We start from the raw sequence: 60836 nt of genomic DNA, 5'->3' as shown, positions 1-60836 counted from the left end.
CAGGGAAAGGGGCCGAGATGTGGGCCATGAGATGGCATCCAGCTGATATGGACAGATGGGACCATCCTCCAGCATCAGGCTCTGAATGCACTGGGAGATGTGGGCAGTGTGGCAGCATGGCTGCTGCTCCCCCAGGGATCATCCTCCTTTCCCCTTCAGAGACACCCAGCACACGCCGCTACCTCGGGAATTCCATTTACCAGCAGGGTCATTGTTCTTGCCAGGGCACCAGAGCTGTGTTCCCCCATCCCTGGCAGTGTTCAAGGCCAGGTTGGACACAGGGGCTTGGAGCAAGCTGCTCTAGTGGAAGGGGTCCCTGCCCGTGGCAGGGGTTGGAGCTGGAGGAGCTTTAAGGTCCCTTCAACCCAAACCAGGCTGGGATTCCATGACTTAGGACCCACCAGCAAAGACCCTGGAGCTGAAATGCAGCAATGGATGTGTGACCCTTTCAGCCCAGGCCCACCCATTCCATGCTAGAACTGCTCCCTGGGTCACGGTCCCACCAGTGTGAAGCTGCAGCCTGGCTGGATGCTTTCTTCTCCCCAGAAACCCCTTCCCACAGGAGGCCCTGAGCCACACTGGACACTACCGAGCTCGCTGTTGCCTTGCCTGTGCTGTCACCCTCACCAGCACACCAGGACAGGAGTTTAACAGGGCACAAAGGACAGCACAGCCAGAGAATGGTCACCCAGGGAATGGCCCAGCCTCTTTAGGAGCAGAGTGACCTGGAGCACATGGAAGTGTGGAAGGTGGGCACAAGGGAAGAGCTTTTGCCACCCTGTTGGATCCAACCTGTTGCTGGAGACAGGGTGGATCTACTCTCCCATCCAGCCAGCAGAGCATGGATCAGGTTGGAAGCTCAAGCCTGTGTCTGGTCCCTTCCCTGCCTCGGGTGGGTGAAGGTCAGGAGCCTGGAGCAGATGGGGCTGTTCTCCCAATGCTTGGACCACTGGTGGTGAACAGCATGGTCCTGAAGGGCACACACAGCCCCTCACAGAGGGGGAAGAGGCTGTGCTGTCCTGGGATGCAGCCGTGAAAGCGCTTGCAGAGCCCTCTTGACACCTCAGCCTATGGGTCTGGCACAGGAGGACTACTGCCGCTCAGGCTTGACGTGGTCCCCGATCATCCTCCTGTGGTAGGTGGCCAGGAAGATGTCGTTGTCCTTGGGGCAGTCGTGGTGGCAGGAGCACACCTTGATGAACATCATCTTGCGCTGGAAGAAGTCCCCCTCGGGGCAGCGGAACTCCACCTCCACCGTGCTGGTGACGTACGGGGTGCAGCAGCGCCCGTCCGTGCAGCTCCCACAGAACCTGGGCCGGTAGGAACGGGAGCTGGTGCAGCCCGAGAACTCAAAGCGAAGGCTCTGGCGGGGCTTTGGGGTCCGCACGCACTTCCTGCCCTTCTGTGGAGAGAGCAGACGGGTTAACAGGGATGGGATGGTCCCATGAACCATGGAATGCTTTGGGTTGGAAGGGACCTTAAAGCTCCTCCAGCTCCAACCCCTGCCACGGGCAGGGACACCTTCCACTAGAGCAGCTTGCTCCAAGCCCCATCCAACCAGGTTTGAACACTGCCAGGGATGGGACATTCCCAACTTCCTTGGGCAACCTACATGAAGGGTCCACCTAGGCCTGTGCTCCATCACAAAGCCTCACACCCCACAAGCACCCACCTGGGTACCCCCTGGCATTCCTGTCCCCAAGCCCGGTACCTTGGTTTTGTCCACAGGGAGGTCGCAGGGCCGGACCATGCAGAGCCGGGTCTCCTTCTCCAGGCGGCACTGGGGGTTGTTGTTGGTCACCCGTGCAGAGATGCCCATGCCGCAGCTCTTGGAGCAGGCGCTCCACTCCGTGGTCTGCACCAAGCAGTTCTCCTGCAGGTTATTCACCTCTGGCTTGGGTGCTGGATGCTCCCTGAAAACTGAGCCGCGAGGCAGGGATCAGCGCTCGGGATGCGCCCAGCTTGATGTAGCTCTTGAGGAGCAGCAGCAAAGGGCTGGTCCACCCCATGAGCTGCTCTGATGAAGGATGCAGCCAAGTGTGGGGACGTTTCCTACCACATCCCGGCTGCACTATCAGAGGGTGCATGAACCTCCCTGCAGCATCCCCGAGGTCTCACCTTGAGAGCTGAGCACTTGCTGCTCACACAGAGAGCAGCCAGCACCAATCCCAAACCAGCCCCAAGTCAGAGCCGCGACCCAAAGGCGCTTTGGGTCTGTCCATCCCCCAGACATCCCCTGTCCCCATCCCCTGCGCCCACCACTCACCCGCCATGGCTGTGTCCAAGCGGTTCTCCTCGCCGCCCTCCGCACAGACCCACTCCTCGCAGCACTTGTTGCTGAGCTTGACCCGCTGTGGGTTGGGGCACTCGGGGGATGGCAGGCGCAGGTCGTCGGAGCAGAGCGGGATGCAGCCGATGGCCCCGTCCATGCAGATGCACTGCAGCTTGCAGCTGGGCTGGAAGCTCTCCCCGTTGTGGTAGATCTTGCCCAGCAGGTCACACGTTGCACCCTCGTGCGCTGTGGGAAGGAGGAAAGGAGCTGAGGAGATGCTGGGGGGGTTAGATGGAGCTGAGGAACAATTCCTGCCCCAGAGGGTGCTCAGGCATTGGAACAGGCTGCCCAGGGCAGGGCTGCAGGCGCCATCCCTGCAAGTGTTCACACAGCGTGGAGATGAGGCCTCAGTGCCATGGGGTAGTGGTGGCAGTGGCAGTGCTGGGAATGGTTGGACTGGAAGAGCTTAAAGCTCTTTTCCAACCTGGTTGATTCTATGATTCTGTGTCTAAAGGTACCTACAGAAGGGAAGTAACACTCTGGTTTATGACCTTTTGGGCTCCTCTGCGTTGTGCGAGTCTCTTCTTCCTTCCAGCCACAGCTCCTTTGACTTCCCTCTGTTCTGATCTCCAGCTCTCCCATCCCCAGCCCTCCTGCAAGCCATTCACTCCTTCCCAGTACAACTTCAATGAGCAAAACAAGGAACCACCACAACCTCTGACACCATCTGCAGCCCATGGGCACCAGCAGAGCTCACAAGTTCTGGCATCCAGAGCAGCCCAAACTCTTCCAGTGGCAGTTTTCCAGCCAAAACCTCGTAGCTGATTGAGAGTTTTGCAGGCCCGGACCAAAGTCAGGGATGTTTCCCAAGAGAAACAAGGGAAGTGTTTCAATTGGCTATCAAAGATTTCCTTTAGGCTCTTACAAGAGCTCAACCAAAATCCCTGTTGGACTGTATCCACAGGGGAACCGTTTGCTTAGGCAATTATTATAGATACGATAAAGATTGAGATGAACCTTCTGATATCACGGAAGGGGAACGTTTTGAGGCATTTCAATAACTCCTGACAAGTTTTGTGAGGACATCCTTTGTATTTCTGCTGGTTTTTGGTCTTTTCAGCCTGAAATGTTGCAATCTCAGTGGTTGACGGGGCAGAAATCCTGCTTTTGGCCACTTCTCCTCAGCTGCTGATGCCTGCAATCCTGACCCTTACAAAACAAACCTCTATTGGGAAGTTCCCAACACGAAGGATTCTTGGCTGCTTGCAGGGGCTTACCAGGAAACCTGATCTATTTTCCCCTTAGTCCTGCTCACCCGTGGAATACTGTCTCAGGCAGAAAGCGTTTGGAGCAAACAAGGAGCAAGAGCCTCTTCCCATCCCACCTACTCCTTGAGGGGACACAAATCCACCCAGGCTGCTGCTGTGGTTCTAATCAGAGCTGGACCTCAACTTGCAACTCTTTTCAATGCCTTTGGGATAAAAATACTCCCGAGCTCCTACTTCGAAGTCCCAAAGCCTCACTTTTTCCATGGAAATGGAAGCCATCTGCTTTCCCTCTCCGCAACCATTCATGCTTATTTTTAAACCCTCTCTCAGTGTTTTCTAGCCCTGTTCCTCCCCAGTGAAGCGGTCGTGCTGTTCTCCCAGCCTGCTCAGGGCTCTGGTCTGTTTGCAAACCTCAACCCTTCCGTCATGCCCTTCCTTACCCTCCAATGACCTCACTTTCCCCTCGACCTGATCCAATTAAAGCCCCAGGATGGATTGCGCCAGTGGAATGGGACAGCTCCTTATTTACCAGCCCCGCTGGGCACCTCCCCTCCCGCCAAGGAGACTTTTGCCCTTTTCCACAGGGATTATGGCAGAGTTCCCATGGCTGAGCTCTGCCAGCTCCCTGCACCCACTCGGGCCGCCCGAGCACCCTCAGGCTCTCCTGCTCCAGACTTCCGACAGGATCGTGTTTACCTTCCTGATACCCCAAGGTCTCTGCAGGGAGGGAAGAACTCATTTGTGGCACGTGAAATGCTGTGCTCTGAGATGACATTAAACAAAAACACAGCGGCTTTCACCGCGATGGCTCCCATCCTGTCTCTTCTGGTGTGAGCTTTGTGGTCACCCCCAACCTAGAAGCTCGTCCCGTGGCACCTGAACACTGCTCTGCTCCTTTCTGCTCCCATCACATCTGATTTCTCTGCTTGTGAGTACTCTCTTCTCTGTTCAGAGGCATTGAGCCCTCCCTGTATTTGATTCAGCATTCATAGAATCCCAGTCTGGTTTGGGTTGAAAGGACCTTAAAGCTCCTCCAGTTCCAACCCCTGCCACAGGCAGGGACACCTTCCACTACAGCAGCTTGCTCCAAGCCCCTGTGTCCAGCCTGGCCTTGAACACTGCCAGGGATGGGGCAGCCACAATTCCACCCTCAGCTTCCCTCATTGCCTCCAAAATCCCCCATCTTCCAAGGGATCAGTGTGGACACCACAAAAATACCACCCAAGCACATTATGGCCCAAACCCTCCACCCAGTTTAGGGGACATCCCGGTCTGGGTCCACCTGGGGTTCCTGCCATGAAAACTTCCATTTCTCATTTAAAGGCAGGAGGGGCAGTGGTGGTCATCAAGTCTGACTTTCAAAGAGGAGGGATACGGGGGGATCACCCCCAAATCTTTGTGTCAAACCCTGTGTCATGGAGAACACAAATCACTTCTATTAGAAAGGGGCCCAGTCTTAATGTGGAGTCTGACATGGAGCTTGCTCCATAGAACCACAGAATAGTTCGGGTTGGAAAGGACCTTAAGATCACCCAGTTCCAACCCCCTGCCATGGGCAGGGACACCTCACACTAAACCATGGCACCCAAGGCTCTGTCCAGCCTGGCCTTGAACACTGCCAGGGATGGAGCATTCACAACCTCCCTGGGCAACCCATTCCAGTGCCTCAGCACCCTAACAGGAAAGAACTTCCTCCTTAGATCCAATCTAAACTTCCCCTGTTTAAGTTTTAACCCGTTACCCCTTGTCCTATCACTACAGTCCCTAATGAAGAGCCCCTCCCCAGCATCCCTATAGCCCCTCTTCAGACACTGGAAGCTGCTCTGAGGTCTCCACACAGCTTCTCTTGTCCAGGCTGAACAGCCCCAGCTTTTTCAGCCTTTCCATGCTCCTGAGTAAGTTGTTCCAGTGATTTAACCACCTTTACTCCACAAACAGACACCTCATTTCCAGTCTGCACCAGGCAGTCAACAGTTTACACCCACTGGATGCTATCCCACCTACATCCATCTCCCTCAGCTCCCATCGGCAGCTCCTAGGTTTACCCATGCTTACACAAGGGAGCTCATGGGGCTTCTAAAGATCACGATAACTGGGGGAGGAAAACAAAACAACCTCCCAGAACCTCTCCTAGGAACGGAGAAAACGCCTTCTCCAAGCTAAATTCATTGCTTAGAGTCAAAACCCAAATGTATGCGACTCCAGAGGTGCCCCATGCAGGGGCCGATCACTTCCTGGCTTTCCAGGCAGAGGAGGCTTGGGTTTGAACAGGGAGTGGGAGACTCAGGAGAGCATCGGGGGTTTTCCTCTACACCGGAATCATTTCTGCATGCTTTAAAACCAGCAACTGAACAAACCAGGCACAAAGCAGCCGGATTTTCCTCTGCTGGCTGAGAAGAGGCAGCAGCAGAGAAAACAGCTCTATGGAGATGAGCTCTTAGGCAGAAGCTCTTCCCTGTGAGGGTGCTGAGGCGCTGGCACAGGGTGCCCAGAGAAGCTGTGGCTGCCCCATCCCTGGCAGTGTTCAAGGCCAGGTTGGACACAGGGGCTTGGAGCAAGCTACTCTAGTGGAAGGTGTCCCTGCCTGTGGCAGGGGTTGGAGCTGGAGGAGCTTTAAAGTCCCTTCAACCCAAACCATTCCCTGATTCCATGCTGTGTATTTACCTGGCTCAGTGTCATTTCTACATCCACACTCCTTTTGCCCAGCTGTTCCCACCCACACGGCCCTTGCATTGAAGCACTGAGTGCAAAACACCAACCCCCAGTGCAAGGTGGGGAGATTTGACAAGAAACACTTCCCAGCCCAAGTCCAGACTGGTGCCGTCCACCCACAGGCACTACGGGATGAGCCGATGCCTCCTACCAACTTCAGAGGGACAAAGGAGCATCCCAAACCCCACTTGTGCCTGTGGCGAGGAGGAAGCAGGCTGTGCGTGCGTGTTGGCATCAGGGAACCTGCGGGCTGCCGGGGCTCCCATCGGGTGCTGCGGGATGCAGCTCCAAGCGCTGCAGGGAATTCCGACGCTGCCGAGGGTTTCCCGAGAGCCCGCTCTCACCTAAGCAGATCCCGCTGCCTCTGTGGATCTTGGCGAAGTCGCAGTAGAGTCCCTTGTGATGGTCGCAGGGCTGCTGCAGGGAGCAGAGCTCGCCCAGCTGCCTGGCGCACACCTTGCAGCAGCCGCAGGCATCCAACACGCGGCTGGTGCCGGCGGGGCAGCGCGCAGGCTGGGAGGGACACAGGCATGGGTACGGGCAGGGCTGCGGCTCGACCTGGAGGGCAAACAAGGCATGGAGAGAATGAGTCTTCCGCAAGGCAGCCGGGCAGGGGAGTGAGGAACAGGATCCTGCTGCGAGCGACCCGGTGAGAGGAGCGGAGGGGAGGACCTCACCCCACTCTCCTGCCGCAGAGGAGGTGCTGTAGCTCCCAGGGCTGAGCTCACCTCCTCATCCCCAACTCCTTGAGGCTCAAGGGAAAATAAAGCCCAAAGCTGGCTCTGGGAAGCCATGGGCAAAGCAAACAGAACAAGCAGGGGCTTGGATCCCCTGCGTGACTCAGCCCCCTGCTCCCCTGGAAGCAAGGAAATAGGAGCTATTGTCAGGATGCAATTCCCAGCTCTTACATAGAAGAAGACATCAAAGACTGGAGCAGCATCATTAGGCCCATCTGAAGGTGGAGAATTGAGGTGTGTGGTGAAAGGACTTGCCCAAAGTCCTTTTAGCAGCACCAAAACCCCATCCTAAAGCTCCAAGTCCTGTTTTGTCCCTGGATGCCATCCTTCCTTGGTTATTCCCAGAGGTGCGTCCCCTCCTCTCCCCATTGCAGAGGATACAGCTGCCCTTGGGACCTTGTGGATCTGCTTCTGCCCACCTGTGAGGTTTCGGAAGTGCTAGGTACCTCCTGATACCCACCCTGGGCTTTACAGCACTTGAGATGCTAAACAGAGCTCAGGCTCTGGCTGAGGAGGGTGAGCTCCCCCGGGGTGCTTCAAGCACTCCAGTAACTCCCTCTGCAGCATCTTCATCCCGAGCCAGCCTGGATCAAACGCAGCCTCAGCGCTGGATGTGCCAAGATGTAAAAGCATGGCTATGAAGGATGCAGAACACACGGTTTCTAAACAAAGACCTCCCCAGAGCATCCGGGCACCAGCCCTGGCCTGGTTTTCTGTGCAGTTTCTGCCCATTGATGCTCTCCAGGTAGCTCGGGGGACACAAGAGCACTGCTCCAGCTAGCAGTGCTCTGATGCTGCACCCAACCTAGGGGCAGATGCACCCCTTGCATGTAGATGATGCCAGCAAACACCTTTGGGATCCTGCCTTACTGTGAGCTGGGTGAAGAGGGGAGCACCCAACAGGGCAGAACCTCACAGCTCCATCAGCAAGAGCCAGGCAGGGAAAGGGGCTTTTCCAGGCAGCTGGAATGAGCCCAAGAGCAGCTGGGGGGGAAATCAGGAATCAAGGTCAAATGACTGCATTGCTACAGCTCTGTTTGCACTCATTGTGTCCCATCCAGCCCCTGCTTGTGAAACAGCTTCCTCGGATATTGTGTTTGTCACTAATAACAGCAGGAAAGCTTTTCCAGCTGTTGTGGCTGTTGCTTCAAGCAGCTGCTCTGCCTTGAGCTCACGTGGGGTCAGGAGATGCCAACTGCTTTGTTCTGCAGCAACATCCAGTGCGGTACAGTGCAGGATGGGGTCCAGCCAGAACCTTAACTCACAAATCGGGGTCATTGAATCCCAGCCTGGTTTGGGTTGGGAGGAACCTTAAAGCTCCTCCAGCTCCAACCCTGCCATGGACAGGGACCCCTTCCACTAGAGCAGCTTGCTCCAATCCCTGTGTCCAACCTGGCCTTGAACACTGCCAGGGATGAATCCTCCCAGAGTCTCACCCTGCTCAGCAGGAACTAGCAGCAACTCCAAGCACAAAGGGCTGTTGGAAGCCGGCCCCTCCTGCCTGTATCCCAGCTGCTCCCAGAGCCGCTTGGTGGGAGCCGGCACATCGCTGGGATCAGCTCCCGACCACAGAGGGCAATAAAAGCCACTGAAAACACAGCAGTGTTTTCACTGCGCTTCATGCAGGCAATCACTGCAGCGTCCAAAAGGATGTGTTATTCGACCATGGATGAGAGGGAGGGGGGACGTCCCTCACACAGTACCTATATTAAGATGCAACCCATGCACTTGAAAAAACTAAGGAGGAGCAGCATTTTCCAATGCAGCGTCAGCCACAGGCCATAGAAAGAGTCCCTCTCAAAATAGCCCTGCTACTGAAAACCAAACCAAAACGGCCTCTCTCAGGATAACAGGGAATGCAATGGAGTCAAATCCAGCTGGGTTTTCCTTCTTGGCTTCATTCGTCGTTGTCGGTGCTGTTTATTTCCTTTAATAACTCACCACAGGAACTTGACCACTGGCTTTTGCCTCCTGTTCCCTTCCTCCTTATATCACAGGTGCTTGAAAAGCATCTGGACCCAGATCTCCACCATACTGGAGACCTGCTGGGTGATTACACCCAACCTGCCAGCAGATGCGTGGCTTAAAAGGCCCAAGTCCCCCGTATCCTCACGGCATTCCCAGACTTCCCAGTGCAGACGTGCCTCTTCCTCACCCGGTCCAGTGGCCCCAGGGTGTGCTGCAGCTCCTGGGTTTATTGCTGAGCAAAGTCAGCTCCTCCTATTTATAACCCCTGCTCCAGGCCCAAGAGAGGAGAGAACGAGCAGAGCTGTGCCCTGGCTCCCAGGGAGCATGGGAATGCTGCCTGCAGAGGGGAGCTCCTGCACCTGGGGACAGTCAGCACTGAGCCAGGTTCCAGGAGTTCCCTGTTACTGAAGTGGTTCCCACAGCAGTTTCAAAGAGGATAAATCAGGACATGGAGCTGCTGGAGCGAGGCCAGAGGGATGCTGTGAGGGCTGGAGCAGTTCACTATCGCCTCGACCCTGTTGCTGTTGGGGTTTGCAGAGCAGAACCAGTGTTAGAGATCAAGGTGATGGGATAAGAAGTGCTGACGCCTGGAATATCAGCTCCGCCTGCTCTGCTGGCGGCTCTCCTATCGATTCCCCGCGTGTGGATCTGCCACTCCCAGGAGCCGTGGCCAAGCCCCAGTGGGAGTGAAACCATCTGCCTGGAGGATTCCCTTGCCTGTGCTCCGTGCACGTTCTCCTCCATCAGCTCCCAGGTCCCATCTGCTCGGCAGACAAGACACAACAAGCTTCCTCCCAGCTGCCAGCACCAACCCCAGTTACCTGGGGGGGTGGAAGAAGTGAGAGCGTTCTTCCTGCTTCACACTCCCATGAACCAATTCCCTCTGCTCCTCAGGAAGGCAGCAGGGGGGGGCAGGAGCTCACACCATTCGGTGTCACCTCTGTGCCACCGTCAGGGCTTCTCTTTCCTGACAACATCCACAGGAGCCCAGGGAACCAACTGAGGCCAAACCAAAGAGGATCTGGGCTCGTGGCTGCATTCAAAGGGCTGGGAAAGGAGAGACCTGGAGCAGAGCTGGCTGTGCACGAAGTGCTGCAGGAGCCACAGTGTAAGTAACACCGTGAACACATCCCTGGTTCCCTCTCACGCTGCAGGGCTGGCAGCAGATGAAGCAGCCAAGACCCAGCTCTCCCTCCATCCCAGGCTCTCAAGTCACCTTCCTGAGGCTGCTGCACAGCACCCTGTTAGGAGAGAAAGAACCACTGCCCCCATGGCACAGACGTGCCCAGCCTGAGCTGAAGACACCTCCAGCAGCCCTGGTCCTGCTCTCAGCTCTGAGCAGCACAGGGCCAGGAGGAGCAGCTCAATGCCCTTGCTTGAGCCTCTGAACACCCCTCGCAGAGCCCAAAGACAGGCAAAAGCTCCATTTGCACTGACTCAGTGTAAGGAACACAAGGACCACCCCAACTGCAGGGGTTGCCTTGGCTGGTGGCAGCACTGGGTCCCAGGACACCTTTCCTGGCAGGAAAGGAGCTGGCACATGCCAAGCGCTGCCAGGAGCAAAGCACCAACCAGGCGGTTAGTGCATGTGTCAGCAAACAACCCCTGCGAGGCACTGTGCCCCTGTGAACCCACTCCCTCACCCATCCCGAAGGCACTCACTGCAACTGAGAGCCATTCCTGGCTGCAGCCGTGTCCCTGCCCTCTCTGGCACTGTAACAGCACACAAAAGTCCTAAGCAGAATCAGCTGGAGAGGCTGCATCCCCTCGAGATGCCCTGTTTGGGGAGCACACGGATGGGTTCAGTGGCAGCAGGGGAAGGATGGTGCTGGTAAGGAGCTGGGACAGGAGGCTTTTATTCCTTGCAGTGGCACAAACTCAGCGACTTCACTCTCTCTGTTCTCCCCCGTGTAAACCAGGGCTGGCTTCCAGCAGCCGCGAGCGGAGCGACACCAACTCCATCCCCATCTGCCAAGAGCTCTGAGATCCAGGGGCCGACTCAGGGCTGCTCTCAGGACCCTGCAGAGGGGCAGGCGGCAGCAGAAAGCATCCCCATGCACCAAAGCGAGGAGGAGCTGCCTCCGCGCAGTACGTACCCAGCCAGGAGCGAGGAGGAGGATGCACAGGGCGCAGGTCAGGGTGCCCCGGCTGCCGGCCATGCCGAGCCGAGCGGCGGATCCAGGCTGCCGGCGGGCTCGCTCCTTCCCCTCCGATGTCCTCCTCTCCCTTCGGAGCGAGGCGCTCGCCAGCTCCTCTTTAAATAGGCTGCTGGAAGGGGCGGGCTCCGCCTTGAGTGACAGCCTGGGGTGCAGGAGGCTTGGGTGCGAGGGACCGGCCCGAATTCCCGGGGGTAGGAGCGGATCCGTGCGGCGCGGGCGCTCTCCACGTGGGTAAAGCCGAGCCCAGTGCAAGCGGGGTTACCCTTTCCTTTTTCCTCCTAATTCCAACAGTAGGAAGCTCTCCTGACACATCCACCCCCCCCTCCTCACCTACACCCGTTCCTTTCCGGCTGCAGGAACTAAGGGCATCGATAAGTGGAGCTTCGTGGTCCTCTGCGGTGCTGCAATAAGCAGGGGCTTTGTGAGGTGCGGTCGGGTCCCATCGCTGCCCGTGCATCACGCACACGGTGCTGCCAGCTCCAAGAAATGGAAGTTCCATGACTTAAAAGCTCCAAGGCAATGAAAAGCTGTGGGGTGAAGGTAATGGATAAAGGACAGCGATTCCCTCCAAGTGCTTTATTTTCACCTCGGGATTGATGCTGGATATCGTGCATTTTTATCCTGGATATCATCCATTTTTATCCTGGGGCATGATCCTTTCTGTTTGGTGCTGCAATACAGAGCCAGGCTCCTGCAGAGCCTGCACAAAAAGACCTTTAGTTTATGACAGGGCTGGTTTGTGTAGTAAAGAGCTGGTTTGTTTATTCAGGAATGCTGCATGGAAGGATGCCGATCAGGAGAGCAGCAGAGGGCACTCTCAGTCCTCGCTGGCTGCGGTGGTACAGGTTGGGGACGGGACAGGAATCATTGCTGCACATGATGGAGCCTTGGAGCCAGGGCTTGGAGCAAGCTGCTCCAGTGGAAGGTGTCCGTGCCCGTGGCAGGGGTTGGGACTGGATGAGCTTTAAGGTCCCTTCCAACCCAGGCTGGGATTCTAGGATATCTGCACTTCCTTTGATCCAGCGTAAAGCGAGAGGCAGGAGCACAAGCAGGAAGCACCACATTGTGCAGCCCCAGCCCCATCTCAGCAGAGTGCTGGGAAATAGGGCAGAAGATGGAATAAAACACATGGAGTGAGTAATGGGTCATTTGAATTCAGCCCCCTTCCTGCCTGCCTCCAAGGGCAGCTGCTCATCTGGGCTTTGAGCCCTGCATTTAACTCAGGTCCTTTCAGATCCCTGTGCGACACCAGAGCAGCCTCCGCTGCTGAGAACAGGCAGCTCTTAACAGTTAGCACTTGGAAAGCCCTTGGGATTAGGGGCTGGAGAGCATTAGCAGAGTGCAAACCACCTCAGATGTGCTTCCTGCTCCTCTTCCATAAGACCAGGGATTTCACAATCACTTCCTACCTCTGCGGTTGTCACAACAAAGGATTATGTCTGCACACTAAAGACTGAATGTCCTGGAAGCGGTGCAAACACCCAGTGCCCCAGAGCAGCACGAAGCTAAGGCAGTGTAGCTGGATATGCATCCCTTCCCCTTTCGGAAGGCTTGGCACCTTCAGCTACGTTGACACTTAAAATTAGCAGCTCCCATTTTGGAGGGTGCTCTCCCACTGCTTGTAAATGAGACAGGGATAAAGTGCAGCCACACACCTCTGGTCTCAGACAACAAGAACCTAAACCACAGCTGGATTCAAGCCATATCATGGAACCACGGAGTGGTTGGGTTGAAGGGACCTCAAAGCTCCTCCAGTTCCAATCCCTGCCATGGGCAGGGACACCTTCCACTAGAGCAGCTTGCTCCAAGCCCCTGTGTCCAACCTGGCCTTGAACACTGCCAGGGATGGGGCAGCCACAGCTTCTCTGGGCACCCTGTGCCAGCACCTCAAGGACAAGCATCAAGTGGAGATCCTTGCAGCCGTGGGCACTGGGAGAGCCAGAACCACCCTCAGTGCTGTCAGCTGAACTGTTCACCCCACTGGCCATGCCCCTTGCTACCAATCAAGAGGAGAACATGAAGGCTGAGTGACTCAGAATGATCAAAGGGAGGAAACACCCAGGTTAACACCGGTTTGTGGCTGTTCCTTTTGCCTGAGTTGCCTCAAGTGAAGGGATAAAGATGTCAACCCTGCTTAAAATCTCCCCCAAGCAAAGAACAGTGGGTGTTTGAGTCACCTGGTTCTGTTCAAGTGGGCGCGCTCCCCGTGCCAACCAGCAGCATTCCTGAATTTACAGGGATGACAAAAAGAAGACATTGGGATCATTGCCAAAAGTCCTGCAAGGCAAAGAACGAAACGAACACAAACACACGCAGGGCTTGGCTCAGGGGCAGCTTTTGACTGCCTGCAGAGCCCAAAGGAAAAGCCAGGGCTCGCAGGGTGGGAAGAGGAGCGATGCTCACCCAGCCCTCCATGACCTCAGAGCTGTCCCTGTCTCCAAGGCGTTTGGGTGGCCACAGGACACGCTGGTGGCTCTCAGGACTGCTGCTCCCGTTGCAGGGGATCAGAGGCAATCGCTCTCTTTGGCACCCTTCTGATGATGAGCCTTGCTCAATGCTGTCAGACAGCAGCAGTGAGGTGCACCCAGCCTGACGGGCTGAAACACAGGCCTTGTCCTTCCTTGCTCATACCCAGCTCTGAGGCCTGCTTGATGCATCCTGCTCACAGGCTCAGGTTAAACTGGTTGGCACCTTTGGGGCCACACAGGAGCCCTGTCCCCTGCTTTTTGCCACCCTCCATAGCTTAAGGATGAGCTGCAGTTCTGCACAATGGCCGGGCACTGTCACCCTCCTGCTCCCTTGGTGACACAAGAAGTGATGCTTTGACTTCTCCATTGTATATTACTATAATATAGACATGCTATATTACTATACCATGGTATATTACTATAATATATACATGTTATATTACTATACCATGGTATATTACTATGATATATACATGGCATATTACTATACCATGGTACATTACTATAATATATACATGGTATATTACTAATAAAAGAACAAAACCCATCAACACCTCTCAAGGCTGTTGGGCTTTGATAGATCAGTGTCTATCAAGGCAAGGTTGGGAAGGATTCTGCAGGTCCATGTGCCTTGAGGCAGGACAGGAGAGCATCCTCAAAATGCCTGTGGACCAAATGAAGAGCCGAGGTCTCCTCCAGCCCTGTGCTCCAGTTCAAGTTCAGTGCTAACCCAGCATCTGGCTTGGGGGCCATCTGGGGTCAGATTCATCCCATCTAAGCCTTTAGTGCTTAATTCAAGCATCTACATTAGAAGCCTAAATAGTCTCTCTTTACAATCAGTGGAGAAGGACCGCAGCTCCTGAACTGCGCCCAATGATCCCTGTCTCTGTTCCTCCATCAGCATCAGCATCACAAAGTCGTTGCTTGCAAACTGTCAAGAAGAAAGTGTCCTATGAAGGCAGCACCAGGGCTCAGCAATGGCTAAACACTGCCCCGTATCCGACTGCCATCTGGGTGGGACCGGCAGGAAAACCCACCCCTTCCCAGCCCAGCCCAGCCCGGCCTTGGGATGAGATCCTGCCTGCCCGGGAACACGCAGTGGCTTCAGCAGAGCCAGGATTCCCCTCTCTCCCTGGCCTGGCAGCTCCTGCAGCCCCGAGGGCTCGCTGCTGTGTCCGCGGAGTGAGGGGCGTCGAGCAGGGAGCAGATTCCATCCCTGCCTGCAGAGCTCGCTGATGCGCTCTGCAGCTCTTTCAGCGCTGGGAGGAACACTCCATTGTACTTGAGGGTTGATCGTGCACTGGAAGGCTGTCAAGGGATACAGGGCGTGGGATGGGTGGGGAGCTGCCCACGTCCTGGTACAGGATGTAAATGAATAACCCCAGCCTTGGCATCACGAGCAGGGAAGGAGCCACCGCTCAGACACAGAACAGGGCAGCAGCACCACACCGTGCACCCCTGCCTGACCCTGGGCAGCTCCCAAAGAGCAATGGGAAAGGGGCTGTGGGCACAGCTTGTCCCCTGGCAGGACCATGCCTGGAGGCAGCAGGGGCTGTGCAGGCCTGTCCATGGGCACCACGTGTGCTCATGCAGGTGCTGCGGGATCCCTGGGCTCCAGGTCCATGGGGACCCTGAGGGCAGTGCAGGCGATGCTTCAGGGCATCACTCTGTGCCTCGGGGGTTGCCAAGGAGCAATAAGCAGGTACCTGTGCCCTGCAGACCAGCACAGGCTCCACATGGTCGTGCGACAGCAGGAGCTCTCCTGAGACCCGAAACAACTGCAAAACCGGGATGCAGACGGGAGTCACCATCACAGCCAGGAGCACTCGTGCCAAGGCATTGGCTTGCACTCAGCTGCAAGGAGGAAGAGGCCCTGGGAGGAAGCAGGCAGCTGCATCCACCTCTGAAGTGGATGCTTCCTTGGCTTTTTCCACCTCTTCACTTACTGCTGCTTAATGATCCTGAAGGGAAACTGCAGGGAGGGACGGCATGATTGAGGTGACTCAGGCAGGCTTATTTAAGGAGGCCTCCTTTGGTGCACAGCTCTGATCGGGCTGAAGAGCACTCTGTCTTGCACGGGCTTCGCTCCTCACGACGCCTGCACAGATGAGGTACCAGAGGATGTGCTCAAGGTTGCGAAAGAGAAGGGGTTAATGGGAGGTGTTCCTAGTTATGGGCTACTGCTTCACTCACTGGGGTCTGCACCGCCTGAATAAGCACCCACTCTGCCTAAGACCCCATCTCAATCTCCCCTCTGGCAGGTTAAAGCCATTCCCACCTCAGCTCCCTGTCCCGCAGTCCCGTGCTCAGCCCCTCAGCTCTGCTGGGACCAGCAGGGTCCTCCCTGGTTCATACACACCCCAACAGGCAGCAGCAGGTCCCCGGGCACTGCCAGGCCGGGAGGACCTGGAGGGGTGGGTGGCCTACCCGGACTTGTGTGCATCTCTCATCAGGGATTCCAGCAGGAGCCTGCCCACACCTTTCCCATCCGGGCTTTGGTGAAATTCCAGCTCATTCCGTGGAACCAGTGACTCATTCCGGTGGGGAGAACCCTGAGGGCATCGGGGCCTCTGCACCTGAGCCCAGTGCAGAGGATGGGGGAAGAGGGGTGGGCTTCAGAGACCGAGACACGTGCAGGTCAGCAGGGTCTGCGTTCAGCCTGCTGCCGGCTGGCACACGGCAACCTCGGCACAGGAACCCTGGATCAGCTTCCTAGCCCCTAGGGCTGCAGCTGTGAGCCAGCCCTGACAAAGGGCTCCTGCCTCCAGAGAGGCAGGGACTTGCCCCAGCTGAAGGGATGCTCCCCCGGCAGCGGGATGCAGACACCTCCACAATGAGCTGTAAAGCTGACTGCTGGTGCAGGACCAGGATCTGCCTCCAAAGGCCTGCACAGGCAGATGAGAAACTACCTGGGAGATGCTGAGCGTGAGACTGCCATTTACACGCTCCGGATCCTTCGTGTCTGGCCCTGGCACACACCTGTGGGTGATCTCTCACATTGGTTTCCTTACTAATAGAAGTTTCACATCAGGAATGTTGAAGAGAAGCCAAGCCCAAGCTCCAGCAGCAGCCCTGTGCCAGAATGCTTTGGTTTTACGAAGGAAAGGGTCTGTATTTGAGCCGTCATTGCCTGCAGACAGGCTGAACCCACCCGAGCTGAGCAAGATGAACCAACCCATGTGGGGTCTCAAGAAAGGCTTCCCCATGAGTGGGGTCAGTGCCTTGCTCCTGGGCTCCCCTGCCTGCATGCTGGGTGCTGGGAGCTGCTTCTCCCCTCCCTTAGTCCCTCATCCTGACCAATTGCCAGAGCTGTCTTCCCCAGGAGCTCAAGTGATGCCAAACCCCCTTGTGATAGTTTCCAGGTGACAGCTTTGTTAAGTAACAACGGAACACTGTTTGTTCTGCTGCAATCACTGCATCTGCCCCACCATTTCCTGCACAGGGACAGCAGGATTTCTGCTACAAACCTGCTGAAACCACTGCAAGCTCAGAGCGTTTCTTTTCGGGATGGCTTTTGCCATGGATCTTTGGTGTACCCACTGCTGCTAAAGCAACCAGCAGCACAGGCTGGGAACCCTTTCCAGTTTGGGCTCTCTCATCGCAGAGACGAAGAGGTTGTTGCTGCTGCTTGAAGGGGGTGACTTGAACCCATCATTTTCCTCTCTCCAGTTGGAGTTGTTTCACCCTCAGCAGCACGGAGACGGGGCTGGAAGCACACTCTTGGTGAACAACATCCACTTGTTTTTCCCCAGTCCGACCCCTGCAGTGCAGCCGTGAGCCAGGTCAAGGAAAAGCTGGAGCCGGTTCCGTTTCTGCGCCAAATAGCCCCAAGGCATCTCTACCCCAATGCCTCTTTAGGCAGGGATTTCGCAATGTTCTCCCTTGTGCATTAGACTGGAAATGAATGAGCTGCCTGGCAGAGACAGGCGGATGTGTGAGGGCAGGAGCCTTGCTCAGGGAGCAGTTGGTGGGGATTCTCAAATCACTGCAGTCGCGAGTCCAAGGCGCCCTGACCTCAGGAAAGGGGATGGGTGAAACGGAACCGGAGGAGCAAGGGGGTAAGGAAAGAAAAGCAGCTTCTTCCCCCACTGCTGCCAGGGCAGCTCTTGGTCACCCGGCGCTCGACACCCCCAAACCCCACAGCAACGCTCTTGGTTCTGGCATCAAGCCTCGGAGCTCTGGTTTGTCCCTGATGCTCCGAGTGGGGAATCACAACCCAGCGGCACGGACTCACCAGTGCCACAACCCGCTCTCTCCACGTGCAAGGCCTCGGGAGCAGTGGAATTCCTCCTCTGCGGTGCTCATCCTCCTCCGGAGGGCCAGGACACGGCTCGAAGCCCTGCTCGCTGTGCCCCGTGCGGATCCTTCCCTAGGACAAAGGAAGCAGACGGGATGACTTCCAGCTCCCCAAGCTCTGCTCAGCACAGCAGCGGCTCGGTCTGCGCTGCTGTGCTGGGGAGCGACAAAGGGAATGAGGCATTCCCATGCTCGCTCCCTCCCGTGACGCTGCTTTAAGCCTCAGGTGTGTATCAGTGGGATCTCAGCTGTGCTGAGGCAGAGGGAACCCTTGAAGCACCTCCTGACGAGGGCAGGAAACCCTTTTTCATCCTTCCCAGGAGCTAAAATCAGAGGGGAAAGCAGGAATCTTGTGGCAGACAAACCCCCCGCAACAAAAGGGCCTCGGGAACAGAAGCAGGAGGTTAACGTGACACTGCACAGATAGCAAGGAAGGCAGAACTTACCCCAGCATCCCTGCGGCCACTGCACAGACTTATCCGAGTCCCTGTTTTCATCAGGGGCTGATTGCGGCCGGGAGCGGGGCTCAAGCGATGCTCGCTGCAGGATGACGTCCGGAGCTGGCAGCCACAGTGCAGCAGCAGCCAGCCCTCCTCTGCTCGCTCGGAGGCTGACTCCAGGGATGCTCCAGCAACGTGCTCTCGGGTACAGAGGAGCATCTGAAGCAGTGGTGCTGTGAACCCTTCTGTTCCGGAGGGTTTCTGACCTGTTCTGCCCGGTCAGCGCAGCTCCTGCCCATGTGCCTTGTCATCGAATCATGGAACCATGGAACGGGTTGGGTTGAAGGGACCTTAAAGCTCCTCCAGCTCCAACCCCTGCCACGGGCAGGGACACCTTCCACTAGAGCAGCTTGCTCCAAGCCCCTGTGTCCAACCTGGCCTTGAACACTGCCAGGGATGGGGCAGCCACAGCTTCTCTGGGCACCCTGTGCCAGCGCCTCAGCACCCTCACAGGGAAGAGCTTCTGCCTAAGAGCTCATCTCAGTCTCCCCTCGGGCAGGTTAAAGCCATTCCCCTTGGCCTGGCCCTACAGGCCCCTGGCCAAATCCCCTCTCCAGGTTTCTTGTTGGCTCCCCTAAGGCAGGGGGGTCTTCCATAGGGAAGGGTAAAGCTGCAGGGTCTGATTTCTCTCCCTCCTCGTAATGAGCTGCACAGAGCTCTCCAGTTAACCCCCCCCCGGGACAGAACCAGAACGAGAGGCTCTGCTTTAAAAACAAACCAGTTAAAACCAATCCCTTCCCTTCCCTTCCCTGGGGGCTCCCGTGGAAGCGGCAGAACTCCACTGGGCTGGGTAATCCTGGCACTGGGAGCCAGGGCAAGCGATGACCTCCCAGCTCATGGCAGCAGATGAGACCCAGCTGGCAGGCGCTGACACGTCCCCCCTCGAGGCTCATTCTGCTGCATCCTGTGCGAGAGCAGAGATGAGATTCCCAGGGTGGGAAAGAGCTGAGCAGGCGCTGGCACGCGTCGCACCAGCAGCCAGGCAAGCCCGGTGCGGGGCCATGCAGGGAGCACCCTTCCGAGCCTTAACACTGGGTTTGGTCCTGAGCTCAGGGATCCGAGGTCACCAGAACCTGCTCTGTGGAGCGGGGTGGTGGGAAGCCCTCTGCACACAGGGCTGGGTCTGTGCCTGCTCTTTGTGTGGCTTCACAGGGATCCTTAGGTGTGAAGATGCGATGACGAGGCCAGGTTGGACACAGGGGCTTGGAGCATCCTGCTCCAGGGGAAGGGGTCCCTGCCCGTGGCAGGGGTTGGAGCTGGAGGAGCTTTAAGGTCCCTTCCAACCCAACCCAGGCTGGGATTCCATGACTTGATAGGAAGGTTTTCGTTCCATAAATACCCTGAGTTTAATGGACTGTGCTAAGCAAGAGGTACACGTGTGACCTGCGTGTGGATCTCTGCTCTCTGGATGCAGGGAAGCTGCTCTGGGTTCTCCCTACCTGAGTGACAGCTCCAGAGCCATGCAGCTCTGCGGCTCTCCTTAGGCTAAACCGGCATTCCAGAGCAGTGCTGGGGTATCCGAGGAGAGGAAGGAAGCAAAACCCATCCCTTCTCAGTGAATGTGGGGTTTCTTCATGAGAGCTCCACAGAGCTGCGATGTGGGGAGGGCCAGAAACCAAACTGCAGGGGGGACTCGCACCAGTGAACACCAGTTGAGCATCTGACCCCCATTCTCTTTGGGCTCTTGGCACTCATCCTGCTGGGGTGCTCCAAGCATTCCCCTGCATCTGTAGACCCCAAACTGCTTCAGCTCAGCACCAGTCTCACGTTCTACCGGCCCCTGGGGTTGTTCTGATCAAGGCTCTGTTCTGCCCAGGGCTGCTGCCAGCATTCCCAAAGCTGAACCCCCCCCTGTTAGAGCATCCCGCTCCTGCCCCTTCCCACTGCACACACCTGGAGCTGTGGTGGGATGAACCCCGTTACCCAGCCCCTGCAGCCTCCCATCTCCCATGGCATTAACCCACAGGCTCCCTCTGTGCGTTCCTTCTTTGTTTACAAGCTAAAGCAGCCCAAACTCCGCATTCCCGGGAATTGCTGCTCAGCTGCGGGGTCACAGCTGAAGATTCCTCGGGTTTTCTTTCCAAGGACCAGCTGTTTGTTTGCGCTGGGGAAGGAGGGAGCGATCCTGCTCCACTCGAAGGGGCGGAAACCAGGAGCAGTTCCACTGCATCCGAGGGGCCAGGAGCAGGGAAAACCCAGCATGGACAGCGCATCCTGCCCGGTCCTATGAGCACGTGGAAGCCGGATTTCCCCATTCCTTTACTCCCCACTGCTTTTGTTCCCTTCCCACCCTTGCCCTGTCTCCGTGTCAGAAAGCACGCCAGGACCGGGATGCCAAGGAGCAGTTATCACTCGATGGTGGGTTGGGGCTTTAATAAGGAGATGATGCTCTCCAGATGCTGAAGAACCAAGCAGGCTTCACGTGGCGGCCTCTGCTCCCATTCGCACAGCTGTAAATCCTGAGTCACTCCACTCACCCCAGCAGAGCGATGCCAGATGCGAGCGGAGGAACCAAGCGTCCAACCCCGCGCTGCTCAAAGCACCTTTGATAGAGAAAGGCTTCTCCAAGGGTTAAGGATGAAGCAAAGCGGGGCCGTGGGATGCATTCCTCCAAGTCACCCCCAGCCTGGGCTCAACTGAGCCAGCCTGGGGCTGTTTCAGCGTTTCAGGAGAGCCGTGCTTACTGGGACCACGGATGGAAGGGTCCTGCTTGCAGCTCCCCCTTGGCATCGCCTGAACTAGAAGTCATTCGGGTTTAAGTCAATGTGAATCAAGCATCAGGCGCCAAGGACGGTCCCCACAGCCCCCATGGCCACAAGTGCTGCTGCTCACAGCGGTGCCAGGAGCCACAAGAGGTTGTACACAATCGGATGCAACCTCTTTTGAGTCCAGTGGCAACGGGCTGCGGTCACCCCAGTGAGAGCCTGGGGTCTGAGGAACACCGGGGGGGACAATCTTGCACAAAGGGCCTTGGGATCCTCCCAAAGGATGCTGAGGAGCAGAGATTGCCGTGCAAAACGTTCACCTCTGCACGCTCATCCAGCCCTCACAACTGCAGGAGCAAACTGAAACAGGGGAGATTGAGGTTGGAGATAAGGCAGAAGCTCTTCCCTGTGAGGGTGCTGAGGCGCTGGCACAGGGTGCCCAGAGAAGCTGTGGCTGCCCCATCCCTGGCAGTGTTCAAGGCCAGGTTGGACACAGGGGCTTGGAGCAAGCTGCCCTAGTGGAAGGGGTCCCTGCCCGTGGCAGGGGTTGGAACTGAACGAGCTTTTAAGGTCCCTTCCAACCCAACCCACGCTGATTCCATGGCTCTGTGCTCACTCACACCCGCACTGTGACCAACTTAGCTTGGCCACACCGCTCGGCCTCCTGTTTATGTCACTCCTGACGTGAACCATGGACAATCGTGCGGTGTTGATACAACTGCATGGGGAAAGCTCTTTGATTCCTCAAACGAATCCCAGCCCCTGTTTACCAATTCCTTCATACTTCGGATCAGATGCATCAGCACGAGCCAGGCACCTTCCGTCCTGCCAGCAGCACAAAGCAGCCCCGAGCCCAGCCGAGTCAGCCACTTGCAGTGGATGTACTGGTGCCTTGGACTGACGCTGCTCAGCCAGGCAGAGGCCAGCAGTGAATCCCATCTGCATGGGGCACGGTTCACATGGATCCTTACATGAAACCCCCACCTTCCTCGGAGGGATGCTGCTCCAAATGGAGCTGCTGCTGCTGCTTCCAGCACACAGTGAGAACCTTTAAACCTGCCCGGTGGGCACAAACCTGGACCCTGGGACCTGGACCAGCTCCTCCCTCGGGTGCCTGTGCTGTGAGCCCGCTTTGCTCACCCCTGTCTGTGTGAGGGGTGCTTTATTGCTATGGAGAAGGGGAGAGCACAGACCTTGACTGACTGAGGTCTCTCCTTGTGCTGATTTTGGAACGCCTGGGAGAGCAACCGCAGCTCCCTCCTGGGACCAAGCTGAACCCAGAAGCAGGCTCTGCTGGCCTGCAGGTCACTGCTAACTCCTGGGTCCACTGGAGAGCCCTGGAGCATGCCCTGACCTTGCAGCATCGCTGCAGGAGTTGCTCAGAGGGACTGCGAAGCCTCTTGGTAAGGAACTGGCAGCACCAAAGCCTGCAGCAAGGGGATGTTCCATAGAGGTCAGGCTTTGCACTGGCAGCGCAGCCCCGCTGAGCTGTTGGTATCAGCTGAGGTCCCACGCAGTGTGAGAAGGCTCAGAGCTGCAGAGCACCCCGGAATACGTCTAAATGGGAATGGTTTGGGTTGAAGGGACCTTAAAGCTCCTCCAGCTCCAACCCCTGCCATGGCAGGGACACCTTCCACGAGAGCAGCTTGCTCCAAGCCCCTCTGTGCTGGAAGCAGCAGCAGCTCCATTGGGAGCTCGTGTTCTGCTGCGGCTGTTGTCCTGCGTGACAAACAAGAGGCCTGCAGTAAGTGAAAGGAGACAAGGGGCTTGGTTGGAAAAGGGACACCCAGGAACTTGCACCACGTTGGGCTAAATCCGGACAACAGAGGATAATCGGAACAGGCTTCATTACCACGTTTTCCTATGAAGGAAGTAGCTCACAAGCACCTTACACTCCACAACCAATCTGCGCTAGACAAAGTTGAACCTTTACTATTCCCTGCCCTCCTTCCTGGGAAGAATCCTTCCAAGAGAGCACCAGCCCACCACTTTCAGGTCCCTTCCAACACAAAAAGGGCTGGGATCCTGCAAGTTCCCCAGTAAGCACCAGAACGCTGTCACCTCTTGGACCAGGCATCCGATACACCCAATGCTCCCTCTCGGATGCTGACCAGCTCCTCCCCTGCATCCGCACGCTGTGTTACACAAAGACTCCCAAGCAATGCACTAGGCTTTGAACACACAGAACTCACTTTCCAGTCCCATCCTGAAGTGCCAATCTCCATGCAACCCTTCTTCCTGCCAGCCTCAAGCCAGGCTGTGAGCTGGTGGCCATGGCAGAGCTTTCCCACCCAATGAACAGCAAAGCCACCGAACACTGAAGACACAACTGGCTCCTCGGACACGAACACCCAACCACACACATGCCTCTTGCTCCCTCCTGCAGCTGAGACTCACTTTGAGGTCCTCCTGACTCAAAGCAGGGCAAAAGAGACCTTCTTCTGGCATGGGGTTGGCCTCCGGTTTTGGGAGCATTGGTTTCAATAGCAGCAGCTCTTGTCACCTTCTTGCCATCGCTCTTGTTTCTGTGCCTGAGATGCAGGTTAGAAACTGACTGCAATAAAACCTAACAAGAACTAAAACAAAAACGGGGGATTTTATTCCTTTTGCTTTCTGCGCTAAGGAGGGGATCCTGTCCCTTGACTCTGCTCTTGTGAGCCCCTACTTGCAGCACTGTGTGCAGTTCTGGTGTCCTCAACACAAAAAGGACATGGAACTGTTGGAACAAGTGCAGAGGAGCCCACGAGGATGAGCAGGGGCTGGAGCACCTCCTGTATGGAGCCAGGCTGAGAACGGTGGGGCTGTTCAGCCTGGAGAAGAGAAGCTGCGTGGAGACCTCAGAGCAGCTTCCAGTGTCTGAAGGGGGCTACAAGGATGCTGGAGAGGGACTCTTCATTAGGGACTGTAGTGACAGGACAAGGGGTAATGGGTTAAAACTGAAACAGGGGAAGTTTAGATTGGATATAAGGAGGAAATTCTTTCCTGTGAGGGTGCTGAGGCACTGGAATGGGTTGCCCAGGGAGGTTGTGAATGCTCCATCCCTGGCAGTGTTCAAGACCAGGTTGGACAGAGCCTTGGGTGCCATGGTTTAGTGTGAGGTGTCCCTGCCCATGGCAGGGGGTTGGAACTGGGTGATCTTAAGGTCCTTTCCAACCCGAACTATTCTGTGATTCTATGATTGAGCTCATTCCCCAGCTGGGCCATCGCCATGCAGAAGGTACAACAGGATGAGCGATGGGGACAGGGCGGACACGGGAACCATCAGCCACAGCAAGGAGGAAGTGGCTGCTTTCTGCTGCACAAACAAAACCCTTCCCAGTGCTAAAGCCTGCCCCGGTTTGGAGCCCTTTGTTTGGCACTGGAGACCCGAGAGCCTTCTCCAAAGTGAAATCCCTGCTTGGCTGCCCGTTAGCTCTCACCAAATGCGCTGCCATTACCACCGCATCCCCGGGCCCATCTCTGACTGCTTGGAATAAACACAACCAGAAGGTCTCAGCTGAAGAAACGACGTCGTTGACAGCAGCAGGAAGACACAAACCTGTCCGTGGTTTTAATGCTATTAATAGCCTTTAAACAGCCGGGCTGAGCCTTGGGGAAGGCCCACAGGAAGGCGAGAAGCGAGTTCCAGGTCCTTGTGGCTCCTGAGAGCTTCCTGTCCTGTCAGCACAGGCTTCCTCTGCTCCGGGGAGGGATGGAGTCCAAGGCAAAGTCCTTTCACTCACCCACCACAGCATTGCCCAAGGGGATCTAATGCTGATGGATGGGCCTTCAGAAGCTGAACTGCTGCGAGTCCCGAGCCAAATCATATCCGGGGCTTAGGGATACTGGTGGCAACCCCAGTGAGGATGTGCAGCTATTGCCCCAAGGAATTCCGACCGCTGCTTTCCGAAGGAAGCCGGATCCAGCAGGATGAGGAGCAGCCCTGCACCCCCAGAGACCATCCACTGCACGCACTAACCCTGACCATTCCCCACCTGCCTCTTCATGGCCGCCCCTCAGAGTGCTGCGATGGAGCCGCAGCACTCGGAGCACGGCTGCCTATGGGCTGACGCTCCCTGGGAGCAGGGGGGAGCTGGTGAAAGCGGCCAAGCCGAATGAGAGCATCCCCGTGATCCCGCTGGTTTCACAGCCCAGCAGGAAAACACTCCCATTGCGTTGTTCTTCATCAGCGAACCTCTGCAAATCAGCCCCTTGCCAATGAGGTGCCCCCAGGTGGCTTCAGGAACGTGGGGCTGCTGAATGGCACGGGCAGGGGGCTCGGCAGCGTGTGAAGCACATGCCCGTGGACCCCCATCCTCTCGAGGGGCTGGGGCAACGCTCTGTTAATCACTGCAGGCAGTTTGGGAGCTTGGATGAGTTCCTTCGCCCCGGCTGATAGATGGGAAAGCCAAGGCACAAATGAGGCAGCGCGTTCCCCAAGGCTGCAGAGGCAGAGGCAGAGCCAGGGCCCACTGCTTCTGCCCCCCAGGTTCTTGCTCTATGACTATGCTCTATGACAAATCCAAGCCGCTGCAAAGAGCGAGTCCATTTGTTCACTGCTTAACCCAAAAGCCCATGGAATTTTCCAAACACAGGCCTGGCTTCTCACCAGAGCAAGGACTTGGTTTGCATTATTCAGCTGGTTGGAAGGGGTTTTTTCTCTCTCTTTTGAAAAGCCAACCATTCAATCACTGTTCAATACAGAGCTCCTAGGCTGGGAGCACTGCAACGATCTTGACCCTGTAAATTGTCATTATTCTGACTATAAATACACTTCTGTATTCCTCATTCTGTGTTTTTATGCCTGAATACGGCACCTTCAGCAAACCTCAGACTGCTTTCCAAAGATCAAGCACTTTGAATCAAATCCTGCAGCCCTTATTCCTGAGAAGCAATGCTTTATACAAACCAAATGCTCCTTCGTATGTGTCCAAGCAGGAACATCAACCCAGGGCTCTTCAACATGACTTTTAATTCTGCCAGGCTATAGTGGCCAAGATAAAAACCACGTTTACTTAGACACAGTCAGACCTTTATAACGGTACCTGATGTGAGCTATTCCTCTATGGGAATCATGGAATGGTTTGGGTTGAAGGGACCTTAAAGCTCCTCCAGCTCCAACCCTGCCACGGGCAGGGACCCCTTCCACTAGAGCAGCTTGCTCCAAGCCCCTGTGTCCAACCTGGCCTTGAACACTGCCAGGGATGGGGCAGCCACAGCTTCTCTGGGCACCCTGTGCCAGCGCCTCAGCACCCTCACAGGGAAGAGCTTCTGCCTCAGAGCTCATCTCAGTCTCCCCTCTGGCAGGTTAAAGCCATTCCCCTTGGCCTGGCCCTACAGGTCCTTGGCCAAAGCCCCTCTGCAGGTTCCTTGTAGCCCCTTACTTACATTATTAACCTGTGCCCACTCTTTAAGTATCAGGTTGTGAAGCAGCTTCACGGTAACAGGTCCTTCTCGCACGTACAGTAACCACTGCTGGGCTAAAAAGAAGACACATGCACAAAGGAATGACATGGCTCTTAGAAGCAGCAGGATATTAGGTCTACCTTGGCTTGCTTATTTGCTTTCCTGATGAGGAAATGCAGATTCTGTGGAGGTTGAAGGTTCTCAGATGAGTAGAAAGAAATGAGAATAGATGTATCACAGAGTTTGAGTAAAGGGTGGTCTGCTGAAAGGAGAAGCAAACATTAATGAGGTCCTTAAAGTGTTCCTCATTCTGCTTTTGGCACAGCAGAGGAATTCACATTGTGGAGAAATGCTGCTTTTGTGGAAGAACTAAAGCCCACAGAGTCTTCACACCTTGTCCAGGAACCAGGAACTCACTATAAATAGAACAATAGGATGGTTAAAATGACTGAATCCATCTCCTTTAATCCCTGCTCCCCCTGTGGAACTGTGTCTGATACATCAGATAACAACTCACTGCTCAAACTTCCCCATGAAGGGCTATAGAGATGCTGCGAGGCTGGAGCATCCCTGCCACCTACAGTTCACAGAGCATCGGAGCAACACCACTGATATCCTGCAGCCGAGAGGAAGCCTGCATCCCTGGCCAGGCTGGACACAGGGGCTTGGAGCAAGCTGCTCTAGTGGAAGGTGTCCCTGCCCATGGCAGGGGTTGGAACTGGGTGAGCTTTAAGGTCCCTTCCAACCCAAACTATGCCATTGCTCTTTGCCCTCTCCCTTCCCCAAAATACAACTTAGACACGAGATTTCCTTCCACTTCACAGATGCCTTCAAAGAAGCAGGAATTCGCACAATCAAACCAGATATAAACCAGGTTTATTCATGTCCTGGTGGATTCAAAGGGCAGTGGATGGCTCCTCATCTGCAAGCAGCCCATGGTTCCTCCAGGCCAGACCTCTCGCCCCATGGAAGCAATAAGCTTTACTCCAAGGATGGTAAAGCTACAAGATCTAACCTATTTTTTTTCCCCTCCTAAGAGATATTCACTGAATTTTTACTGCATCCAACATCACAGCATCCTCTCCCCAGGGAGCAAGCTGCCTGCCAGCCCACCGCATCAGTGCTGCACAGACAGCACCAACACTGGGATGTACCCCATCAAGGTACTGGAGGTGGTTGTGCTTGTTTGAAGAGGGTTATTGCCGAGGCAAACGGCACAACTTTGGGATGGCTTGGAACGTGCTGAAGATGTTTGCTAGAGGATTAACTGTAATCCTCATTGGTCAAGGCTCCAAAATCATCTCGTGCCAGCTCCTGAACTTATTGCTGCGGCAGTAGCCGTTTGTATGGACTGTTCATTCCTGCTGCTCAGCAAGACAAGCACAACGTTGTATGTGAAAAGGATCGAGCACGGAAAAGAGTGTCTGAGTGCTTCTGGTAATGTCTGCACAGCTGAGATGAGAGCAAAGCCAAACTGAGCTACACGACACGGCGGGGAGCTTCTAGAGAAGAAAGGGATCTTGAAGTAAATACACACATACACACACAGATTGTCACCTCCTGCTGGCACACAGGCCACCTCCCCCCCGGCAGCAATGTGAACTGCCAACACAGCCAGGAGCTGCACATCAACGACCACTGGGTGCATTCTGCTCTCTGCTCAGTCCTCCTTCGAAACAAAACCCACCCAGGATGAAGGCAAAGCCTTGGTGTCCGTGGAGGTGCAAGGTAACTCTTCACTTCATAGGGCTGAACTTTCCTGCAGGCCCTGGCTCTTCACGGGGATCAAATCACGTCACAAACTTCCAATTTGGTTCCTCATCGCTCTCCAGTCAATCAGAATTAATTCTGCTTCACGAGAAGTTTCTTCAATTTGCTCAAAATGGTTTTCCCTCTGCTCTGGAGCATCCGGATGCTCCAAGAGAATACTCAGAACACAAGACACGATTACAAAAGGTCTTGTATTTTGACCTGGCAGTTTAAAGCTCCCACCCAAGGGGAGCCATTATGACTTTCTGCTCTCCTCTTCCCTGCATGATCCAAAGGGAATACATCGCTGAAGACAAGCAACACACGAGAACACTCAGACCCTTGGAAAACAGGCACAAAGCAATGACTTCAAAAGATGTTTATTAGGAAAACTGGACATTACAAGGGGAGCAGGTAGGAAACGAGTTATACAGAGCACGTGTAGGTTCTAGTACACTGCAGAGGACAAGAGAGAAGACTTCAAATACACGTAACACACCCACCTGGAACTGCTAACATGGGTATGTCACTGCCTGGACCACTTGCCATGAGAGGCAGATGCAGGGGTTCTTCTCGAGGACAGCTCATCCCTGGTGCGTTGAGCTGCAAGAGCAGAGACGTAATGGCCATTAAAACAAGACTCGTGCTCGGGAATCCCTACATCATTCTTCCAAGCTGTGCCATTAAGATACTGCATCTCCTAAGATTTTATTTGCTTTAATTCAAGGTAAGCTAGGTTTCAAGGTTTTGCATTACCTGTTTTCATTCATAAACAATAAAACTTTGCTGTCTACACACAGTTCTACCTAGCAAAGCCTAACTGAGACTATCTGCTTGGTTACCTAAGGAAGCAATCCAGACTTACCTGTTGAAACAAGAGCCACAGGCAAGGCCTTCATAACCCAAACCAGAGAATAAAGACAGTGATTTCAGAAGAGCTGTGACCTAAACTTTACCAGCAACAGGAATTCCTGTCTTTAAAGCACAGCTGGTAACAACCAGCAGTGTCCTTCCCCCATACAGCAGAGAGCAACGCTCAGCTGAACTCACAGCAAAGGGATGAGCCCAAGCAACTCAATGGTTTCTAGCAACAAGCACTACACACAGTGATTCTCAATGCAGACACCGAGGTACCAGCTCCCTGAACAGATGGGTGACTTTCATCTGGGGCTGCAACTCACAGGGCAGAAAGAAGCAACACTTCAGGAAGGGTTAAAGATCTAAGTCTCAGACTGGTCTCTTTGCCTCTCCAATGCTAAAACCATAGACCCCAAGAAAGGTCAGGGCTGGAAAGGCCCCGTTTCTTGTCATTTTGCTATGGTTTCAGCAGCCACTTGATCAATCCAACATCTGTCCATAAAACTTGAGGGATTAGATGAGAAAGAACCAGGCCAGATTAACTACTGAGGGCTTGGTTCTCATATCCCCACCTTCCCAAGCTCTTACCTTCTCTGCTGCAGCCCAGCTCTTGGATAGGCTATAAATAAAGACAAACATTTCTGTGAACACTGAAATTAATACATTGACACCAGAGAAAACCATGGCCAACAGACACACAGCACCCAAGCCTTACCCAGGTACCTCAGACCACCGGGACCTGATACAAGTACCTGCTGTCACGAGTTCACATTGCAAGTCCATGGGCCCATCACAGTGTCTCTCCTTCCATCACCTAAAACCAGGTGAGAGTAGAAATAATTACACTTCAAACAGGAAAAAGCGATTGTAACAGAGCACAGGTCCTCTAATCCTACACCAGGGAAAAGAGGAAGGTGGCATTTAGCAGATAATGATGATAATAACAAAGCAGCAAATGAGATCTCTATTACAAATAATGTGACTAAAATAGGCTGCACAACCTCAGGGAAGGCTCTGCTGCCCTCTTCAGTTATGTGGTGAGGAACTGAACTGAGACTGCTGCTTAGTCATATTAAGATGAACATAACTACTCAACTGCCACATACACAGGGGGTTGAAATGAACTGGAGTTAGCCCAAGGTGTTCCACTGTCCTCCCACCTCTGCGAGTGTAAAGCCAAAGGTAAGTGACATGAAGCAAGTCATCTGTCCTACACGCCATCCAACAGCCTGAATCACTGATGCACACTTGGCTCCTGAGTTTTTCCAAGCAAGCCATGACTCTTTACATCTGTCCAACTGCCTGTGAACTAGAGCTCAGGACTAAACCTGGAGCGAGACAGTGACAGTTACCAGAGTTACAGCTTCAGCTCCCTAACAGAAATTACACACTGCCAGAGCTGATTCAAGCTATTTTGACACTTAAGTCTTTGACTACCCCTCGGTCTGAGGCTTTAGTAAGGGTAAGGAATAAGAATCCATGTTCCTTGACTTCAGAAATCAGGTTTTCTTCTTTGAACTCTGTTTCTCCTACCACACGTTGGAAGCTTCTTTTAAGCATGCAGAGTAAAAAGAAATCCCAACTGCTCTGGAGCAGATCATTGTTTTTCCCATTAAGGAGACAGAAACTGTTCAGTCAAAGATGGATCAACCTGAATATCCTGCAGATGAAACAAAATGAGAGTCACTTCCCCGCTGTCTACACAGGCTGTTGTGCAGTAGCGACATTAACTGGCATTTACTTACTCTTTATTTCAAGGCAAATCCACTAAGAACAGGCAGGCAATGAAAATCCTAAATGAGTCTGATGCACTCAGATGAATGACAACCAACCAGGCTGCAAGATCTCTCGCTGCCTACGCGAGTCTAAGCGATGATACCTGTCAAGGTACCGTCAGCAAGGCGCTGTCACAAGAGGCAGTGCTCTACCACGCTCCCCCAAGAGCATCTTCTAAGGCTAATGGCCAAAAGCAGTGAAGAGAAACCAACCACCAACTCTGGAGAAACTACAAATCTAAGCATTCAGCAGGCACCTGACAGCTGGGATCATAACCACTGCCCTAAACCAGGGCAAATCATATCTGGAACCCTAAAGAGGTCAAGAGCCTCCTGTCAAGCCAGGCTGATGATCCAGCACAGGCCAGAACCTGGACAGTAAGGGATGTAGAAGAAAAGCACTCGCCTCAAATGGATCTGAGCAGCGAATTAACTGGTTCATGGGTTGCTGCCATCGTATTTTAGGTATAAAGCTCAAAAGCTCACTCAAAGCAAGCTGAACTCTGGACCCAACTCCTCTCTTGGGTCTCAAGAGGACAACCAAAAAGGACCCGGACAACAGAGCAAAGCCCCAGAGCCAATAAAGGCTTTCTGCTACCTCTTGTTTTGGACTATAGAAGTTCTCCTGAGTTGGCACCCAGCAATGCTAGGAAGACAGCAGCACTGCAGAGGTGGGATGACCCCAACAGAATGGGAAGGTGTTTGTGGTCCATGAAGCAGCATCACCTCAAAGAGCAACACTTCAAACGTTACCTACTGCTGCCACACCTCAGCCATCAACCGAGACTCTAAGCAACGTCTGGAGGTTCTGCCAGTATCCATGGACAAGCACCCACCAAAGGGATCGAGAGGACTGGGAAGGTCTTACTTACTTGTAAACCTAAGATGGGTGGAAGGCTGAGAGACCTGTGAAAAGGGGAAAGGGCCGGAGTCCAAAGGGGGAAGGGTCACAATAGAGGAAGCACAAAAAGCTGCAAGCAAAGTTCTACCCTGCTTTTGTCTGTGTTCTGGTGAGATCAGGAACTTCCCTCTCACCAGGCTCAAGAGAAACCGGGCAGAACACGTCTGTACAGGGCCTGACACGTTTGTGAACAAAGAGGGAGAAGAGGTCAAGCCACCTGAGGACCAGGCTGCTGCAGCCAAGCACAGGATGAGCCTGGCCCTGCTGCTTTCTGAGTCACATCTGCTCTGCACACAGCCTGGACCCTGCTGGGGACACCCTGCTGTGATACTGCTCTGGCAGACCCGAAACATGGGAACCCAGCACAGCCACCTCCCATCAGGAGGCTCAATGGCTCCATGCTGGGCCCCTCGGGGGCCCCACTGCATCCACAGCAAACAGCTTTATTGGCTGGGGAGGTGGTGGGGTGCAGGTTCTGGGTGGTGTTAAGAACATGCCAATACCTCTCATCAGTAACACTGGCAAAACAGCAGCAGGAGAAAGAAGCTAGAAAAGCCCAACTTTTAACCCTGCAAGGACACAGAGGCTGGCAAAGCAAAGCTGCACCAGTGTCTTACCAACCTTCAGCCCTATCCAGAAGATGCAGTGCTGTTCAGTTCTTCGTGCCAGTCAGCACCACAACTGTTCTTTTCAATTCTCCTTCTCTCAGCTCAAATCACATGCTAAAAAAGCAGGCACTGAGCTCCATGTCTGAGAATACAACTGATTTTCATCCTGCTCTGCCTTTCTCAGCACATGGGATTACCGAGTCTCACAAATATTCCACGTGAGCCTTGCAAAGCTGCAGGCATCTCAGAACGCACCGAGATCACCAAATAACAGAGTAGTTTGGGTTGGAATCATAGGGTAGGTTGGGTTGGAAGGGAACTTTAAAGCTCACCCAGTCCAACCCCCCTGCAACAAGCAGGGACATCTTCAACTACATCAGGTTGCTCGGAACCACATCCAGCCTGGCCCTGAATGTCTCCAGGGATGGGGCATCCATCACCTCTCTGTGCCAGTGTTTTACCACCCTCACTGTAATAAATGAGATGACTCGGGTGACACCCAAAAAGGTTTTTTCAAATACAAATGGGCAGTCACACAAATCCTTCTCTATCTCATCTCCACTGAAAGCTTCCTGAACATTTCAATTGAGAAGTACAGAAAGCCAGGAAGAAGTGAAATATCTGTAAAACATACACCAGGAGAATCAGTTCTAAACCGGGAGGCAAATACGAGTCAAGCCTTCTGACAGTGCTGGCTGGATGCATGGGGAACACAGGAGGCTGAGAGGAGCAGAGTCTAAGTCCAGGAAACCTAGAAAACACTTTGAAAGGGGAAATACTGAAACAATACAATAATAAACATTGGTAAGAAGCTGGAGAGTGCTGTAATCCTCTGTCCCGTCCCTCTATCTGTCAGTTCATTTTTCTATCCTTCTCCTTTTCTTCCCTAGCGTGGGTTGCAAACGGGACACTGAAGAGCCATCTACTGGAATGCCAAAATTCCTTCAATCAGGATACAACTGAAATCCGTGTGCAAAACTGGAAGCAGCAAAGAGAAATATTTCAAAACAAAGGTTTGCCTGAGCCATTTCAATGCAAAAAGCACCGGGCTACAATTAAGCTAGATTAAAGCGCTGCAGTACAGCTTGGTTATTATTCTAACAGGTTTAAGAAGACACCCAGCATAAGAAACCACATGATGGGTATCTGTGCTCTAGCAATCCCTTTCCCCTCATTTACTCTTCTGCAAAACATCAGTTGACAGATGCATCAGAAGGTGAAGAGCAGCTCTGCCCTGCAGCCCCAACCCGCGGCATCGCCACAGGCTGGGATTCACCCACATGGAAACCTTTATTGGGCACGATTCTGATCAACTGAAGAGCACAGCTACGCAAAAAAAAAGCAATCCACTGGGTACTGAGACACAACTTCAGTGTCTAAGATAGGGTCTGTAATAAAGCAAAAGTTTCTTGAGAGTTACTCACAGTTCATTTCATGCCAGACCGAAGCGCAGCAGGAGGAAGAAAGCGTCACAAGAGGAGCGGTAAGATCCCATCCTGTTCTCCATCGGGAGGTCCCCTGGACCTCCCCAGCCACGGCTCTCTGAAGCATGCCAAACACACCCTCCAGCTCCCCAGAACGTGGAGCTGGAAGCTATGGGCAATAAGCCAGAAGGGCTGGATGCTGTTCTCATTGTTCTGTACATTGAAGTATTACTTCCACTTCCTAAGCAATGAGAAGAAGTCTTGCACTGCTAGTGAGAAATGAGGGAACTCGGGCTCTTCCACTCAAACATACAGTATTTATTCCATGCAGCAAAAAGAAGTTATCTGCCTCTGAAACAAGCTACGTTCTATTCCACTAATGGAGGAGATAAAACAAACTACATTCTACTCTACTAATGAAGGACATGACCGATTGCACTGGTCTGATGTACAACTTCCTTTCTCCCTCTGCTTCTCCAAAGCTTAGTCTTTCTGTAAAGTACTGAGTAGAAAACTTCCCTAATTCCCCTCAACTCCTCTCTCTCATGCAAACAGCACTGAAACCAGCCTGACTCAGTAGAAAACCCTTATGCTCACAAGATCCCACTTGCTGACACTCTCTCAGTTGTACTTGCCAGTGCAAACCAGACAAGCCTACAAAACCCAGCAACTTTCCTTGTTGCTGAGGTCAAAAACCTCTGCCCTGCAGGAAGAGCCTTACTGGAAAGCGAGGTTATCATACCCCAATCCCAAGCACGCAATTAGATGGCTTTTATACCATTAGAGAACGGAAAACACTGAAGTAGTGTAAAAAATAACTGAGAACGAGTCAAGTGAAAGGAATAATCACTCTAAGCACTGCCTCTGAGAAGGATGGTGACTCCCACTGCAAAACTGGACCTAGACCCTCCATGCCAGACTCTGCACTTCATGCTGTAACAGAAGAGCACTGATTTTTAATGCATTTCTTAAATTCAAACTTAACTTTTAAACCTATTTACTGTTTCTTGGTTGAAGGAGTGGTGGAGCTCATCCCAGCAACAGAGCTGGACAACCACGCTGCTGCTCTTCCATGTGTGTTAACACACTGCCATTCCCACACTACACAGATCTTACACTAGAAAGATCACCTTGCACTACTCATGTACCTGCACGTTTCTATCTCATTTCAGCAACTTCCAGCGATGCATCCAAACATTTGATGTTCTTGAGCTGCTTCTATTTTAAACCTCAGCTCAGTTGCTACAGCATTTTTGAAGCTATTTGCAATGAAAGAGAGATGACCTACATTCGTGGAGCTGCCTCTCACACCTGAGCAGGCTCCTGCGGTGTGGAAGGTACAGCCTTCCCTGCACAGATCCTACTTTGGCCCAGTGAAACAGACTTAATGGATGACCTTTAGATTTCACACGCTACGCTGCACATCCTTATGAACACACGCAGTTGAAGACATCTATTTGACATGAGAGAAAAGGCTGAAGTACAGGAGTAAGTCAAGCAACAAATGGAAGGAGAGAAGAAAAAGCACATTTATTTTCTATCAGCTGCCATTAGAGAAATCACACAGGAGGAAACACACTGGAAAATATTTAATGTGTACACGGAACATTAAAGAAAATGCATGTGTAATGCTTCACAGGCATGAGGAATAAGGAAGTTTTATTTGCATAAAATGGGCAAATTAAATGCAAAGTTAGCTAATAAGCACATGCTGACACCCCTGTGCAAGGCGTATCATCTAGAAGTGCTGACAAGATTAGTAATTCAAGATCTCATACTTCAATGGAGATAGAAACATCAAATCCCAGCCTGGTTTGGGTTGGAAGGGACCTTAAAGCTCATTCAGTTCCAACCCCTTGCCACAGGCAGGGACCCCTTCCACTAGAGCAGCTTGCTCCAAGCCCCTGTGTCCAACCTGGCCTTGAGCACTGCCAGGGATGGGGCAGCCACAGCTTCTCTGGGCACCCTGTGCCAGCGCCTCAGCACCCTCCCAGGGAAGAGCTTCTGCCTAAGAGCTCATCTAGATTGTTCTCATTAGATGCACAATACCCAGGACCTGTGCAAAGACACCCACAGGAAGAGTTTGTTCTGCGTCTAATGATGTAATTTTATTTATTTAAGAGAGTCATTTATTCCTCTGCACTGAAAACAAGGATGTGCCTGAAATGCATCCCAGCCCTCAGAGCAGCAGCTCCAGCACACTTCCCACTTGCAGCAAGCTCGCAGAAGAGCTCTGCAGCAAAGATCTGGCGAGAAGCACCAGATCAGAACAAGCTCTTCAATATGAACTTCATGAGAAGAGAAGGTAGAGAAGAGGAAATTTTCCTTCTAGCTAAAAGCAGGACCTCTCCCAGGAGTTGATAACGGGCCGCAGGCTCAGACTTCCTCAGCTGGATGGGTTTTCTATCTCTGCTCTTTCCATTCTCGTCAAAGAATAGATAAGCAGAACATTTTTGCTCCTATTCCTTCAACTGGAAACCACCTAAATACCTGAGTGCACAGTAAGAGCCAGCAAAGTAAAGCAGCCACAAAGACAAGACAACCGAAATGCATATTTCATACCCTAAGAACAGCTACTCCTGCTGGTTGTTCAAGGGGGAAATACAGTGATAAATAAAATACCAACTAACAGACCTGACCTTACAGGAAGAATCATTTCTGTTCTGTTCTAGGTTTTACTGGCTAAGTGGAGGTATCAGTGACTGGCAACTGAATTAACAGGAATACCATCACCAGCTCACAAGGCTGTGCTCTGTTGCTTGGAACTTCTTCCTGTTGCACGCTGAACATCTGCCCACAGCCAGGATCTCTAGGAAAATCCTACTGACTGAGCTGGTTTGGATGATGAGGTCGGTAGCATTTCAACATAACTGTGTATGAACTCCTTGCAGACCAGTTCCTGCAGTACTGGCATGTTACAGAGCACAGGGCACTCCGTTTGATGAAAATAAAGCTCACTGCAATGGTTCTTCCAAGCTGCTACAATCTCATGGATGCACAATACTGAGAGCTGGAAGAATTCCTCTCCTGTAGTCTCAGTGTTGCTACTGCCAGCCCCGAGCAGAACAAAGAGGAGGAAAGAGCTCACCCAGAACAATGGGGAGCAAAATCTGTCATTGCAATTATCTGGATTGAAAACGCACACGGATGAGGTCAAGAACTCTGGTCTTATATTCCAGATATGGAACTTAAAACAAGGTGCTCTTACCCTTTTTGGTGTTCGTTCTATAGGTACTACCAGCAAAAAGTTATGCCAAGTCTCTACCTCACTGATTCAATACGCTGAATCATGGAACCTGATTAAAGCACCTTAGAATGTGCTTCCAGGGCTGCTTTCAGGAAGTAGTCTGCATCCAGGACTAGGTTAAACACGAGCCTGAGAAACACTGAATTACTGCCTTCGCCACATGCACTGAGCTCTCCTGAGGACAGGCATTACGATGCTATCTTCAATTATGCACTTGAACTATTTTTAATTACAGGGCTTTTAGCTCGTGCAACGTTTCACTTCCCCTTGTTCTGCAGAAGTTAAAGCAGCACAGGCAGGGATCGTGAAAAGAGAAAAGCCCATCCATTGCCAAGACAGCTGAATGCTCTCCAGATTAGATTTCCTTTCTTATCACAAAACTATTGCTTACACTACATTCCCTCTTAAACTCAAGGTGGGTATTCATTTCCTGCTTGCTAAATTTGAAATGTCTGAAGGTAACAGCAGAGTAGCCTGTAAACAGGTTCTGATGCCACAGATACTCCTTCCTTGAAATGGGAATGAACCCACCTCTCACAGTGTCACTGTGTCTGAAGCAAGGAGGGCAGAACTGAAGTTTGGGCTGCTCTTTTTGATGCTTTGAATGTAATTTGTCAGATTATAATCACAGAAATACATTCTGAAGTTGTGTTTTGAATTCATAAACCTCATTGGTAGGAGACTGATGTTTCTGCTTTGTGCAGGTACAGCCCGCTGTGTATTCCTACAGTTATCTCCCACTTCCATAAGTGCAAAAGCTAATCCACTTAGGGTGGGTTCCCCCCCCATAACAACCTTGCCATCTGCTTCATCTCTAGAACATGACGCATATGCAAGCTGAGCATATTCAACAAGTCCTGCTCCTCATCCGGATCTCCATGGGATTACAGAGACTGGAGAACCCAAAGCTAACAGAGATCCTCTCATTTCTGAGCTCTTTAAAGTGAAAGAGCTCTGTGCGATCTCAAACTGAGGGGTGCCAAGCAAAGAGCAGCTGGAATTAAGCAAACACTTCAGATCTCAAAAATCCTTACAAAACGCCTCTACTCACCAGGTACATCTCTTCGGCAGTTGGCTGTCAGAACTGGCAACGCTATTCAGTTCCACGACAAAGAATGACTGAACCTGGAATGCTCCTATAGCCTAGGAAGCTCTTTCCAGCTTCTCTGCTCCTTTCCAAGTAGTGCGTAAATGTACAACCGGGAAAAGAAAGGTCTTGATGCTTCTGGCTGAGGGAATGTGCAAAAGGTGAGCAGGGGCCATGAAGGGTTCAACATGCCCAAGTATTTCAGGTCTGAGACTGCTGCTCTTCAGCTTTTGCTCTTGGTCTAGAATCATGCCCACCACAAATGAGGATCACTAAACCCAAGCGGTTTTATACCACGATCAACTACAAGTGTCCCTTGGTTTAATGGCAATTCTCTCTCAATTAATGCCTTCCAAGCAGTATCATGATCAAATGAGCCAGTCATGATATGCCAGCTTTATTGCTATTTTCAAGATCAAATTTTATTCTTATGGAAATCTACTTGGACACATTTCTCAGCAGCATTCTCTGACTGTGAAGAAGTGTGCTGTTCGCTGGCTTTGGGGAGGGGATAAACCCTTACCTGGATTAATTAGAGAAAACAATTTAGTGTTCAAAGTATCTTATGCTTCTGGCATCCCTAAAACAGCATCGTTTTCTTCTGAAGTGAAACTCAGCTTTATTTTCCCATGTATTTCAGTTGTAAGAACCTATGCCATGCTCCTCCTGGACATGGATGTATTTAAAGTTAACCTTTACCTTCAGCGCTTGGAATCTCTCCATGGTAATGGCAGATTTGCAACAATATTCCAGGGCTCTGGCCTGTGGAGCTCATCTCCTCCCTCCACCCACCCCAGCCCTTTAACCTTACTGAAGGAAATGAGAAAGAAAGTTGTCTTACCGATAACTCCAAGGTTACTGTGCCTTGCGAACCCCACCTAGCAAGTCCACATCATGACATGTCAGGTCAGCCTCAAGCACGCTTCCCTGATAGTCAGGTAAAAGGAAGGAGTTAAAACACAAAATTGACACTTGCAGATTTCTGGACATCAGAAAACGTGATGCAATATATTGTGAACTGTCTTTGAGAGCTTCTGGTAACCTCCGAGTTGTTAAAACATCATTTCTTCAGAGGGATTCTCCTGCTCTAAAATTTCCAGAGTTCCCCATCAATAACCAAATCTTGCAGCTCCACCTCGACTGGTTTGTTTGAATGAGAACAACAGCTTAAGATTTCCCTTTTAAGGCAAATGATTGGGGTTTTCCCCTACTCTAAACATTTTATGAACTAATGCACACTCATCAGATCCACTCTGGGTTTCAAAAGACATTTTAAGCCAATAGACTACAACAGCTTCGTTCTGATTCTAAGTTAACAGAAGCTCTAACTTTTGGGTTTCTCACTTTAGAACAAACAGGAAACACCACTTGGAACACTCTTTCTATAAGGCTCTGATCTGCGTGTGAATGACCACTCAATCTGGCAAATCTTCACTGTACTGGCAATCTTTAATCACACAACTACTCGACTCTAGTCGTGCACTATCCCAGATTAGTCAGGACAGATCTGCAGGAGGGCCCCGGCTGCCCTACATATGGGCCACCATCACTTTTGGGTAACAAAAGCCTTGCTGAAAGCACATACATCTGCATCAAGGGTTTACATCTAAGTGCCAAACATCTTTTACCAAGAGGCTTAAGCCTTTTTGCTCAATACTTCACATCTGTTTTCCTGCTAGCCTTATAATAAGAGTGCCCTCTGTATTTCTGCCTGTGTAGCTCAAACTAGAGAAATGGGCTTCATGACCAAATGCAGAGCGGACAAAGAGCGATCACGTTTTTATACAGAGTCACCAAAATCATGTGGTGATCTTCTACTTCCAGTTTATTTTGAACAGGTTTAAGGAATTCAGTTGTCATTTATTTCAGAATTAGGCTACAGAGTCCTGAAAATAAACCAGCGCTACAAAAATCAAACCTTTCATGCTTTGGGAGAATGCAACTCTGGTTACAAATCAGGAAAATCAAAAGCTGAGTTTAGGGAACTGATTTGCTCAATAAGGTGAAGATCAGTCTGTAACACAACAGCTGTAAAAAGCTTTTGCTCAGGTTTTGGAATGGCTATGAATCTGGCAACCTACTTCAAGTCAAACACCTTCTCGATACAGACATTTAAGCAACTGCTGTAAATGAGTGATCAAATGATTATTAAAATCCCATTTCATGGCTCTTCCTCCAGCGCCAGCAGGACACTCATGAAAGCTTAATATGGCTTTGCAAGTTGAAATCCATTTTCAACATATTCTATGAGAGCATTTTTATTATGTTCTACTGAAGAAAGGATCAAAACAGATGCACGAGAGTCAATTTAAATTTATTTGCTTTGACTATATATCAAAACTGTGCAAAATTCTTCCCTTTGAGTACCTGCCACCAGGCAGGGCAGATTTTTCCAGTGTGCTACAGTATCTTTGTGCAATGATTTTTTTGCCATGATTTTAAGATCAAGTTCAGCATACACCACACTACTTGAGTAAGCTGCGGTACACGTTAGCAGGAAAGGCCTGCTGCAAATTTCAATGGTTAATTTGAGTTACCCATGGAAATCAAAGAACTTGGTGTATCTTGCAAATAGAAACTTTTACTGACTTGAATTTTCAATTCTAAGAACGTATAGCTTGCATTCAATAAAAATATAGGATAAATGGTGATTTGGGCAGAAATAAATACAAGATGTAGCTTAGCAGTTCTTAAGGAAGACAATTTTAACATTTCTGTTCCTTAGTTGTTCTGTGAGCATTATAACAAGTGTTTTCTCTTCCTCCCCACACCCCCCATAAACAGCACTGGCACTTCACCTCTCCTGGGCTAACACTTCACTCCATGAACACTATCTTCCTTCCAGGATGGAGAGCACTTTAAATTTGATTCCAGTTAAGCTGCCTTGTACCAGATCCTCTTTACATTGATTTCTGAAAAGCAAATACTTATTGGGACTACAGGGTTCTGCTCACCACCAGAAATTCTATATAGTTACTATAAAATCATACTTGTAGGACAGCAAACCCCTGTATTAAAACAAAATTACAAGCCAGATGCTTACCACAAGCAAAAGCCTGAAACATATACCTGGGCAATACCCCTCTGACTTCACTGCTCAAGTAAGGAACAGAGAGGACAGGACTTGGCCCCATTAATTTTATGAATTAAAAACCCCCACCCCCCCCAAAAAAAAAACAACAAAAAAAGGCTTTAACATCCTAAAAATTAATTTCAAAAAGCACTTTAAATTATTTATGGGCAATTCTATTAATTTGAAAAGAGGAGCCTAACAAAGGGCAAAACTGTTTGAGAGAACGACATACATCCTCATGTTAATTCAGGTCAAAACTCAAACCATGCAATCATTTACCAGACCCACGACAGTGAGGCGTGGGAAGGCTCATCTGCCTGTTCACATTCTGACATAATTCACTTGAGAGACACCAGACAGGAATAGAAGACAAAGGGAGGAGTATGACCACTGAAGTTTAACTTCCTCAATAGTCTGCGTTTAGAATGCTGTAAATCAAGGTTTTTTTACTTTAAAGTTTTCTTTAGAGAAAGTTCAAATCCGTTTGTTTCTCTTTTTTTTCTTGAGAAGCAAATGTTCTTCATTGGGGTACAGAATGGCTCAGATGCAACAGACGAGTAATGTCATGACTTGCCAGTTAAAATTGACATCTGGGAATGTCCAAGACAAGGGTCAAAACAACACAGAATACCCAAATAAGGTAGCTAGTAATGCCCCCAAAAGATAATTCCGTGTTTTTTTTTAAACAGCCTCTATTACAAGGCATGAGAATTCTACGGCAAATTGTTCATCATGGCAGAACATCAAATTAAAACGTCAAGACAGAAACAAGCAGGATATAGAGAGTATGTTTGTGTTCTCTGTAGCAAGAAGTCAGTTTACTGTGCCACAGCAGCGGATTGATAGTCCTCATTCCTAGTCAAATAGAATCGTAAATTAGACTAAGATGCTCGAGATCAAAACCATTTCCCTATGTGTCTGCACGCTGAATATTCCAGTGTGGCTGGATCCTAACAGAACAGCCTTTAGAAGGACTCCATAGCGCATAACAAAAAGGAACCAAATTAACACCATTGTAGGCTCTGCTTCCTTCTCCACATTACGTGAGCAGATTCGATTTCAATTAGATCTCTGTGAATGTTTGGACACATTTCAACACTTTGAAAAAGGCAACAAAAATAAAGTTCCAAAATTAGATGCTGGTAAGTTACTGAACAGCACTTAAACAAAGAGCGCCCTTTGGGCTAGCTGTAATTTCTCCTAGTTTTCAGTCTGATGTCCACAGTGCTACATGTTGGAAAGCACAAGAAATTTTGCACGAATTTGATCACTCACATAGGCAGTTCAACTTTGAAAACAATGTTTTTCGCAAGGATTACCAATGAAAGAATGTTTTAGGACACAATTGAATTTGAAATAGGTAAATGTTTTGAATAGATTTTTGAGTTTTATTGAAATCTTACATGAACAAGAAATTGGAAATACAATCACATCAAGGAACAAATTGCCACGGCTTTGACGTTTGTTTTTTTTTAAGCCAAACAAATTTTGTAGGGCAGATTTTCAAAAAGGTGTGAAGTTATAACAATTTAAAAACACAGTTAACCTACTTCTAGGAATGCAAAACATACAATCATGTTATTTTCAATACAAGAAAACTTAATTTGTTGTAATTTCTTAAAACTACTGAGACAAAGCACTAGCTTTTACTTTTATGTACAGCATACTCCTATGTAGTCTATCCCAAATCCAAAAAAAAAAAAAAATTAAACCAAAAAAATAAAAATAAACCAAAAAAAAAAACCTGTCCAAAACCAGAGGTTCTGCAAAATCATGATTGAACAGTGTGCCATTCCTGCTTTTAAACTGCTAAAATGAAGCTAAAATGATAATAGCATTGAAACCCCATATGGAGTTCAGGAATTCTGCAAGCCCAGTAATGTCCAAGTGCGTTTATGAAAAAAGAAAACTAAGAGACTCGAGTATATACACGATAGAGTGATTCTTCAGCCCAATACAAATGGCAGCCAATCGCTACTGAAGGATGAAACATTAAGCCAATTTTGTTTTGAAGGATGTAGAGCTATTGCCAATTCTATGTTTCCAATATTCTCAATCCCTCCTCACTTGTCTACTTCCACTGTTGCCCATAAGTATCCTGATAAAATTCTTGGTTGTCATTATTGTAACCATAGTTACCGGCATAGTCACCACCTTGCTGGAGCGGCTGTTGAGCGATGGGTTGGGAGCCCCAGTTCTGCTGGTTGTTGGTCTGACGGCGCTTGGAATCAGGTTGGTTGTACCCATCTGCCTTTCTCTTGCCTCCTACGTTGCCCCCTCGGTTGCCCCTGGCTCCACGAGCACCACGTCCTCTCTGTTGCTGTGCAGGACCCCCTCTCCCACCCCTGGCTCCTCTCGGAGGTCCCATGGGTGCCCCCCTCTGTGAATAGCCAGCTCTACCTCTTGGTGGTGGTGCTCCCCGCCCCCTAGGTGGTGGAGGGGCACCTCTCCCACCCCTTCCTCCTCCTCCTCTTCCTCTTATAGCATAGCCATCATCATAGCCGTAATAGGGATCTTCATAGCCACCACGGTAGTCATGATAGTCATAACCATAATAATCATCATAATAATCTTCATAGCCATAGTAATCTGGGGGATAGCCATATCCACCTCTCCCTCCACGGCCTCTGCCTCTAATAGGAGGTGGCATGCGAGGTGGAGGGTAGTAATAATAGTCTTCATACCTATTAAGAAAAAGAAACGTGCAATTATTTATCTTCAAAAGTCTCCGAAAACACAGCATAAAACTTCCCCCTGTTGATTAATAACACACAACACGGAGAAAAGGCATTCAGGTTCTTCCAAACTAGCTCATATTTTACAGCCAAACTTTACTTTGCAGTGATAGAGTAGTGCAAGAATGAACACTCACGCAGTATTTCTGGAGGCCTGTCTGGCAGCCTGACGTTCTTTCCTTTTCTTATCCGGTGGCTTTGCTAACACTATTTCAATTTCTTCCCCTTCTATCTCTTTCCCATTCATTTCATTCATAGCCTGTACAAAAATTAGAAGAGAAACAGCTAAAAATTTGTTTCCATTTAAAAGGGAACAAACTTAGTGAAAGAAAACAGATGGCTGGGCTGCTCCAGGCTGACCTATGCCATGTGCTCACTGCTGTGCTACTTCAACAGAATGTTAGGTAGCATTCCTTCAAGTCCCACCATTTACAGTGAAGCAGCACTTAAGTTTCTATTTACATCATAAAGGAATGGGATTAAAACATATTGAGCATTAAACAAATCAGATGTAACTCCATGGCTTTTTATGTTCCTATATCCCCTAGAAACACTTCAGAAACACACTGACAGAAGTTCTCACTACTCACACTGATACAAACGCTCACTGGATTTATAAGCCAGCTAAAGCACACACGCACACAGAAGAAAGTATTTTTATAGCTGGGCTTCCTGGCTGGTTGAATGTACTACATGAGTGCCTCTGAGGACATCGAGTGTATCTGAGGACACAGACTTATGGGAAAAGACAAAAAATTACTGAAAGTTGTTAATTTTATCAAGTGAGACAAGATTCTCCAGAACAGTAATGTGCCATTTGTAATGATCAAGTGCATACACAAAGAGAACTTCATACACAGAGGATGATTAGGACTACACCCACTAATTCTTTACCTGGAGTTACCTGCTTTGCATTTAACATTTATGGGTATTAATATTTGTACGCCTGTATAGCCACATGCCTCAAAACCATCAGACACCGTAGCAATTGTTTTCAAAGAAGGTATGAAAAGAAGCAGACACTGGAATCAAGTGAGTCAATTCCATACACTGATACCATAATGCTTTCACAAAAACACAAACAACACACCCATACACAAAAATAACTCACAAAATTCATAAATCAGTTTAGTGGCCGTAATTCATGCACATGGGGCAGATGTGGCAGCATTCCAGCTTGTTTCAGACAGGGCGAGCATCTGATGCTCTGCTGTACCGCACTTGATCTCTCCTTTCTCATCTGCTCTTTTCAGTTGTTCAAATATAACAGAGCACTTACAATTAAGGTCTACTGGGAAAGGACTGGAGAGTGTTAAAGACCTACTATACAATAAAACACGTCAGGAGTCTTGCTGACTTACCCTTTCTGTCAACAGCATCTTACCCTCTTTTGGACATGGTCTAAACCTACCCAAACTGACTTCAACTTCACCAAATATGAGTGACATTCATCCTGAAGCCAAACTCAACTGTATTGTGAAACCATATTCTGATGAGTAGGAAAATCATAAGCAATTAAATAAAATTATTTATAAGGTTGACTAAAGAGCCTTTGAACTGCCAACGTAGCCACATACGCTACATACAATAAATATACTTGCTCAAGACTCCCAGCTGCAAAACACTTCCCTCCCCTCCTCCTTCCCCCCATAAACTATGGCTTTGACAACAGATGAAGTAATTCCTATAGAATTCAGTCAATTTAAGTACAAGCAGCAGAGATTAATGACCTTTTCAACTGCTCTTAGATACATAGGAAGACACCTTTGAAGCTTTAATAATAACCTTAAGAAGAAACCTCCTCAGGAGCATGTACAGTTCAAAACAGGTAATGCACTAAAGGAGTTGTTAGTGCCACTTTTCTCCCCTGCACAAGGAGATTCTGAATTACTTTGCAATTTCTAGTCAATACCTTGGCACTGCAAAACTACACACTTTAAATAGGGGTCTTTGAGAGACAACTGATACCTTCTGTCAGTGTTTCCTCAGAAATATTGTCTAGGTTGCTCTTTTTTTACTTTCCTCTTCTCTAGACTCTCCTGCATTGGTCTATACCTCTTTTCCAGTCTACTTGTTAACTCTGCAAGTTTCACATCCTCCTAGCTACTGAAATCATAGGAACAAAATTATTAGTGTTAAAATTCTCACAATGGGAACCTTATTCAATGGGCTCTACAAATTGTCTTATCTAGACGTTAACTGTTAACAGAACTGCTTAAACCCACTTGTACAAAATCAACTGCTCGTATCGATTTAGTTAGGAGAGAATACTCGACCTACCTTCACTGCTGCACCTCTGTCCTCAAAATGAACAAAAGCATAATCCTTCAACTTCTTTACTCTTTCCAGCTTTCCAAATTCAGAAAAGGATTTCTCCAGGATTTCTTCTGTCACAGTCGTGGCCAAATTTCTTACAAATAAAACTTTCACCTGGTGAAAAAATGAGAATGAAAGTTGAAATCTTTAGAAGTCAAACCTCAAAGGAAACCAACAGAAAATAGTGAAATGTTGTTCCCTTCTCCTCTCCATTAACTTATTTTGGGTAACCTTATAAAAGGTTCTCTACCTATTAAAAATAAAGAAATAAATAAAAATGGCCTCAGTTACCTGTATGAGGTTTCTACAACTTCTTCCACAGTTCCCTTCCATGACCAGAAGAATATCCAACTTTCAGTTTCTGTTTCTGGGATGCTACAAATCCCAGCAAAATCTTAGTAATAGACTTCAAGAGCAGCAAAGAGTTATCCCAGAACAGAGGGGCAAAGAGCATGTCATTCCCTACGCTGAACTTCATCTTCACCTCACTCTGGAAAACAGCTTTACGAAACACCCACCTCACATTTAGTATCCACAGAAGCATACAACAGACAGACTGATGTGCCAATCCAGGAGGACAATCCTGCACACTAAGAGTTTCAATGGCAACAGTATGTTCTGAACACCTTACAATGACAACCAACCTGCTGTGCTCAGCCCATGCCATGGCCTCTAACTGCTTTTTCTGCCTCAAAACTAGCATTGCTCAGTGGAACAAATCATTGTCACTATGGCATAAAGAAATCCCTCCCAAAGCACAAGAGGATCCATTTCAGTTTTTACTTACCTTTGCCATGACTTCTGGATCAGGTTCCTCTACTGGATCAGCCCATTCCACTGTCACAACATTTCCCCAGACTTTTACTTTGCCACTCATGAGGCGGCGGCGAGCTTGTGCTGCTGACTTGTGATCCTCATATTCCAAGAAGCAGAATCCTCGATTCTTCTTTTTATCATCAGGTTGATGATATAAGATTACATCCACCAAACCCTCTGAAAAACAGGTCTTTAGTATTTAGCTTCAAAGGGAAAGAAAAAGTAGTATAGTCTACTCTAAAATGCCTTCACTGGTTTTTGTACTACACAGCCTTTGAATGTAGCACCTGAAAGGGGAAGGGAGTACCAGAAAAGCAGAACAAATGAGAGATGTCCATTCAATTCACCCACAAAGAGGTCACCTAGCAGGTGAAATTCTCCAGAACAAACTTACCTCACACTTAAGACTCTGCAAAACGTCAACCTGAACAGTTCACACAGTGCAAGTTCTCTGTGTTTTGTTTAAACCAGTTTTACACTTTTGAGCAGCAGTCAGCATTAACAAGTGGCATTTCCCCTGCCTCCAAGGGAAGCTGGAAAGAATTCCTTCCACATCTCTCCAAAAAAAGGAGAGACAACTAAATGAAAATTCACCTTCTGTTTTCAGCACTTCCCTGAAGTACCTATAGATAGCAATCCTAAAAAAGAAGCAGTAGGTTAAAACTTTCCTACAGGAACAAGAGCAGGCAATCAAGACCTCAATCTAATATTTAAAGTGAAATCCTCCTTCCAGTGATGAGCTGACTTCTCTTCTTCCTGCTTGTGGCATATACTGAGGAACAACACTGAAGAATGGGGACAGAAATTTTATCTGTCGTTAACCATTTCTACAGTAACATTCCATATAAACTGATACAGTATTCCCTCTTCCCATCATTCCTCAACAATACATTTGAGGCTCCCCGAAAACACCCCAGCTTGAAAGCAGTTTCAGTTACAAATCCACAGGAAGCTGGAACAGGTAACAGAACTGGGACCAATGATTTTTTTTTTCCTGAGACATTTGTGCTGTTTCAATCCCAAATTATAAACCTACAACAATATTAATTTAGCAATCAGTTAAAACAGACACTAAACTCTTTATACTCCACCGTCAAGTACCTTTGAGATATAAATTTTCTACCTGAAACAAACTTGGAATCCAACCTGGCAATAGTTTTAATGATACCTGAACACATCTGTCAAATAACCAGATCTACAAAAGAGACTGAATGGTATTTTGGGATCAGTGTGAAAGAGCCATTCAGAAGGCCTCACCTGTGACTTTACTGAACTCTTCCAATATGTTTTCCTTAGTCTTGTTCTTTGGAATTGACCCAACAAATAACCTGTTGTTTGCCACGGAGATGCATACTCCAAGGTGCTTCCCAGGACGGATTTCATAGTTGTCACACTAAGAAAAAGAAAAAGGGCCACTCATTTGCTTTATCCACAATAATACAAAGATCTCCCAAATCACAATATCAGCTATTTCCTTCATTATATACTACTTTTAGACATAGTATTTTGAATTATTTTCTGATCCAGGGCCCCAGTCAGATTGCTGTCTCTCATTTTCACTCCAGGGATTGCTCTGTGTCCATTGCCAAACCATGCAGATGCAGGCCAAGTCAGCTCTCCATGTAGTCAGCTGACTGTAGAACTGCCACTGGAAAGAAATAAAGGCCACCACAAACCACACAGCACCAAGGCAGAGACCTCCTCCAGCACAGCAGCACAATGAAGCATCTGCAGTCAGCTCTTTATAGTAGGAAGGGTGACAAAACTTAAACACAGTGAAGCTTAAAGAATAAAGTAAGCTCTTAGTATAATCACCCAAGTACTCCAGCAGACTGCAGTAGGCTATAGCAGACTGGTTCCAAAAGTGGGTTATTTGTATACATTAAATGAAATTAAGAGGCAGTTTTTAAGAAAGGAAGATTTGGACTCTCTCAATGGATGCTTTAACAAAATACTTCAAAGACTTCATTATCTCAGATTACCACCATGCTGTTTACATTATCTTGTCTGTCGGAAAGTAGGTTACTCACCAGTTTGACTGCTTCCTGTGCTGCATCTTTACTACAAAAGGTAATGAAAGCGTAACCTCTGTTCTGACCAGAAAGAGGATCCATCATGAGGCGCAGATCCCAAATGGGACCAGCTTTCTCAAAGAGTGGTACCAGTTCATCTTCATACAAGTCCCGGGGAATCTTACCAACAAAAACCTAAGAAGGAAGAGGACACTTATTAAACCAAGCTTTTTAGAAATCCAAACTGTTGACACTTAGAAGTTCTTGGGAAAGGAGACACATAGCCCAGAAACCATTACAGCAGAAACACTGCAGCCAGCATTCCAGCATCTCCTAATGAGTCTTCTAAACATCCCACTGTTAATACTTGGTTTTACAAAGAATCATAGAATGGGTTGGGTTGGAAAGGACCTTAAGATCCTCCAGTCCCAACCCCCTGCCATGGGCAGGGATGCCTCACACTAGACTACATCGCCCAAGGCTCTGTCCAACCTGGCCTTGAACACTGCCAGGGATGGAGCATTCACCACTTCTCTGGGCATCCTGTGCCAGGGCCTCACCACCCTCACAGTAAAGAACTTTTTCCTTGTATATGCCCTGAACTTCCCCTGTTTCAGTTTAAACCCCTCACCCCTTGTCCTATAGCTACAGTTCCTGACAAAGAGTCCCTCTCTGGCATCAGTCAAGTATCTTCAGTCATTAATAGAACAGAATAGTTCAGTTGGATGCACGTTAAGGGCATCATCCAAATGCTTCTTAAATACCAACACGCTCAGGGCATCGACCTCTCCAGAAAGCCTGCTCCAGTGTTTGAACACAAACAAAAGCCACAGTAGTCACTTTTTAAGTGATGGACGATAGGATTGAGTAGGGTGGACCATGAAGTTTTAATAATTTAGATTTAATAATCAATTTTACATCTTCAAAATTTTGCATAGCCTTTCCTACTATATTCCACCTGCTTTCCCAACGTCATCCTGGTATCTGCCTTTTGCAGGATACTGATGAATAAAGAAGACTAAGACACACATGGAAGAATATTTTCCTCTGCAATGCTTTAACCTTTTGCTTGTAATACAGTTTATTGTCATGTATTTCTTATCTAACAGTTTGCACAAAAATATGGCACAACAGTCAGATTAGGTTGTAAATACTAACCTCTGTTCCAATGCCAGGCTGAACACCAGAATATACAGTATCTGGAGGAGGGCCCCCATATTTCCTCTGTCCTGTAGTTACATCCAAAGTGTAACCAGTTCTCTCTAGCAAAGCCTGAAAAAGCAAAAGATTAGTCACATTAGTTACAGGGGGGAGGACAGTGGATAAAATATAAAGAATAAAAAAACTGGCCTAAATTAAGGATTTCCTTATCTGCTCCTTGCCACAAGGTACATATGGACAGACAGAACCTACAAAAAAACATGTTATTACGGGGGTTTTAAAAACCACCACCACAAACAGCAGCATTTTTATACTACAAGGTGACTGGAAATAACTCTCTATTTTCCCCTTTATATGTGGTACCCCAAGAACTCCAGTACACCAGGCCATAGCTAGGTCTTTGCACAACAGAAGACTTCCCTAATAGACTAATACCTTGTTCAAATCAGTCTCAAAGTAATTTTATGAGTGCGTAAAAGCTTTACTATAAAAGGACAACTAAGACAATTCTTACACAGATAGCAGTGTTTTCACAGACCTTACATAAGTTCATACATTTTGGCAACAATGTCATCAGGAAGATCTGCATCTCAAACAAGCACACCCCCAAGTCTCTATCATGCATATATGTCTTTAAAACCAAGTGTGAATAAACTACTCCAGGGAGCATTGATGTTTTTAAGTACACCCAGAATTACTTCAGTCTCTGTACAGGTGATGTATCTGGTAGTACAGACTAATCAGTAGCTTCCAAATGTTACCTTAATCTTTGCTTCATCTGGTCCCTTCGTTGATTCCTGTACTTTGCTGCCTTGTTTCTCTCTTTGCCTGTAGGTCTTCATAACTCCACATAAAAATGCACTTTTGTTCTGTAGATACAATTTACAAAATAATTCAATTGTGTGTATGACAAGCCCTGGGAATCCACTGAATCTCCCTCCAGACCATGAAGTCACTATATCCTACCAATGCAACAAACAAATCCTTTAGCAAAATATAACGATCAATCGAACAAACTCATCAGATTGGAAAAACTGATCAGATTCCAGAGAGTATTTTTACCTTATTTTCTTATTTGCACACTCATTTTTATTATCTGGGAGCTTTTGCTTTGCACTCCAATACCTACACATTTAAGGCAATTTTAAACAGGCTTGTGATTTGGGCTTGAAACATAAGAACACAACAATATCAATGAATTTTTAAGTTACAACTCTCCCACCAATAGTGCCAGAACACTCTTTATACTTATGTGCTCACACTCCTGGAGCTCTCACCTTACCTGTACATGCGACAGGTCACTTTCTTTAAACTGCTGTAATACAGAGAGGGCTCCTTCTTCATTAAATTCCCTAAGAGCATCAATTGCTCTTTCATCAAGATCGACATAAGCTACCAACCCTAAAAGTTAAAGATAAAGAAGTTACAGATTTCTATTGAATTTCATACAAACTAAGAACTATGCAGTTTGCTTTTAAAGTCAAAAAGTTACGTTCCATAGCAATAGAATTATACATTTAATATAATTACATATTCCTACACAAGTATATGAAAGAACATGAGTACAACAATGAAAAAAGTTAAATTAAAATGTATATACCTAAGCACTAACTAATATACAAGATTATAGCCCATGTGTAAGAGTTCTCTAACATTCGGGAATGCAATCTGCTGCACAAAGGCAGTATCACACACCAGGGTTTGAAACAATGACCTCTGGCTCACTTCGAGTAATTTGGAGTTTGTTTGTCTTTCATTTTAAGTTTCACACTTCCCTCTCTTGAGTGAAGCTGTTCTAGAGTAAGCTGACATGTGAACATTACAAGTATCCTCTTGTACCTGAAAAAGGAGCTACCTGACTGACAAGCAGATCCTTAAAGAAGCTGAGCTCCAGAAAATTTAAGGAGGTAGAATGGTTTGTTCCCTCTTTCCTCTGACTTCAAAAAGCAAAAATCAGTGGACTTGCTAGATGTGTAAAATTGTGGTGCTCTATGAAGTTCCAAGAGCCAGAATTCAAAAAGGTATTATTTCGAGCCCTGCTATGTACCCGAAAAGGCTAACGTTAATTTTACAGGTACAGAATCCCCCAAGAAACATTGGACCAGTTCTGAAACACTCTTTCTTTTTAAGGATCTTTACAGGTAATTTCTTTCCTCTTGTAATGCACTTTCATAAGCTGTGGAGCGAGTACAGACTTTAAGATTTGCACTTTTTAAACTACACAGCAAAATTTAGGAGAGATACCAAGAACTCCACATGCTTTGCAACAGCTTGACCTCCAAAATACAGATTGTTTCACTGCTACTTGAGTTCAAAAACGCACAGTAGTGCCAAGCCCAAGGACTACATTTCAGAAGTGATCCTGCATATTGGAAGGCACCTGTATCTCTCATGTAAGACCTCAGCAGATTAAAACTCCCTTAAATTCAACCCCAAATTTAGCCTGGGTGTCAGAAGTAGTTCGCTTCACTGACAAACCCCCGCACAAAGTGAACATCTGCAATGGCACTGAGGAAGTGTGAATAAATGCTTTCAGGTTACTCATGCAGTGGATTTACACTAGGTAGTCAGGTTCTGGGCTGAAAAGCTTTTAAAACCCCTTGAGAACTCCTCACAACACAACCTAACTGCAACACGTGTTAGAGCCCCACAAGTTCCTCTGCCCAGGCACTTACACCTTGTCTCAAACCATCGAGTGCACATCATCGTGATCCACAGTTAGAAATTGTGTCTAAAGCCTAGAAAAGCTGGTAAAGGCTTGATGAAAGCTCACAGTGAATGACTTCCAAAGGACATCACCCACGTGAGCCAGAGTATCATACTGAAGATGGGGAAGGTATTGGTTTTGAACTGCCTTCACTTGGATCAGTGGAGTTTTGACTCTCTTCAACAAAAACTGTCATCTTGCCACCAAGGCATTCAAGATAAGCGCATACAGCAGTACTACTGCTTCTTATGTATCTGTTCACAGAACACACTCTAAAGAGGAAAAGGAAGCCTCTGGCTATAGGACAAAATAATAGTAAGGCGGGGGGGGGGGGTACAAAAACAAAATAGGAAAACCTTTGTATATAAAGAAACCTCTCTAGAAGTTGCAGAGACCACTTGCTACCAGCAAGGTATTACTCGGTTTGCTAGATAGCTTAGTCCTCAACTTTGTTAGTGTCAAACTGAACATTTCAGTGTAATAACCATCATGGATTAAACTGTCCACTCAAAACTAGAGAGAACAAAAAATCCACAGGCAGACTCAATTCAAATGTAGTCCCAGGCAAGACAAGCTAATTGCTTCCCTCGCTATGTTACCTATCCAGCCTTTGAGTGTTTAAGAACCACTGTGAGGAGTTGACAGTAGAAAAGTAAAAGCAAAATGATGATTCGGATTGAAGGAAAAAACCAAAAAATGTACAGTTTAGTATTCTCAAACATACATCTTTATTTGACAACGTCTAAAACTAGTGCTCTGTTGCCCTAAAGCAACTAAGATATCACATACAACACTAAGGATGAGTCAAGTAATTAGTCAATGTCAAACCCAATTTGCCTTTAGGGAAGTCAAAGTAGCAAAACATTCAGAGCTACACAGATCAAAAAACAATGAATTTTTAAACCTTAATCTATAAAAAATTTGAAAATGGTATGCCCTCACTTTCATAACCAGTCAGAAACAAGAAATGCATATTATACCTGTCTGAAATATTTCATCAAGTCTCTCTGCCACCTTCTGTGGGAGGCCTGCCTCTATCAGTGTCTTGTAGTGCTCTGTGTGAGTTACACTGGAAGTATCCATTGGTTCTTCCTCTTCTTTTAACTGTACCGCATTACCATTCACCTGATTAGCCATTTTATTATGCTGCTGGAAAAAATTCAGGAGCTATATTACAATAAGCCAGAAATAACTAGTTTGTAGGACAATGCATGATTTATCTAAACTAATTTGTATACATGCTGCAAATGACCTGTATCAAAAGGTTTATTTAATACTTTCTGGATGCAGCTGATCTAAGTTTCAAAAGAAAGTAAAACCCTTAATACTATGGAAAATGTACATGGAAGAATTGACATGATTTCTTTAAAAATGTACTTCATGTACATAACAAGGTCTAAACTTCACTGTCGGTAAGTTACTGGTTACCAGCGCAGCTAGAATGTACGGGGACACGAGAACAACATCCTTCAACCAAGAGCCAGAAGAACTAGTGCTATTTTCATTTCCCATTCCTCTACTTCAAAAACAATCGTTCAAAACGCAGTGAACACACAACCCTGCAGGGTAGCTTCATGGATAAAAATGTCAATACTTGTTTGCTAGTTTTTGCTTTCTTGGCTCGTTGCCATGTCTTCCTTCAAACCCAGCATGCTGCAGAAGACTAACCCAACACTTCCCCACAACACTGGTAGGACTCAGGAAGGAGAGAAAAAGAGTAATTGCACTCTACCGCACGTTACAATTCGAAACTGCAACTGAAGTGTTCCCATGTTTTCAGTTTTACTGAAATAGGAGCTCTACAAATCACAGCTACTTTTTTTAAAATACATAACTTATTGGTTTAAAAGGAAGCCATGACTGCAGCACCTTCAGTTCTTGTATCAATACAAAGACTTGTTTTCAGAATCAGCAAACTGATTCCAAGTATGTGCACTGAAAAATGCACAACTATCTTCGCAGACAATTCCAGTGGGCTATGCCCAATTCATTACAACCAGTTTCAATTTCTCAATTCGCCAGCCGACTGATATTCAGTACTCTCAAAATAAAAAGGCTGACAAGAGACAATTCAACTACCCAGCAGAGAACATCAGGATGATGAGCTGTTAGCTTTAGAAACAAAATGAGCCTCAGGCTTCAAAAGATAGGGAAGAAGTCAATAATCAGAAGTGAAATGATAACCAGATAGACAAATGCAGCATGGTTGGAGCAATGCAATTAAGTACTGGAATACAGGTATGAGGACAATTCAAGAACAGTCGGGGTTTTTACGCTGAAGCCTCAAGCTATTTACTATGCTGCAAAACGAGTCTCCAAACACAACCGCACCTCTAGCAGCCACCCGTATACCCATCCCTTCTAGACTACAGCTCATGAGCTGCTGGAAGATATCCTATGAAGATTTGCAAGCTTGAGCAAGGAAAAAAAAAAAAAAATCATTTTTCTTCAGACAGAAAAATAATGATCTTGATAAATGTGCCTTGACTTGAAGGGCAATTTTAAAGAGATGTAATGCAGCCTCACACTGCTTCTCTGACAGGTACCACTTCTTTATGCAATTAGTAAGGGAAAGTTTTCCTTAGCTACACAGCACATATACATATATTCACACGTTCTATCATTTGATGAAGAGAAACTGCTTTCTAGGCAATTCGGTTTACTTAGAAGTAACCATGACTATAGCCTGATGACTGAAGAAAAAAAATGCCATCTGCAGAGCACTACTACAGTAATGTTTATCCATCACCACAACTGAACTCATCACAACTGAACTCTCAAACACTAACTGAAGTTTCTTTAGGTTACAAAGATAATGGAAACCAAAACCCATGTCTGCTCGCTAGCCAGCCTCTGCAAGATTGAAGCAGCACAGGGCAGAGGATGTTTCCTTAAACTGACAATGCTCTGGGGCCAGTATCATTCCCATTGCCTCATCTCAAAAATGCACAGGACAATACACACAAAAAAAGATCTATAAAGGGAGGTTCTTTGTGTTCTTCTTTTTATTGCCTTGTAAAATCAGTTATTTACACATACACTGTCTTCTCTGCACACAAAAGAAAACCCACCAAGAACTGTGAGGCTAGGCCAATACATAAATACAGGAAAGTGATTTGAAACAATTCCAAGTACCTTCTAAACATCAATGGCTTATGGCAATGCTCTCAGACATTTCTTTCTGTGACCCCAGAGTGGCTTCCAGGTGTCACATACCTAAAAGCTCAGCACTGCTTTCAGCGTTGCCTGTAGCTGAACAGAAGGGTGACAGCTCTTCTGTGTCCAGGCAGAAAGCCTTCATCTGCAGTTCAGTAACCCAAACATCTGCCAGGCTAGATTTGCTGCCCAATGGCACGAGATCTCTACCTTCATCACAAACACACACCAGTGTGTGGAGCAAGATCTAACCCCTAAGTAGCAGATTATTACACAGCACCACAGCTGGTCAAATGCCTTTTATAAGCAGGTTTGTAGACAATGTAAATTAAGTCTCAGCATCTTAATTCACTAGCTTAAGAATTAGTATCCTCAAAGTCAAATGCAATGCATGTTCACCAGCCAGAGAAGTGCAGTTTGGGTGCTCAAATTTTAGCTACTTCCTGTCACACAGACTCTTAAAGAAATCTACTCTGGACAATTCTGAATTGACGTGGATGTCAAAATATTCAGGCCTCAGCAGCATCCAGAAGAAATGTATTTCTTTTCACAGCCACAGTACCAGATTGCAAGCTTGGCCTGAAATCTGAGATTAGACTGCTGCTTCTTCCTGAATGAACACCAACAAGCAAAATGACATCTCTTACAATACTGAATCTGCACTCTGAGCTCAGCAGAGACAGTCACAGCTGTAGAAGACTGCTTAGCTCGCCCTCTAGACAACATCAACTACATGTAGCTGTCAGGAAGATTCAACTGAATTTTATCAGAATGGAAAACACACAATGATTTTATTAACGTTTCTGGTTCTCCTCTAAAAAAAATACTACAGGCATATTAAAGAAAAGAGCGTTATCTGTTTGCATGTGTAGCATGTCCACGCGACTCAGCCCATGACAGGCCACATGCACTCAAGAGGTTTTCATTTAAGTGAATTAAAACTCAAGTATCTAGGAAAGAGGGAGACTGGTTGAACTGAAAAGGTTTTAAGCATGGATTATAAGTAAAGGATTATGTATCCCACAGTATGTGTGGGATATTTATGTTTTTAAAACATGCAGAAATGGATGAATTTAGAAGCGTGTACACAAAAATGTGCTTACCAAGTGAGCGGCAGCAATAAAGACACACTGGGGGCAACTTTACACAGGCACAGAGAATTTCCCCAGATACCTGAGAAGCTCCTGAGCTTCACCACCTCAGGACTGTGTGCATGGAGCGGGGGGGGGCTGTCTTGTTTTGAACTTCATGCTGTTGTTGCCAGCCATGTGAATACTTCATGATACAAAACATGTTTTTAGCCAGCCTCTTTCACCTTGAACTCCTGCATCTCTAAGGAGTAATTTGCAAAGTGACTAGTTCCTTTTTGAAGCTTTACTCATATGACAAGTGGGAGGTGTTAAAACTACAGGTGCTTCTAAATTACCCAGAAGCAACCTTCTTTTTCATGTTTAGTAACTCAAATGGCTCAAATAGTATTCTTCCTAGAAAACAAAATATTATCACAAACCTGAGCCTGATAGCAAATGGCATCTTGAAAACAGAAACTTGATCTCGGCCTCTATCCAACACTGGTTAAACAGCAGTGTCACTAGTCCCTGTATTTTATACCATGCCTCTAACAGAGGTTGCCACCCACAGACTATCTAAGTATAACTCCAATTAATTATAAATTCAGTCTGGTTAACTCAAAATGTGCTTAGTAACAGCTTATCTGAGCAGGAATGGCAATTGCTGGCAAAGGGGCAATACCTCAAACTACCATAACCAACTTCCCAGTGATTATACATCAATGTTGTTTCCACCCTTCTGTTAGTTAACTTTTGATTTCATGAAGGATTTCAACTTGGCTTGCTCAGCTGCACAGGAAGTATAGCTAATTCCTCTGTAAAAACACTGCACCAAAGCCATTCAACTTGCTTATGTTACTACGCCTTCTATACGTCATGTTTCAAACGTTCAAGTTATACTACATTAAAAACAGCACTGAGGGAAAGTTGGGGAGTGTTTCTGGGGGGAGAGTTTTGTTTTGAATGAACCACAAGAAAACAAATGTAGCCCCTATAATTACACCTTACACTTCAAGAAGATTCTTGTCAAAACAGGAGGATAAGAAACACGAGTGAGAGGAAGAGAAGAACTCGATTAGAAGACTGAATGGGAAATTTATTAAAGCCTCACTTTTTCACAAACATTACTGGCACATCCTTTATTTTTTACATGAAGGCATCATAGCCATAGCTTATTCAATCACAGAAAGTACATTTTTATAGCTTGATTATGATATACTGTTTATCAGTACAAATTACACGATTAATTGTTCCAAAGTTGTAACACCCTGAAGAGCCTCACACATCAGCTAGGTTTCCATCCCTGCATTTCAGTGGCAGACACTCTTTACAACATAGTCAGCATCCTCATCCCTTCAGCCAAGAGGTCTCAGCCTTCCCCATTCCATGACTTTATGGAATGAAAAACTCTGAGAACCTCCATAGTGACGCTAAGCAAGAGACTAGCACAGCCCATAGAGAAACCATGCTTCAGTATCTACACAAGGGTCACTGGGAGATTGCTTTATCACTGCAGGTTAGCACAGTGCACAGAGCACCAGCAAAATACAACACTGATGGCATCAGCAGCTGCTAACCTGAACCATAACATCTGTACGTGCTCATTTCTAACTGGCCTTGGCCATTCACACACCCGGTGTTTGGGTTCTATGGTACAGCCTTGATAGCACTCCAGCTCAGAACAACACTTCCAACAAAAACAAGCTTTGGTCTAACTTATCCTCAAAGAATTTTCCAGGTCTTTGCCTAAGCAAGAAAGGACTATTGCTTTTTGTGGCAAAATCAGTCGGTTGAGTGTTAGCGGGAGACTCAAACATTATTCCAAGAGTGTTCCCATCTAGACAGTAAACCCGAGAAGGAAGGATATTAAACACTCCTGGGAAATAGCTTCTAGGATACGAAAATATCAAGCAGACTCTGCTAGTTTGCAAACATGACAGTCTGCATAGGTTGAAAAAACATAACACACTGCAAGATGCAGAACCGGGGGGGATGGATTACCTTTACTTTTACAAGCCAGGTCAAAATTCAGTGTTAAACAAAGTGCAATCTTGAAGAAAGAAAAATAAGAAGAAAAGAAAGAAGAGCTTCATGAGCATTAACATTCTTTGCAGCACAAACTGCCAGCGGGATCCCTCAGTATGATACACGGGGAAAGGGAATCAAGCAAGTCCAGCATAGCTTAAGTACAGAATTAACCCCATTCACACACTGACAGGTTAACACAGCCGCTACAACCCAGTAACCACAGCTATATTTTCAAGATAACAGTAATAATGACGTACTTTAGCAAAACTCTTGAAGATTTGATAAAGGCATTTAGTAAAATATCATCCAAGAAAAAACAGCGCCTTCGCAACGGAATCCTGGAGCATCTCCCCTCCGGAGCCATTGACAAGGATCACACTCTCCCGACCGAAGAAGTGCTGAACGCGAACCCGAGGCGGCGAGCCGGGCGCTGCAGCTCTGCCTCCCTGCAGCCGGCTCCCCCCGCGCACTGCCTCACCGCGGCACCACCGACGCGCTTCCCGCTGAAAGCTTCCTTCAGCCCCCGAGGGCGCCGCTGCCCAAGCGGTCACCGCACCCCCGCTCCGCAGCGCCGGGCGGGGACCGGGCGCCGACCCGACTCCCAGCGCAGCGGCACGGCGATCGGAGCGCGTCCCGACTGCCCGCCGCACGCAAACCTAACCCGCACGGCGGGGCGGAGCGGAGCGGGACCATCCTCGGCCCGCGGCCGCGCCGCCCTCCCCGCGCCAGGCCGCAGGGCCCGCCCCCGGGCCGCTCCCCGGCGCCAACTCCCGCCGCGGCCGGCCCGCCCGCCCCGCCGCGGCCTGCGGAGCGAACACGCCGCGCCCGGCCCCCGGGAACGCGCCCGCCCCGCTCTCCTCCTCGGCGCCAGCGCCCCGGGCCCGCCTCCGCCAGCGCCGGGCCTACCCGGGGCCCGCGGCTGCCCGCCCCGCCGTGGGGGCCTAGGCGGGAGCCCTCGTCCCCGGCCGCGGAGCTCCGCACTTGGCGCGGGGCGGCCCCCCGGCGGCCCCGGCGCCCCCCGGGGACTCACCGGAGCGGGGCCTGCGCGGCGCAGCTCGGGCCCAAGCAGCGACGGCAAATGGCGCGCGCTCCTCCTTCTCCTCATGGACGGCGGCGCGACCCCGGCAACACGCGGGGTTTCCCGGAACTGTTTCCAGGGACCACTGCTTCACCCACTCAGCAGCTCACGCCCTGGACGAGCACCCGGAGGAGCCAATGGGACTGTGGAGGCGGGACGCGCGGATCCTCCCGGAGACCAATGAGCGGGAGGCTCCGTAACCAATCGCGCAGCTCCTTCAACCCGGCGCGCCGGTAGGGCCGGGGCTGGGGGGATTTAAAGGGGCAGCGCCGCCCGCGGGGCCCTGAACAAAGGGAGCGAGAGGAGCGCGCAGGGGCCGCCTCCGCCCCGCCTCTGCCGTGCGGAGCGAGCGCGGGCACCGCCTCTGCGGCCGGGCGGAGCCGGGGACGGAGCCCGCAGCAACGCGCCCTGACCCGGCTCCGGTTCCCCCGGTCCGCGGCAGCCACCCGCCGGTGCAGGGGTGCGGGCCCGGCCTCTCCCGGGGAGCTGACGTGGGGCGGCCGAGGCCGGTCTCGGTTAGGGCTGGAGGGAACGGCGAGAGCTGCGGTTCAGGCCCCTCACTCCA

General features: G+C 49.2%; 2 protein-coding genes and 1 long non-coding RNA gene across 5 annotated transcripts; all 3 read right to left on the bottom strand.

Annotated features, from left to right (window-relative positions):
- Positions 1–900: 900 nt before the first annotated feature.
- LOC133267592 (CCN family member 2-like) lies at positions 901–11194 on the bottom strand. Its single transcript, XM_061450002.1, has 5 exons — positions 11054–11194; positions 6597–6810; positions 2267–2518; positions 1712–1920; positions 901–1402 (listed from the first exon to the last, which is right to left on the bottom strand). The coding sequence occupies exons 1-5, from the start codon at positions 11114–11116 to the stop codon at positions 1091–1093; spliced, it is 1050 nt and encodes a 349-aa protein (XP_061305986.1). The 5' UTR covers positions 11117–11194; the 3' UTR covers positions 901–1090.
- Positions 11195–28583: 17389 nt separating this feature from the next.
- Positions 28584–29245, bottom strand: LOC133267595 (uncharacterized). Its single transcript, XR_009742806.1, has 2 exons — positions 29085–29245; positions 28584–28822 (listed from the first exon to the last, which is right to left on the bottom strand). It is a non-coding gene; the product is annotated as an uncharacterized LOC133267595 (long non-coding RNA).
- A 13312-nt stretch (positions 29246–42557) lies between these two features.
- Positions 42558–60381, bottom strand: HNRNPR (heterogeneous nuclear ribonucleoprotein R). Of its 3 annotated transcripts, none has more exons than XM_061449995.1 (11): positions 60224–60381; positions 53920–54085; positions 51515–51633; positions 50994–51101; positions 50230–50343; positions 49090–49266; positions 48317–48452; positions 47031–47236; positions 46208–46357; positions 44065–44186; positions 42558–43876 (listed from the first exon to the last, which is right to left on the bottom strand). In XM_061449995.1, exons 1-11 carry the CDS (start codon positions 60296–60298, stop codon positions 43264–43266), a joined length of 1986 nt encoding a protein of 661 aa, XP_061305979.1. In that variant the 5' UTR covers positions 60299–60381; the 3' UTR covers positions 42558–43263. The 3 variants fall into 3 exon arrangements, with proteins under 3 accessions (XP_061305979.1, XP_061305978.1, XP_061305977.1); XM_061449994.1 differs by having other exon boundaries at positions 53920–54088; positions 60224–60372; XM_061449993.1 differs by having other exon boundaries at positions 53920–54106; positions 60224–60341.
- Positions 60382–60836: the final 455 nt, after the last annotated feature.

The sequence above is a fragment of the Pezoporus flaviventris genome, unplaced genomic scaffold, assembly GCF_033815535.1.
Source record: "Pezoporus flaviventris isolate CSIRO_AGI_PZ_B2104156 unplaced genomic scaffold, CSIRO_AGI_Pfla_v1 ptg000008l, whole genome shotgun sequence".
Classification (NCBI taxonomy): Eukaryota; Metazoa; Chordata; class Aves; order Psittaciformes; family Psittacidae; genus Pezoporus; species Pezoporus flaviventris.
This window is presented reverse-complemented; position numbering and strand designations above follow the sequence as displayed.

What these genes read in the sequence shown, in the direction of transcription:
- LOC133267592 (XM_061450002.1), bottom strand. Translation starts at nt 11,116, where the DNA reads ATGGCCGGCAGCCGGGGCACCCTGACCTGCGCCCTGTGCATCCTCCTC. An exon ending in TCCTCCTCGCTCCTGGCTGG is followed by an intron (nt 6,811 to 11,053) that starts GTACGTACTGCG and finishes TTTGCCCTCCAG; the next exon opens with GTCGAGCCGCAGCCCTGCCC. An exon ending in CTTGGACACAGCCATGGCGG is followed by an intron (nt 1,921 to 2,266) that starts GTGAGTGGTGGG and finishes CTCGCGGCTCAG; the next exon opens with TTTTCAGGGAGCATCCAGCA.
- HNRNPR (XM_061449993.1), bottom strand. Translation starts at nt 60,298, where the DNA reads ATGAGGAGAAGGAGGAGCGCGCGCCATTTGCCGTCGCTGCTTGGGCCC. An exon ending in TGATGAAATATTTCAGACAG is followed by an intron (nt 51,634 to 53,919) that starts GTATAATATGCA and finishes TTTAACTTTTAG; the next exon opens with GGTTGGTAGCTTATGTCGAT. An exon ending in AGCCTGGCATTGGAACAGAG is followed by an intron (nt 49,267 to 50,229) that starts GTTAGTATTTAC and finishes CTTCCTTCTTAG; the next exon opens with GTTTTTGTTGGTAAGATTCC.